The sequence below is a fragment of the Choloepus didactylus genome, chromosome 7 (assembly GCF_015220235.1).
Source record: "Choloepus didactylus isolate mChoDid1 chromosome 7, mChoDid1.pri, whole genome shotgun sequence".
In the NCBI taxonomy this organism is placed as follows: domain Eukaryota; kingdom Metazoa; phylum Chordata; class Mammalia; order Pilosa; family Megalonychidae; genus Choloepus; species Choloepus didactylus.
In genome coordinates, this window is record NC_051313.1 from 120,690,865 (window position 1) to 120,762,953 (window position 72,089).

Below are 72,089 nucleotides of genomic sequence, written 5' to 3' on the forward strand. Positions count from 1 at the left end.
TGTATTACAATGATCAAAACTTGACCTGGATCAGCCCAGTCACCTTGCGGGGTTGGATGAAGACAGAGCAGGACTCCAGGACAGTCTGGTTTTGATCAGCACTCTTCAGGCCCTGCTGGTCCGGCATCTGGCATCTGTAGCCAACAGCGGGAGCCCAGATGATCAGAGCTTGGTGGGCTGGAACTGCAGGGAGGGGTGCAGCCTCCTCGAAGCTCCTGAGTGGTCAAGTTTAAGGGCTTTTGCAAAACTGGTGGAAGTCACCCAAAAGGGCCTCTGCCTTCCACCTTCTGACCAGTTCTGGAGGGGAGCCCTCTCCACCCCCAGGAGCTAACCAGCAGGGTTGACGATGCAGGAGGTTCAGCAAAGTCTGTGGACAGCTAACCTGTAGACCTCAGGCAGCCAGGAAAGCCTAGTCTGGGGGACTTTCAGAAGCAGTGGAGAAGATGAAGACATTTTAAAGCTCTTTATTTATGAAAAATTTCAAACATATTAAAAGTAGAACAGGTAGCGAATCCCTGTGCCCTCAACACCCAGCTTCAGCAATGATCAACTATGGCCACTGGACAAGGGCATTTAAAGGTCCTCCTCTTCTGTTGGTTGGAAACATCCACTTACGTTCTCTTACACATACTATCTTATATTCTGTGCACACACCTGACTAGGGTGTCCATGTCCTAATCCCTAGAAACTGTGAATATGTTGGGGACATTAAGTTTTCAGGTGGCAGTAAGGTTCCTAATCAGCTCACCTTAAGGTTGGGAGATGCCCCTGGATTATCCCAGTGGGCCCAGTGTAATCACCGAGTTGCTTAAATGTGGAAGAGGGAGGCTGAAAAGGAAGTCAGAGTGACACTGTGTGAGAAGAATTTGACCTGCTGTCACTGGATTTGAAGATGGAGGAAGGGGCCATGAGTCAAGGAATGTGGGTGGCCTCTAGAAGTTGGGAAAGGCAAGGAAATGGATTCTCCCTAGAGCCTCCAGTTCTGCCAACACCTTGACTTTAAACCAGTGAAATCTATTTTGGACTCTGACCTCCAGAAACGTAAGATAATAAATTTGTATTGTTTTAAGCCACTAGATGTGTGACAACTTATGGCAGCAACCATTCAAAAGTAATGCACTATCATCCCTTAAGTGTGAGACCAGGTCTATTTCCCTAACTATGGGACCAGGTCTCATCTACAGGGGTCAGGGCAAAGGAGATATGGGGATGCATGGGAATGGGGTCCTGGGGGAAAAGTTCTGGATTCCAGAGAGAAAGAGAAGCAATGAAGAGATTGAGACCCTGAGGGTGAAGGTCCTCATGTGCTCGGTGTGAGGCCCAGGGATGGGGAGGGATTGCAGCCTCTGGTGAGCTGTGAGCCAGGCTCAAGGAAAGGAGCCAGGGCGGGGAAACACCCAGCTTCCTCTGGACATTCAAGTGGCACCTGTTGCCACAGACTGAATTAGGAATGAGGGCGGAATGCGGGGACTGATCTTCTCCTTCGCCACTGGCCCAGCCTGTTTCTGCCGTTCCCCCGCCCCACTATAGGATAAAGGGCTGGCTTCCTGGGGCTGAGGGAGATGCTAGAGCTGAGCAAGATGTGGGGCTGCATGGTGGGGAGCCGAGCTCCTCTGGGCCTGCTCCTGGTCTGCCTTCATCTCCCAGGTACGCAGGCTGTGGGATTAAGGGGAGGGATGGAGGAGAGGGGAGCACACTTGGGTCCACGACGGGAGTAAGAGTTGAGGAGGGAAGGTGAAGGGACTCGAAATGAAGGGAATCAGGGAAGGGAGGGCATTGGGGCTAAACATTTGAGTCCACTGGTTGCCTTAGCTTCCCTTTCCTTCAGGTTTCTTTGCTCGGAGCATCAGTGGAGTGGAGGAGAAAGTCTCCCAAGACCTGGGGACCAACTTATCTCTGTTTGGACAACCTTCCTTGACCAGACCCTCCAACCCTGAACATCTGCAGCCCAAACCAGACCCTAGGTCTAATGGTTTAGCAAGGACTCTTCAGAGGCCCAATGCTCCTCCAACGGGTGGCAGCCAACTTGCAGGAGGTTCTGGGGTGCAGAAGTGGCCCTCATCTGAGAGGATGCCCTCTGGGGACACCTGGCCCTCTGAGGATCCTTGGCAGCCGATGGCTGCTGCAGCTGAGGACCACGTGGGGGAAGTGCGGCCGCAAGGACTAACTCACTTTCCCAGCGCTGGTGCCTTCCCTCCGGGCAGTGGTCCTCTGCCTGCAGGTGCCTCTGCGTACTCCGCAGACCCCTCCTCTGAGGCTTTACTTCTCCACCTGGACTCGGAGTCTGGACGGCCATCGCGTTCTAATTCTCTGGGAGCCCAGCGAGAAATCCCTGCCCAACGCTCACTCTGGGTTCCCGTCCACAGGATCCGTCATCCCCTTCTGCCTGGTCACCCCTGGGGGACTCTGCATCCCAGTGTGTCCTGGGGAGCTGGAGGTCCTGGAACTGGCTGGGGAACAAGGCCCATGCCAACATACCCCTTGGGAAGCTGGGGCACCAATAATCAGTACCCGGGGGCCAGCTGGGGGAATATTAATCGGTATCCAGGAGGCAGCTGGGGGCCTATTCATCTACGCCCAGGCATCAATAATCAGTTCCCTCCCAGAATTCTCCGCCCTCCTGGCTCTTCTTGGGACATCCCGGCTGGCTTCCCCAATCCTCAAAACCAGTGGGGTTAGGGGTGTGACAGAGGGGAAAACCCCAGGTTGGAAGTCAGAGAGGGGGTCCTGCTCCCTCCCTTTGCAGTTTGAGCTGAATCAAGATTCAATCAGCCTGTTGTAGCATTATCCCCACTTTTCACTGCCTCCCCTGCTTCCCCCTGTGCTGATCTCCAATAAAATACAAGCAGTTATTGAATTTGCTTCTTCTCAGTGTCTTTCTTTCTGGGCATAAGCTAAATTCAGTTTTGTCCCTTTGAGCCACCCCCATACCCCTCCATATCCCCACTCCCATGCCTCCTGCTCTCTATCCCACCCATTTGCAAAAAGATCAAAGCCCGGGTGTTTGAGGATGGAGCACCATGGTCTCATCCTGTCCAGGTGGGACAGCCCATTCCAGAATTGTCCTGGAATCTGAAAAAGGGAAGAAGGGAATAAGACTGGCTGAGATGGCACCTGTGGCAGCAGAGAAAGATGAGACCCAGGAAGTAGGTACCAGGGCCAGGTGGGGAATGAACAGCCTTCAATTCTCAGAGATACACAGAGTCAGACAGAGCAAGTCTGTATTTATCTTTTCTTCTCTGGGAGGTTAAGCTTCTTGGATGTGGAGGATGCTCTGAGCTCCTCCCTCACACACATCACTGAGCACATCGTGCCCTAGAGAGCCACAGTCTTTGAACATTTGCTGAATAAACAACAGAGTTTGATAAAGGAAGAAAGGAAAGGGAAAAAGCAGAAGGGAGAGAAAAACCTTGGCACCAACATCCCACCTGCGGCTGCATTTGATGTTTTTGTTCCCAAATGATGACATAGTCTCTTCCTTTGGTGACACTGTTGTCTCTCCCACTCTCCCTTTGATTTTCCCAGGAGCTTGGCATTTGTATAGGGGTTGGAGTGAGAGGCGGGGGAGAGTCATTCCAAGGAAGTGCAAACAGGAGTTAGTGGGAGACACTGGAGGTGAGGGGGTTTCTGGAAGGGTATGCTCCGGTGGTCACCCCCATCCTGCTCTCTCCATGTGTGTGGGTCATCCTCAGTGGTCCAGGTGTAGAACCTTCCCCACAGCCTGTGGACCACCCCAGGTTCCCGGGAATTGGGCAGGTGGGAGGATAAACACCAGAACCAGAGGGAGGAGAAGCTATCTGCCTGGGTAGGAGGTGGGTGTTTTCAGAGAAAATCCTCCTCTCCCAGCATCTGCCACCACCTTCTATCCCGCATTGGGAATTCCTTCTTGGGACACTTCCCCATCAGCCCACCGTTCTCACCGCCACGTCCCCTTCTTTATCATTACAACCTTCTCACCCAATTCTCCGCCCGCCTCAGGCTCTCTTGATTTCTGTCTTCAGAACCTGCCTCCTTCACATGCCCAAGCTCATTCTCTCAGGCTTGGGGTTGCATTACTCTCTGTCCTTCTTTCTGGCTGCCCCCTCTCTCTATTTCTCCTATTCTCATTGTCACATTCTGTGTTGTACTTTCCTTCTCTGTTCCCACCACACTCACTGAGTGTAAGCACCCTGCTGACAGGGTCTCTGTCTATTTTGTTCACTGCTGCACTCCCAGCACCCAGAACAGGGTCTGGACCTGGGGACGCCTCCAGGAAACACTGAATGGGTGAACGAATCCCCTCTCCCCCCTTTCCCTTGCCAAGCCACCCGTTTTCTCTCTTTTTCCAGCCTGTTCCTGAGCCACACGGCTGCACGTGGTCTACATTCTCCTGCTGCGGCATCTCCAGGCCTCCCAGACACTTCCTTACAAACCTTACAAATCTCTTCTCAGCTCATAAAAAGCTATGGCCACTACATCATTTAACCCTCGTTACTAGCTGTGAGGAAGGTATTATAAGATTCTTTAACAGATGAAGAAACTGAGACTCAGAGGGATTAAGCAAATGACACAAAGTTACATTGTCAAGGAGTAACAAAGCCAGTGACTCAAACTTAATTTTTCCCATTATCCATCCAGGGAGCTTTCAAATACAATATGTAATTTTAAAAAAATTATTAGAATTCCTACTATGTGCCTGACACTGGGTGAGGTGTTTCCACACACACACTTCCAGGTAATTCCCACAGCAGTTCCACCGGGTGGGCATGGCTGGGCCCACCGTGCAGGGGAGACACTGAGGCCCAGAGAGGGAAGCGAGTCAAGGAGAGCCCAGAGGTGACTCAGCGAGTTCGTCCAGTCGCCGATGCTCTGGTTTGTGGAAGGTGGAGCTGCAACAGCGGAGGATCCTGGGGTAGCCGTGCCAGCCCCGTCAGGGTGGTCTTAGGCTTAAGATCATTTGTTGCTAAAAAAAGAGATCAGCAATCTGTGATATAATAACGGGCGTTACTGCTGGTTCCCTGATCTTTCTGTTTTTGTTGGTGGTGAAGTGGTGGAAGTGGTGGCAGGAACAGCAGGGGTCACTTCTCCAGCCCTGGGTGGCAAGGTGCTGCAGCAGAACGGGCACCTGTCCGGCACTTGGAAGACCCGGGTTCCCCTTCTCAGCCTGCACAGCCTTCCCCACCATGTCCACTTACCTCTTTGGGCCTTAGTTGTATCATCTGAAAAATGGGATGAAAGCAGATATCCAGCATACCTCATAGGGTTATGAAGATCAGTTAAGATAATGGTAGAGTGCTTTAGAGATTCAAAAACAATGGTAACAGATTGATTATACTGCAATTATCGTCCCAGCATGGCAGTCCTGGTGGACCCCATAGATCCATCATTCTTGGCCCCGCAGGAGGAGGCTGGTCTGGTGAAGCCACCACTGTTGACCTTCACGGTTGATAGTTGAGGTTTTGGGGAGGCTTCCCACTGGGAATTACACACAAGATAATTATTCCAGGATCAAGAAGAGAGGGTTGGCTTCTCATTTAAATACATTACTCCTCAAACAGTGTTCATGCGGTCAGATGTTTTTCACTTAACTGCACATCGCTGGGTAACAGTAATATTACCTTCCTTTACCAAATATGTAACGTGCACTAAGCATGTTCCAGGGTATTTCAATTAATCCTCACAGTCATCCAAGGATGTGGTTACTCTTGCTATTTCCATTTTACAGGTGAAGAGACTGAGGCTTAGCAAGGTTAGATGACTTGCTCAAGGTCACACTGACAGTAAGAGGTGGAGCTTGGCGATGGTACCATTGGAAACTGCAAGCATGAGGTGGGGGGTGGGGGGCACAGAGAAGGTGAAAGAGATTCTCCAGCCCCTCTGCTTTCACTACCTGGAATTCTTCTTCCAACAAGTCCAGTTTCACCCGTCCCTCCACATCACCCGAAGGCCTGCAGTCTGGGCTGGCTTTATGTCTCTCTCTAGACCAGATCCCTACATCTTGTGTTCCTCTTACCCTTCAGCTGGAAGGATGCCCGCTACCATCTTCTCCTGTCTCCTTCTAGGTTGGCATTCACCGTTGGACTATAAGGAGACTGGAGCACATCCCGGGACACCTCATGTTTGCTAACTCAGATTCTCACATTTGGGAGTGAGCACACACACACCCCCTCTCAGGAATATCATTTCACACCTGGGCTTTTAGTTTTATCTACTTACAGATTATCCTGCCATGGAGGCCTGCACAGTCCAGGGGCAGGGAGAACGGGAGGAGAACAGGAGCTTCAGGTCTCAGAGGTGTAGCTGCAGCCAGCGGGGAGCAACTCTTCTCACACTCTCAGTGGCAACAGCTCTTCTGGGGTTTGCTCTTGGCCCCACAGAGACCATGGGCTGGAAATGATTTCTCTCAAGGTGGTAGTAAAAGCCAGTGCTATACCTGTCATTTGCTCTAAAGGAGTGGGCTAGGGTGAGGTGGTTTCAGATGATCTCCTGCTAGACAAGCCCCACTCTGGAAAGGTGGTAGAGACAAGCTGGGAAATGATTTCAAGACCGTTTAGTCTAAGATGGCAGTCAGGACCGACGGAGTGCAAACTGTCTTAGTTAGCACATTTTCCTTTCCCTCTGCCCCTCTGTCTTCTTTTTCCACCTCCTTTTCCAACTAGCTGCTCTCAAACTCTTCAGCTACCCAGGACCACCGCGCTGATTCCTCTCTGCCTGGGTCTGTCCTTCCCGTCCCAGGCACTGGACTTTCCCTCTGGCCTCGTCACCTGTCCAGGATCCCATTGCCTCATGTCTCTCTGGTCACTGTGCTGTGATAGTATGAGGAGTTCAGAAGTCCTCCACTGGGATTAACAGGGGTGAAGACGCTGAGCCTAGAGAGAGAGGCCTGCTCTGCTCTGTCAGCGAGCCCTTACCTGTCTGCCCCTACCTGCAGCTCAGGTCCTTCCCTCTCCGCCCGAGACACAATGTCACTGTCTAAATGACTTCAAGGCATTTCAGTCATTTATCCTAATTTGTTTAATTAAATTTTATTATTCTTATAATTTATTAAACAATTAACATTTAAGCCTCAAGCAATTAACATTGCTCTATTTGCATACCACTTATACAACTGATACGTAAAAACTTAGGTATTTAATAAACCAAATTTCTTCAAACATTAAATACTGATTTAAAACTTAAACTCATTTAGGCACTTAATTAAAATCTCAAGTCTAACATACAGGATTCTTTTAATTGTTTTAAACACCCAAAGAAGCAAACAAATACAAAAATTATAATGATTACAAAACCGATCAGTACACCTCCGCCAAAACTCAGTGACAAAAGACTAGTACCGTGGATTTAAACTGGTTTCTTTATTCTTCTTCTTCTTTGATTCTTGGGTTATCTTTGTAGAGCGTCATCATTTCCTATTTTTATACCATTCTGAGGTTGCAACAATCTTAATATATCCAAAAGAAAAAGAAATATCTTCTCAAACCAGCTAAGTTTGTACGATCTGCATTTTGAGCACTTGAGTCTCCATTGGACGGAAGGTCAGATTGCCCAGTTCATGGCGGTTCAAATCCGAGCTGCCAATCACCAGCTCCAGCTGCTGCGGCTGCTCCTCCTTCTTCTAATTAAACTTAACTAGTTAACTTTTTCTGTAATGGCTTTCTTGAGATATAATTCCTCTACCATACATACAGTTGTTTTTGGTACATTTCCAAAGTGGGCAGCAATCACCACAACCAATTTTAGATTTTCATCACCCAAAAAGGGACTCATATACCAATTAGCACTTATTCCTGTTCCTCCCCACCCCTCTCCAAGCCCCCAGAGAACCAACAACCTCCTGTCTCTATGGATTTCCTATTTCAGATATTTCATATAAATGGAATCATACAGTATGTGGTCTTTGGTGGCTGGCTTCTTTCACTTAGCTTTAATGTATTTGTTTCATCCACATTGTAGCATGTATCAGGGCTTCATACCTTTTTTAAAAAAATTCAATTTTACTGAGATATATTCACATACCCTACAATCATCTGTGGTGTACAATCAACTGTTCACAGTACCAACATATAGTTGTGCATTCATCACCTCAATCTATTTTTGAACATTTTCCTTATACCAGAAAGAATCAGAATCAGAATAAAAAATAAAAATAAAAAAGAACACCCAAATCATCCCCCTATTCCACCCTATTTTTCATTTAGTTTTTGTCCCCATTTTTCCACTCATCCATCCATACAGTGGATAAAGGGAGTGCAATCCACAAGGTTTTCACAGTCACACCATCACCCCTTGTAATCTACATTGTTACATAATCATCTTCAAGAGTGAAGGCTACTGGGTTGGAGTTTGATAGTTTTAGGTATTTACTTCTAGCTATTCCAGTACATTAAAACCTAAAAGTATTATCTATATAGTGCATAAGAATGTCCACTAGAGTGACTTCTTGACTCCATTTGAAATCTCTCAGCCACTGAAGCTCTATTTCATTTCATTTCATATCCACCTTTTGGTCAAGAAGATGTTCTCAATCCCATGATGCCGGGTCCAGATTCATCCCCAGGAGTCATATCCCGTGTTGCCAGGGAGATTTACACCCCTGGGAGTCAGGTCCCACATAGGAGGGAGAGCAGTGATTTCACTTGCCAAGGTGGCTTAGTTAGAAAGAGGCCAAATCTGAGCAACAAAGAGGCACTCAGGGGGAGACTCTTGGGTACAATTACAGGCAGATTTAGCTTCTCCTTTGCAGTAACAAGCTTCATAGGGGCAAGCCCCAAGATAGAGGGCTCAGCATGTCAAGCAGTCAGTCCTCAATGTTTGTGAGAACATCAGCAACAATCCAGGTGAGGAAAGGACTTCATACCTTTTTAATGCCAAATAATATTCCACTGTATGGATATACCACAATTTATTTATCCATTCAACAGCTGATGGCCATTCTGCATTGGTTCTACTTTTAGGATATTATGAATAATGCTGCTTTGAATATTCTTTTACAAGTTTTTGCCTAGACATATGTTCTCATTTCTCTTGGGAATATACCTAGGAGTGGAATTGCTGGGTGATAGGGTGATTCTATAATTAAACTTTTGAGGAACTGCCAGATTGCTTTCCAAACTGGTTACACCATTTTATGTTCCTACCAGCAGTGTATGAAGGTTCCAATTTTTTCACATTTTGGCCCAAACTCATTATTTTCTGTCTTTTTTCTTCTAGCCATCCTACTGGGTGTGAAGGGATATCTCAATGTGAACTAAAACTTTTTAACATACACATCTTTCTCTTTGATTTTAGAATTTTGCAACCTTTTTTTCTCTCCTTAATATATCATATTTTTAAAATCTTTTAATTGGTATTATGTAATCCATTTTGTCTCATTATAATATATTATCGTCATCTATTAGCTAAATTTTATGTTAAATTTTATGCATTCTTTATTTATATTTCATTATAAATAGTGTGGCAATCTAGATAGTGAATATTCTAGGAGATGAGGAATTGGGTTGATTTGGCTAGCTTCCCTTTTAGTGACTTTTTGGTTAAATTATCATTTTGGCACCTACTGATGAAGAAAGCACCTTCTCTTTCATTATTCCCTCTGATGTCACCCTTTCTCAGACATTCTCATTTCTGCTCAAGTTCATACTTATAGTGAGGTTACTTGGCTGCCTCATCATTCCCCGTGTTTTTCTTTTCTGCTTATGTAGATGAAAACAAGCACCTATTTCTACTTTATAAACAGAAACATAATTAATGGAAGAAACAAAGTGAACAGTTCCCTTTCTATTAAATCAATTTAAAAATCTCCATTCTTTTGTATTACAACCATCTTTTGTGCACCTTATATTAGCTTTTATCTTTTGAGTATCATAATGATCTCATGGCCTTCTACAGCCTCAATTTATTTCAATTAAACCATAATTATCATTCCTCCCTTCATCTTCTCATGCTCAATTGTCTTAGCTTGGACAATGGGAGCTCCTTTACCTTGGTTCCTTTGTCCTTTTGTAGCACTTTGCTGTGCTTGAAGGCACTCTTGCTTCCTGGCAACAACAGAATATTTAAGTCTGGTTGGGATTCTTTCCTTCCCTGGGACATGAGACTAGCTATCATCTTAGCCTTGGCTTCTAAGGGCTCCCAGTTTCTTTAAGGGAAGAAAAGTGTTTGAAATCATAGTCTGGGTGCTGGGGGTCTGCATGGGATTCGGCAGTGAAAATGCTGTCTCCCCTGTTGGCTATTTTTAAGATAAGCAATTTACATTGCATTTCCTAATTTAACATGATGTTTATTGGGCCTTCTGTTTATTAGAGTTTAGGGGGGTCATTAACCACGAAGACTTTCTGTATCACTGAGAGACTCAAAGAGGGAACATGGCCTGGACCAGATCGTGTGGCAGAGCAAAGAGAAGGAGCACCAGGGGACACCTGCAGGGCTGCGGTGGGCTGGAACATGTGAATCAGGCCAAGGAGAGGTTGGGATTGGAAGCCAGTTAACTGGAAGATTCAGTCATCAGGTTGGGACAGAATGAAGGGCACAGGGATTTTTCCATCTGTCATTCCCATTGAGCTAGGGCCTGTTTGAGCTACAGCCTTTTGGGGTGAGACCATGTTCAACCCCTTAACATACAGCCCCCATTGGAGGTTGCATAATGTCTCCTAAAAAGATATATTGAAATCCGAACCCCCAGTTCTTGTGAGTGGGACTTTATTTGGAAATAGGGCCATTGCACATGTAACCAAGTTTCGATGAGGTCATATTGGTTTATGATGGGCCGGAACCCAATGACTGGGTCCTCACACAGAGAGAGATTTGGAGCCACAGAAGAACACAGAGAAGAGTGCCCTGGGATGACAAGGCAGAGATTGGAGGGAGGCATCTACTAGGAAAGGAAGGCCAGGGATTGCCAGCAGCCTCCCAGGCTAGGAGAGGGGCCTGGAACAATTTCTCTCTCAGAGCCTCCAGAAGGATCCACCCTGCCGACACCTTGATTTTGAACTTCTCGCCTCCAGAACTATGAGAAAATAGATTCCTGCTGTTTTAACTCACCCAGCTTGTGGTAGTTTGTTATTATAGCAGCTTGAAGAGACTAATACAGCCCTAGGGTACCCCTTTGCCTGCCACCTCTCCAGCCTTCTCTCCTTGATCATCTAAGTAGTTATTGGTTCCCTGCAAATAAGTTTAAGTCTTTGTTGACAGCAGGTTACAATAGTCACCCAATCAGCTGTTGACTGTGGTGCACTTGGGTCCAGGCGCTGTGGATTCAGGAGGGAGCAAGACACCTGTGGCCCCTTCCCCTAGGATTAAGGCTAGTGGTAGCAGAGGACGTGGTCACTGGTCATGTATGTGCACAAGGACCATTGAATTGAAAACAGTGGTGTGTGTGCGTGAGCGGGGTCAGGGGCTGGTGGCCGTGGCCAGGTGCCTTCCAGTGTGAAGTGAGTCAGAGGACAGCAGGAGGGGCTGGGGCAGATCCCGTGGAGCCTGCGAGCTCTCTAAGGAATTTGGTTTTTATCCTTATCTGAAGAACTATGGGAGTTCCAGCTTTTAAGCAGGAGAATAAAAGATCATATCTGTCTTTAAAAATGGTTTCTCTGGATGGAGAAGGGATTGGAGAGAAATAAGTGTGGATGAGTGAAGGGATAGGTTTGATGATTTGTTGAATTCATTAAGGTAACAAATGGGTGCATAAAAGGGAGGTTAAGCGCCGTGACAGCTAGCCAAGCTGGCATCACATTTTCCAGGGAGTGGACTCCAGTGGACAAGGCATCGGGAGAGGAAGTGACTCCTGGGACAGCTCTGCAGGACCTGGCCCAATGTGTACCTTATGTATGCACAAGGAAGATGATTTTCTTTAATAGCTAAATATGTTTCCTGTTTATGCCCTTCTTCCTCAAACTGGAACCCTCATGGCCTCTTGCCTGGGTGGTTACGGCAATCTCCTAATTAGTCTCATACCTGCAGGTTTTGTGTCCTCCAGCCCATCCTAAAAATCAGCTCCAGGCAGATCACTCCCTTGCTCAAGTATTTTGCTGGTTGCAGAGCCTGGAGCTCGCATTGATGGTCAGTCACGTGCTGGCTGCCCCCCTGGGTGCTGGCTGGCTCCACTCCACTCCTCAGCCCTGGCCCCTGCTCTCTTCCAGGGCAGGCATCACTGGAGGACCTCAGGGAATGTTTGCAGAACCAATGAATGAATGAACGAATGAATGAATGCACCAGCCCCCCCCCCCCCCCCCCCCCCCGTTGAGCTGCACTGTGCCAGCCCTCCAACCCGAGGCCACCCTGCACCCTTGCTCCTGTCATCCTTCTGCCTCCTTTTTCTCTGCCTTTAGAATGTTACATTCATTCACCGGAGATTCCACTTCCAGAAGATATGAACAAGCCAGGAGATTACTGTGCAGGAGAAGGAAAGAAGCAGAAGAAGTGTGGTTCAGGGGAAAGACTAAAGAAACAATCTTTGATGTTAAATAAAAAGTATAACTTTAAATAGCTTTGTTAAAAAGTTAAGGGCAACTTTTAAGAAACTTTCCACAAATTAGAGTGGAACTTCAAAGTCCATGTTTTAAACTACTGGAGGGACTGAAACAAAACCACAAAAAAGGAATCCTCATGGTGAAAATCAGGAAAGACAAAAAAATGTTACTTGGAAAAATAAAATAATATAGATGCACAGCTTGATCGCCTTTCAAGGAGAGAGGTTCATGAAGATGTTGTTGGTTCTCCTTGATGGTGAAAGTTTTGCAACTTTTTACTTTGAATGTGTTGTTTGGTTTTTTTCAAGGAGCATATACAGTACTGGGTTTACAATAAAAACAAACAAAACAGAATAGCTCATTCATGTGCAAATGACTCATCCTTAGCCTTTCCTGGTCCTTCAACTCCATGCACCTGGTGGCTTTCTCGTGACACTGAATAATTAAAGTTGTAACTACTGTAACTAATGGACAGGCTCACTAAGCCTCAGTTTCCTTATCTGTAGAATGGGGATAGTCCAGTAACCAGGAGATAGGGTTGTTGAGATGACTCAACCAAATATTTGCCTGTTAAATGCTTAGCCTAGTGTCTTCCACAAGAACTCAATAAACTTGCTGCTGTCACAATTATTACAATTTAATGATTCCAAACAACCATCCAAGTAGGCATCATCAACATTATAAACGATGAAAATACAGCTCAGAGAGGCTTAGTAACTTGTCTAAGATTACATAGTTAGCAGACGGCTTCCTGGGAAGTTAGATGGAAGGGAATCACCCCTGAGTGAAAGTTGTGGGGATCTGCACACAGTGAATGAGAGGCACATCTGCAGAAAGAATCGCAGATGGTGCTAAGAAAATTCAGGAGTGAACAAGTCCAATCACAGGGCATTCCCAGGGAAACATGCCTCGATGGAGATCATAAGTAAGGAGGCAAGAATTGGATCCATGGTAATGAACTCCATCTAAAGAAAAAATATGGCTGTAGAAAGGAGTGGGCTTTGTGGAATCTAGGAAAGGAGGTCTAAGGGAAAAGAATTGTGAGCTGTTTAGTCATCATTCCATGTGGGAGATTGGATGAACATTGTTGTAAACCTACTTGTAATCAGCAGACCCAAATGGCTACAATGTGTATATAATGACATGGAAGTCATAGTCATGCTTTCCATGTCAAAAGACGGGTGAAGATGGATGTTTGATGGAAGAATATGTGTGCCATTGATTTCCTACCTAGACTAAAATCTACCCCTGATCAAGCCAGACCAACAGCGCAGGCACCCAGACTGCATTGCTCTCACTGATTCTGCGTGAACATGGTGCCACCAGCAGTCACAAGACACTAGGAAAAATGACTGAATCCCATGAAAGTTGTATCTTTGGTAAGAGACTTGTATATCTGGTCTCCACGGGGACCCAGAGGAGAACCACCTTCTGGTCTCAGGGAAAGGAACGGCTGTGAGACTCTGGTTGCTTTTTATGTTATGGATATTAGGAGCCATGTAATGATCGTGTTTCCCTCTTTGAATTGGATGCTGGAGAACTCAGTTCCAAATTTGTCTCCTTCCATCCCAAGCGTGATGTTTACACTAACCTCATTCTTGGTTTTATCTGACTTTTTCTAACTCATTTGCCTTAGTTTTTGTGTGTGTGGTTTTTTAAAATTATGTTGTATTGTACTGTGTTAAGCTATCTTAGTTCAAAACAAGACTGGTATAAATTAATGCAATGTTTTATTGCAGGACAAGTATTTCACTGTGACCTGGATTGGATGTCCCCAAAATATGACCTCTCCTGTCTCTGATTCCTGGTCAGTGGGCAGTGTTCCGACTGCCATTGGCCTTCCCTTCCAGGTCTCTTGTTACAAGGAAGTGGGCATCCTGGAGAGTGGACAAGACTTTCCGGCGCTGAATGGTTCCTAAACTGGCCATCCAGCGTGATCTTTTGTCTGTCCCAGTTTCTTCCCTGGTAGAGGGGGATTGCTCTATACTCGGAAGGGAGCTGCTTGGGGCAAGACACACAGTGCAGCCACTCCCTCACCGCACTGTATGTGAGGTAAACCCATTTATGATGAACATCAAAGAATGTTTTTCAGGGGAAGGCCAGAGAAAGCAGCCAGCACTAAGGTGAGACTCAGAGAATGTGTACACACACACATTTATTTCTGGCAGTATTAGCTGTTGACCCTGGGCAGGTTACAGAAGTTCTCTAGTCTTAGTTTCTTCATTTATAAAATGGGGATAATACCCTCTTTGCATGGATTAAATAAGATGATTCATGTAAATCATTTAGCACAGCTACTATAACTATTGCTGTTGCTATTACTGCCAACACTATAATTATTAATTATCTTCACTACAATTCTGTGAGGTATGGTTATTCACGTTCTAAAGAGGTAATATGGGGCGGGATGGGAAGTCACGCTCCCGTCATACCAGAGTTTTCCACTAGAGGGCAGGCTGAGCAGTTGATGTGTGAAGGAGGCAGCTCCTTTCCATAGCTCTGTAAGAGCAGGAAACAGCATCGGTGGGGAATAATAGAAACATTTATGCACTGGTTGAATATATGTGAGCCCCAGAGTTTGAAAAGTACCAGCTAGGGCTCCACCACCTCCTCCTCTTCCCTCTGCTTCTGAAGTCACCGTTCAGTCCAAGATCTCTTGTGGCTCCAGCTTCTTTTCCCTATGATTGCTCCAAGTGACATTCTAAATCCACCCTCTACCATCTCTTTCCCCCTTGACAACCCCAACTTCTCCCATCTCTGAGATTTAAGCACTGGTTCTCCTCCACCCTCTGGTTTCTTCTATTGAATAAATAGATGAGAGGCAGCAAACTGAAAATCCCCAGGGGCAACTCATATTTCTCCTTTAAGCAGAACAACAAATAACATTCACCTTCACTTCTGCAGAACTTCAGATCCAAGTCTCATTTGATTTTCACAATGGTAGTTGTGAGGAAAGACTAATTAGATATATTCAGGTAATGCCCCCCTGCCTGGAGACCTGACCCCTTCCCTTCCCACCCCTCACAGACACACCCACTGTGGGAGCTGGGGCTGGGGGTGGGGGGCAGAGGCAGTAGGGCAGCCCCGAAGCAAAGCCCTCAGCGATAACCCGCAGACCTTGGGGAAGGCAGGCTGCCCTTCCCAGGAACAGTGATGGCAACACTGAAAATTGTAAAAAAATTACCATTGGGTGATAACAGGGGATGGGGGTTTAGCACAGGCACAAAGCAATTCCTACTGACTTCCCTTTCACCCTGCTCAGACCTCCTGAGTCCCACTACCTCCCAAACTTCCACCCAAAATGAATTCCAGTCTGCAAAGCCAAAGGAGCAGGGAACAGCAGCTGCTGCTTTCTCTACCCAGGAGCTCCCCACCCCCATCTGTAGATAAGGCATTTAGGACTGAGCCTGGGACTGTGAAGAAGGCAAAGTCCTGGCAGCGGTCCAAGGAGCTGGACATCTGGACTTCACTTTTCCTCTCCTTCTTATATTTTCCCAGGTGCTTCTCCTGCTTTTCCTCCTTCTCTTAGCCGCTGCCTTCTCCTTCCTCCCTTTTGCCTCATCTTCCTTCTCTTTTGCTCTTCTCCTTATTCTTATTTTCTTTCTGCTCTCACCCTCAGCACTTGGGCTGTTTTAGTAGATGCTGGCCCAGGGACCCACGGCTTGATCTTTTCTGTGGTAGCTTCTTAGGGGTTGTGGCCCTGCTAGGAGTGTGGCTCCAACACATGACAAAGGAGAAAAGAGGCGCCTAGGGGAGTTCCACTTGGGGGCCTTTGAGCGAGCTCCCAGCCTAGGGGGGACAGATGTGAGTTATACGAGACTTTACAGCTGCTGTAGCCTATTTCACCAGATTGGCTCACAACTTTTGAACTGGCACCAATTTTAACTTCAAATATAAAGCCCCCTTCCCTGGAAACTTTATTCATTTATATTATTTTGAATTTCCTAGATTATTATTTTGAAATTTTACTACTTTCATTCACTAGTTTCCAATATTTTATTGTGTCCTTTTTGCTTTTGCTGTGCTCTGCTTCATTCTTATTTTTATGTTCTTCTTTTAAGTTTTATATTACATCATATTTATACGATATGGTTTTCTCTCATTATTCTAAATTTTTTGGCTTGCCTTTTTTCATTTTTTATGAAGTTTTTATGCTTAAAGTCATTTCTTATTTTCTTAACTTATTAGATGACTGAAAATCATGGTTGTAATGATAATCAGCCAACATCGTCCTCAGGTAACATGTCGTTCTTAACAAGGGAGTGTGGGAGATTTCCCCCTAGATGGTGCTGTGAGTCCTTGAAATACTGGTCCCTCAGCCTTCCCGCGCTGAACTCCCAGACTCAAAAATAATTTAGGAGGCCCAAATCCTAACACACGTCCACTCTCCACTTTCTCTTCCACTTTGGCCAACAAAAATTTACCTTTTTTATTAGCGGACATGAACTTCTGGGACAATTCTAAAACTTGTGTTATTATGGAAATTCTCAAACATACACAAAAGTAAAGAAAATAGTAGGATGAGCCTTTAACTGCTCTCACCCAGCTTCAGTAGTTTTTAATATTTTGTCATTCTTGGAACAATGTTGTTTTCTCAATCTCTAGCTCATCCCTCCCAAAGAATTTTAGAATGGAAAATCCTTGTTCTAGCCTCAATATAATCATTCTACATTTGGAAAGACCTGTAAGTATTGCATTTCAGCAGGAAAAGGAGAGAGGTCAATCATTTCATTCAAGAAAACGTCCTGATCTCAGCTCCCTGGTCACTAACCAGGTGACGAGAATCGAAGGATTTTCTCAGGGTGCAGTTGATCCCAGCTCCCTTCTTTAGAGTGAGAGCTAGAGGTTGTCAGGACCCAGGAGCATGTCCGAGAGGAGTTTTGGAAGGCAGTCTGCTGCATTTCTACTGAGTTGTGGCTGGAGATAAACCACAGCACCCATTAGCAGTGCAGGCTGGTGTGTCTGTCTTACATTCTGAATGTGGGTCTAGGGGCTTACAGGAGGAGCTGTCTGATAGCAAAAAGGAGGAACTGCCGATTGTCCTCCAGTATCTGTTCTCCTTTACTCATAGCGATTGAGTCCCTAATTCCTAGCTGAGTATATGGCCCCCTAGATTATGCTACACTTCCCAGCCTCCACCGCAGCTAAGGGTTGCCATGTGATCAAATTCTGGCCAATGGGATGAGAGAAAGAATAGTGTGTGCAACTTCAAGGAACACTCTCAAAGAGAGGAGATCTGCCCCTTCTTCCGTCCTCATCCATCCTCCTGCTTGGAATGTGTGGCAGTTTGAATGTATTATGTCCCCCCAAACGCCATTATCTTTGATGTAATCTTGTGTGGGCAGATGTTATCAGTGTTGATTAGATTGTAATTCTTTGAGTTTTTCTTTGGAGATGTGCCCCACCCAGCTGTGGGTGATAACTCTGACGAGATAATTTCCATGGAGGCATGGCCCCACCCATTCAGGGTGGGCCTTGATCAGTGGAGCCATATAAATGAGCTGACAGGCAGAGGGAACTCAGTGCAGCTGTGAGTGATGTTTTGAAGAGGAGCTACAGACAAGAAGGACACTTTGAAGAAAGCACAGGAGCTGCAGATGAGAGAGAGTTTGAAGACGGCCGTTGAAAGCACTCTTGCTCCAGAGAAGCTGAGAGAGGACAAATATCCCAAGTGCAACTAAGAGTGATGTTTTTGAGGAACTGCAGCCTAGAGAGGAACATCCTGGGAGAAAGCCATTTTGAAACCAGAACTTTGGAGCAGACGCCAGCCACGTGCCTTCCCAGCTAACAGAGGTTTTCCAGATGCCATTGGTTATCCTCCAGTGAAGGTACCTGATTGCTGATGTGTTACCTTGCACACTTTATGGCCTTAAGACTGTAACTGTGTAACCAAATAAACCCCCTTTTATAAAAGCCAATCCATCTCTGGTGTTTTGCATTCTGGCAGCATTAGCAAACTAGAACAGAATGTGATTGTGCTTTGATCTGGAGAGTCACGGCCCCTCCACCCAGGTTGACACTGTGAGTAGCCATAGCTGGTGCTTCTCTCCGGATAAACTCAGATGTAGCAAGTTATGCTCTGTAGGATGTCTCTGTTACGAGCAGCCAGAAACCTAGTTTAACGCATAAAAGTGAGTTCCTGCACTTCTATGCACATCTTCCTAAAAACAAATAATGTGTCTTTTAGAAGGACCTATGTCCATGAAAAGTAAGTTGATTATTCAGAGTCTAGAATGTACTAATGTTTCCCCATTTTAATAATGTTTCCCATCACCCAAATCTGATTTCAATAGAATATTTAATTAAGAAGCATCTCTCATTGAAAACTATCTGAGTAACTCATCTGCATTAACCAACCACCCTGGCCCTGTAGCTCTCCTTCCTTTTGTGTCCCTGGATTATCCTTTAACATCCATCAGCTCCATTCCCTGTAGTCAGGGTCTGCAGAACATCTCCATTTATCACTTCTCTAGTGATTCTTGACCCTTTGCAAGCAAACTGGAATGGAAAACTGCAGACCCTTGCACCTCAAAGCATTGGCTTACATGGACTGAACATTGTCAACTCTCTCCTCAAAGGGCAGACCTACAAATCTATGAATCTACTTTGTTAATTATGGTAGATGGAAAGATATTTCTGGGGTCTCAAGTACCCAAATCTAACTATGACAACTATGCACTATGGAAAATATACATGCATTCTTCCTGGTTTTGATAATGTTCTACAGTATATTAGATGTGACCATGGTGGATAAGAAGGGTGAAGGGTACATGATGTCTCTGTACTGCTTCTGCAAGTTCTTTTGAGTCAATAATTATTTCAAAAATAAAAAAAATTAGAAGAAGAAGGAGAGGGAGGACATTAAAAATACATGTCCTATTTAAAAAGTTGAGGACATTCCAGGTGGAGGATGTCTCTTTTCTTCCTGTGGTTATTATGGTTTCCTACCTTAGTGTGTGAACCACAAGGCCTCTTTCTGCCTAGGCGAGAGGCTGGGTGGGTAGTAGCCATCTCAGCCTGCCCTGGGGCCTACGAAGGAGGGCGAGGTGCCTTCAGCAGCAGAGGAGGCTCTTCGTAATTTTCTAGACACCAGCCTTGGAGAATGCTTTTGCCTGGAGGGTCTGTCATGCCCTAGGGATCCAGCAGGGCCACTCATTAGTTAGCTGATGGAGGATTTCAGGATTTAGGATCTTGGTTATCTCATCTTTGAAGACTTGGCCAACACCTGGAATAGCATGGAAGAGGAAATCGAGGAGGGTATGTATGTGCACAGAGTACTGGGAACTCAAGAGCTCAGTCATGGGAGGGTCTCAAACCTTAAGATGAGCTGCTTTTCTCATGGGCACAGGCCAAGATTGGAACCAACAACATATTGTTTTTCACTGGGCTCCAGGGGACAAGCTTGTTTGCAACCACAGCAACCTCATCAGCCCAGGCCTAAGGAAGCCTTGGGTTTCTGCAGAGTTAGGATAATCAGAGAGGACAACAGCAGATGGGATGGTAGAGATTGTAAAGCCCTGAAATCTACTTGATTGTCTGCTGGAAATGTGAGGTGCCATGCTTCCAAAAAAGTGTAGACTGAGCTGTGTTCAGTCTCAGGTTCCCAGCTAAAGGGGAGCCCATCTGTAGTATGTAGAAAGGGAAAACTGACAGGGTTATAAATTTATGAGGTGTCCCCATTACACAGTTATAAATTTTCTAGAATGTAGAAATGTTTCAGATGCCACTTTTAAAGAGAAGAGGCAATATGCATGGATGGTAGAATTTGATTTTAGCCCAGGATATGTCTTAGTGCTTTAGTGCATATTATCTCTCAAATGAGTTTTTCTTTATTTGACTATTTAAAAAATGTAACAGACTTATACAATTTAAAATGCCAAATAGTTCTACAAGGCTTGTAACGAAAAGCTGTGGTCTCTTGTACCACCCCTCCCAACCCCTAATTCTTCCTAGAAGCAAACATTTCAATGCTCAATTAGTTTCTGTCTCCCTATTTCTTTTTTTTTTTTTTTTTTTCATTTTTATTGAGATTGTTCAGATACCATAAAATTATCCAAAGATCCAAAGTGTACAATCACTTGCCCCTGGGTACCCTCATACAGCTGTGCATCCATCACACTTAATTTTTGTTCAATTTTTAGAAACTTTTCATTACTCCAGACAAGAAATAAAGTGAAAGATGAAAAAAGAAAAAAAGAAAAGGAAACTCTAATCCTCCCCTATCCCTAACCAACCTCCCTCAATTGTTGACTCCTAGTATTGATATAGTACGTTTGTTACTGTTTATGAAAAAATGTTGAAATACTACTAACTGTAGTATATAGTTTGTAATAGGTATATAGTTCTTTCCTATATGCCCCTCTATTATTAACTTCTAATTGTATTGTCATACATTTGTTCTGGTTCATGAAGTGATTTCTAGTATTTGTACAGTTGATCATGGACATTACCCACCATAAAGAATCAGACAATACCACCAATGTCAAGTGTCTAACATGCCTCCCCTATCCCCCCCTCTTATCTGCATTCACCTTGGTATATCACCTTTGTTACATTAAAGGAAGCATAATACAATGATTCTATTAGTTACAGTCTCTAGTTTATGCTGATTGCATCCCTCCCCCAATGCCTCCCCATTTTTAACACTTTGCAAGGTTGACATTTGCTTGTTCTCCCTCGTAAAAGAACATATTTGTACATTTTATCACAATTGTTGAATACTCTAGATTTCACCAAGTTACACAGTCCCAGTCATTATCTTTTCTCCTTTCTTGTGGTGTCTCACGTGCTCCCCATCTTCCTCTCTCAACCGTATTCATAGTTACCTTTGTTCAGTGTACTTACATTGTTGTGCTACCATCTCCCAAAATTGTGTTCCAAACCACACACTCCTGTCTTCTATCACCCTGTAGTGCTCCCTTTAGTATTTCCTGTAGGGCAGGTATCTTGTTCACAAAGTCTTTCATTGTCTGTTTATCAGAAAATATTTTGAGCTCTCCCTCATATTTGAAGGACAGCTTTGCTGGATACAGGATTCTTGGTTGGTGGTTTTTCTCTTTCAGTATCTTAAACATATCACACCACTTCCTTCTTGCCTCCATGGTTTCTACTGAGAGATCCGCACATAGTCTTATTAAGCTTCCTTTGTATGTAATGGATTGCTTTTCTCTTGCTGCTTTCAGGATTCTCTCTTTGTCTTTGACATTTGATAATCTGATTATTAAGTGTCTTGGCGTAGGCCTATTCATATCTCTTCTGTTTGGAGTACGCTGCGCTTCTTGGATCTGTAATTTTATGTCTTTCTTAAGAGATGGGAAATTTTCATGAATTATTTCCTCTATTATTGCTTCTGCCCCCTTTCCCCTCTCTTCTCCTTCTGGGACACCAATGATACGTACATTATTGTACTTTGTTTCATCTTTGAGTTCCCGGAGACGTTGCTCATATTTTTTCATTCTTTTCTCCATCTGCTCCTTTGTGTGTAGGCTTTCAGGTGTTTTGTTCTCCAGTTCCTGAGTGTTTTCTTCTGCCTCTTGAGATCTGTTGTTGTATGTTTCCATTGTGTCTTTCATCTCTTGTGTTGTGCTTTTCATTTCCATAGATTCTACCAGTAGGTTTTTTGAACTTTTGATTTCTGCCGTATACAGGTCCAGTGCTTCCTTTACAGCCTCTATCTCTTTTGCAATATCTTCTCTAAACTTTTTGAATTGATTTAGCATTAGTTGTTTAAATTCCTGTATCTCAGTTGAAGTGTACGTTTGTTCCTTTGACTGGGCCATAACTTTGTTTTTCTTAGTGTAGGTTGTAATTTTCTGTTGTCTAGTCATGGTTTCCTTGTTTATCCAAATCAGGTTTTCCCAGACCAGAACAGAGGGAAGAAATATTCAGTATCTGGTTTCCCTGCAGGTGTGTCTTAGAAAATTGCTCCACCCTTTGATGCCTTGGGTCACTGTGCTTTTCTGCCCAGCAGGTGACGCCTGTTAGCCTATAATTCTTGACTGGTGTGAGGAGGTGTGGCCGTGTTCCCCCAGGCTCTGGGGTCTGGTTCTGAATGGAAAGGGCCCCACCCCTTTCCTCCTAGAGAAGACAGAGCCCCCAGGTGGAGGTCATTAGCATTTCAATGGTCTCGCTCTCTGCTTGTGCTGTCTCCACCCTTCCCCGAGTCACAGCCCTGGAAACTGAAAATGACTGGGGCTTTCTCCACTGAGCCGAAAAAGAAACAGATAGTCCCCTTCAGACCCAGTCAAGGCGACCCTCCGGCTCTCCCAGGTCAGTCGTCACCCAAAGCCTCTGTCTGTTTTTTGGGGCTGCGTACCTGTAGTGAGCAGTTCACACTCGCTACTTAAAACCCCAGTTGGAGCTCAGCTGAGCTGTATTTGCTTGCTGGGAGAGAGCTTCTCTGTGGCACCACGCGGCTCCGCAGCTCGGGCTATGGGGGAGGGGGTCTCCCGACCTGGTTCCACAGGTTTTACTTACAGATTTTATGCTGTGTTCTCGGGCATTCCTCCCAATTCAGGTTGGTGTATGATGAGTGGATGGTCTCATTTGTCCCCCCACAGTTGTTCTGGATTATTTACTAGTTGTTTCTGGTTTTTTGTAGTTGTTCCAGGGGGACTGCTTAGCTTCCACTCCTCTCTATGCCGCCATCTTGCCTGCCCGTCCTCCCTATTTCTTAATAGCAAATTGAATCAGTCAAGGTTCAGTGCAGGAAATAGATATTACACTAGATAAATTAAGCAGGAAGGGATTTTACGAAGGGTATTAGGAGCTTTTGAAATCTTAGAGAAGAGCCGAAGGAACAGGTTCTAGGTTGGTGGAATCATACCCAGCACAAGCAAGACAAGTCTGCTGGGGGAGCTCTGGGGCCATCACAGCAGTGATGCTGGAAGCAAGACTGGTCAGTTATCACCACTGCCCAAAATAATTCTCACAATGAAGAAGCTGGAGGATGGATCCATGAACTCTGTTGCAGGGAAAACATAACCTTGTTAGCCACCAACAATGACTAAGAGCCTCAGAAAGATGCTATATATATCAGGGTTCTCCAGAAACACACAACAAACAGAATATTATGGAATTGACTCACATGTCCGTTTCCTTTGATTGCTCATCTATGAATTTATCACTACTTTGTCTCCAAGTTCTTCTCCAGAAGTGTAGATTTCCCTTTTGCTCAAATGCATGGTAATTAATCAATTTCATCTCTTTCTTGGAAACATCCCATCTGGAGTCAGGTAAAGGGACTTTTTTTATTCTCAAGGTTTTGGCTTGAAACTCCTGTTTCCATTTGGACCTTTCGATCCCCAGGTCTCTGTGGCAGCCCCTGGCCTGAAAAAAACAGGCCTGTGGACCTCGGCGCACAGCAGTCTGTGTTGACCTAGGTAGCTAATGTTTAACCTATCATCTTTGTAAGTCAGTAAAGAGAAAAAGGGTAAATTATAACTTTAAATGGGAAGTAAGAAGGAGGGGAGAAACTCTTGGTCTCACGAAAGACCAAGAATTTTAATCTAGTGTACCTGCTTCCTGGCCCCCAAGTGTTATCACTCTTGTGGTTATTTACAAAGCCCCATCCTATAATTCTTTCCTTCCTGCACCCCCCATGTCACAGGATGCTCCCTCACCCTTAGGAATGTCTTTGTTTTAAACTCTTATAACTGGCTTGCTGTCCTCTTTCAATCACACAGCCAACTTCCCTGTGAAAGCGGTACCCTCCCAGTGAGAAAAAAGCCATTTGATTTCTGCTGATTTCTGCCTCCCTGTGAGTAAGCCCCAAATAAAGTTCATGTTTCAGAAAATGCTCGGCATCTTCTTTGGTCTTTTGACTGGCAAAGCCCCCTCGGGCTGTGACAGTCTCCTACGTCTTGGGATGTTCCCTCAACATCATCCTGAGGTTTCCATTCGCCTCTTTTTGTAGCTCTCCTGTCTTTTTCTTTATCTAACTCCTAACTTTATTGGAACACATCTTCCAGTAACTGTGAAAAAGGGGGCAAGGGAGAGAAATTTTTGAAACTTTGAAAGTGACTCCATTCTATTGTCACATCTGATTAATAAATTTACTGAGCATAGAATTTTAAGTTGCAAAATTTCCATCTAAATCTTGAAAGTATTTGGTCCTTTTTATGTGGTCTGTCCTTTTCTCTCTGAAATGTATTGGGGTTTTTCTCTTTGTCCTCAGTATTTTTAAAATTCATTATGACTGCCTGGGACTTCTTTCCTTTTGCTAGGCATTGAATGGTCCCTCTCAATTTGGAATCTACGTCTCTCAGTTTGGAGAAATTTTCTTGAATTATTTCTGTGGTAATTTCTTCCATCTATTCTCCTTGTTTTTTCTAGAAATCCTATTATTCTTCCAGATTAATCATCTAATTTTCATATACTTTATATACCATGCCCATGTCTTTATCTTTGCTCCCTCCTTTTAGGATATTTCTTCAACTTTAAATTCCAACACTTCTATCAAACTTTTTGCTTTTAAATCATATTTTTAATTAACAATGCTTCCTTTTAGTTCTGAAAATGTTACTTTTTATAGCCTTTTGCTATATTTTTCATGGAAACAATATCTTGTCTTATTTCTACGAAGATAATTATTTTATAATTTTATTTTATATGAATATATAAAATATAATATATATTTTATTATATATGAATAATTTTTTAGTTTTATTTGTATCTTTGCAACATCTATATCTTCTGAGTTTATTATTTCTTGTTTTTTCAATCCTTGTTTTTCATGTTAGTGGTTCTCATTAAATGGGAATTGTGCTGTTTATCCATTTATTGCCTCTCAACTGCAAATCCACTGTCTTACCTGCTCTGTGATAATGACACTGTAAGCATTTCTCCTTTGCGGCGAGCACAATATTCCGCTTCGTCAGTAGAGGGCGCTGGAGGCTCGTTGCAGGAGGAAGAGACTGCTCTACCTGGTTTCAGTGGGCTGAGGTTTTTTATTTTTCTTGCTCTTGTGCACTGCCTGCTAGCGGCACTGGTGGGGACATCCGGTGGGCCCCGCCCCGCCCGGCCGCCTGCCGAGAGCATGCGGTCCATCCGCGAGCTGGTCCGGAAGTGGATACCCTGGGCCGCAGGCCTTGCATGTGTTTGGTGTGTTTCCTGTGCTCCGCCAGCCTCCGCTGTACCCCACGATGTGGGCTAGCTTTGGTCCCGGTATCTCAGTGAACCTATTTGCCATCCAGTGGGGTCAACGACACCTTCCCCAGTGAGGTGTGACTCCAGACCTGGGGAGGGCCCCCGCCATCCTTCCTGCCTTGGGTACTCCCCCTCAGCTCTGCGGCAGTCTTTAGAGCTCCCTTTATATCTTTATAGTCACTCCCCACTTAGCCAGTAATTCTCTATATTAAAGTTTCCCTGCTCCACTTAGGGCTTGGTTTCTGTATTAGGATTCTCCAGAAAAACAGAAGTAATAGGATATCAACTCTGAATTCTGTAGGGTAGGCTGCAAGTTAGGAACCTGGTGGTGATGTTGAGTTCCTCAGGAGAAGCCACAAGCTGGCAACTCCAATGAAGGTGATGTTGAATTCCCCAGGAGAGTGGACTGGCTGAAGTAGAGAGAGAAATTCTTTTTTTTTTTTTTTGACTGCTGTAATCCTCCGTTCTCCCTCTGAGACCTCCAACTGATTGGATGAGTGCTCATTGCTGCAGACAGTCTCCTTTGTTGATTGTAGACGCAATCAGCAGTAGATGCAACCAACCGACTAGTGCTTTAAAACCATAAAATACCCTCACAGTAACAACCAGGCCAGTGCTTGCCTGACCAAACAACTGGACACCATCACCTGGCCAAACTGACCCATGAACTCAATGGTCACAGCTTCTGTCTCTTGACTGGACCTTGACTGATACAATAATTTTTGGCTCATATTTTAAGCTGTTTGGGAACTCCAGGTGTGTGGGTGTATCTTTCTCAGCTAGTAACTTCACTATTTCTCCAGTGAAATAATGGCTTCGCTGTTTCTCCAGGAGATCCTTGAATCACTCAGGGTCCAGCCAGGTGAAAGGAAAAACTAAAAATATTTCAACAGAGATAATCTTGTATAAAGAGTTGTTAAGCATGTATTGCTTTTCAAACAAGGCAAAAGGGGACACTGAGTTACCACAGAGGTAGGAAGTATGGGAAGCAACTGAGGGAACCAAGGGAAGAGGTTGGAATGATTAACCCTTAGAATATTGGAATGAGGGCCCCATGGAGCTGGAACTCATACCTCTGAGGAGCAGGCTCTGACCATGTGCTGGTGTCTGAGGTGGTGTGAGAAGGTTGATGCCACAAGTGTGGAAAAAATGCAACTAGGGACGGACTACTGTTACTGGAATTGACAGTTACTGTGAGGCACATCCTGTGCGGGTGCTGACATGATGGGGAAGCAAAGGTCAGGGAGCAAGTCCCCTCCTCCCCCAGCCTTGCAGCCTCCCTCTAAGCCTGAGGCGGCCAGCTGGCAAAGGAGACCACAGAAAGGGGGGTGGCGGTTGGAGCTCAGTGACAATAGCTTAAAACCCAACACAACCCTTTACTGCTGGTGTCTGCAGGGTTTTTTCTTGGTCTGGGCCATCCCTCTGGAGGGGATTTCCCCATTGTCTTCCTGGGGAAAGTTTGGCTGCCAGGGCAGAAGTGACCTGGGGTAAGGACACCAGGAGGCCTTAGGTTTCATATGACCTAAGTGGTTGATGGCACGGTTCAACCACCAGGTAGTGACTCTGCCCTCTAGGGTGAGTTCAGTGACCTGGGCTTTAATGGCATCTTACATAGACTTTCCACTTCCATTCCCAGGCCCTTTTGCAACCCCACTTTAGGAGGTACTTGGGATCTCAGTTCCTTAGTACATCACGTCCTGCAGTGTGAAGCCAGCCTGCCTCAGGGACTCTCCCACTACCATTTACCTTTCACTTTCTTTAATCTGCTAAGTACATTTGTCCATTTGCTGTCCAGATCCTGATTTAGTCACGTATCCATTTAGACTGCAGAGTCTCCTGCTATTTTTGTCCCTCTAGGTTCGGGACTTTTAAAAATTCCTTTACCACATTTCTGGGATTTTTGGTGGGAGCAGAGACAAATGTGAGTGGGTTCAATCAGCCATATTAAATGAGAAGGTGCAGTTGAATTTTTAGTGTGGACATGGTGGACCCCGGCATGGAAGGACTGGCGCCATGAGGAAGCGAATGCCATGAACACGGCTTTCTTTTTATTTCCTCTCCATTGTCCCTGGCTCACCCCTTCCCCCGGGTGGCCCTTGGGCTTCTGCTTCAGTGGATGACCCAAGGCACTTGGAACAAAATCCTCTCCTGCGTGGATGGGACAGCCAAGAACTCTGACTGATATATCATCCTATGGAGAGAACTTACAGCTTTCATTTTACTTTACTTGGCCTCTAAATGATGATCAGAAACAAAGCAGAGTGAGAATAAGTGAGCTAATTTATATTCCCAGCTATGGATGCTCATAAAACACCTGGATTTTTATGTTGCTGGCAACAGCAAGGACTGTGGAATGAGTATTTGGGTGGATCTGACAGCAATCTTAAGAACTGTAAAAGAGGCTGTCTTTTTCTCAATAATTTCCCTCCTTCTTTAAAAAATAAAATGTATTGGGTTTGGAACCTTCTGGGAGAAAATATACATAGTATAAGAAAAGAAAAATAATCTCTAATGCCAAAACAGAGATAAACTTTTGGGTCTTTTTCCTTCTAGTTTTGTCAAATATGCTTTTTCTACTTAACTTCAGGTCATAAACAACTTCTTACCTTTAAAAATCTTCAAGAGATAACTTTAAATTGCTGCCTAATATAACACCATATGACATATCTTTTTGTTGGACTTGTGAACTGTTTTCACTATTATAAGTAATGTTACCATAAACATCTTTGTACATAAAGTCTCTTGGTACATAGTATCAAGAATATTTCCAAAGAGATTGCATCCCCTTATAGTATTCTGTATGTGTGCTTGTCTCACCACTCTCGCACAAGAACTGAATCATTTCTTTTAAAAAAATCTCTAATATCTTTTTTAAACCACTCTCCAAACAATGGTATGGCACTGCCTTAGAGCTTAGGTGGACTGATGAGTCAGTTTTATTAACTTTAACCAGGAGGGATTTTAAGAGATGATCAGTTCTGATAACTAAATACTGATTAGATAAACAGCCACCATGTTAATTATTGAAAATAACCGTCTTTTGCTGATACTGTCTACAATTCATTTGGTTTATGTCAAATAAGTATACAGAAAATTAATTACCTACACTTTGCAAGTTCCTGGGAAATCTGTTGCTATTTTCAGAATGATCCATTGAGTAACTTCTGAGGTTTTTCAGATCTGTTTCAGGCGTTTAGTAGCACACACTTTGAATTTTTTTTGCAAAATATAAATGATTTTAACTGCAAACAATGTGAGATTAGGGACCAGGGCTGCCTTGTTGTAGAAATGTTTTTTGTTGTGGCTAGTGACTCAGTTCATTGCTTATGTGTGAGTTGGAACAATCCCAAAACTGTTTTCTGAAGGCCTTCCTGGCTCTGGTGTTTCTCTGGGGCTCCTGCAGGAACCCCCTGGGCAGAGGCTGGGTGGTCTCATATCCAGGTGGGAACTCGGGGTGAACTCCTCTCTTTTCATGGGGCTATATGGACCTGTTGCCTGTTGAACCGATTTCTAGTAAAAGGTAATTAATCAGTCAGCAAAAGAAACCATAAGATTCCGTAACAGAAAGTGTAAACCAGGATTTCTGGCATATGGCTCCTATCAATGGCTTAGGAAAGAAAACAGATTTTTTTAGAGACGATTGCATAAGGGACACGTAACCTTCTTATGTTTAAGTTCTTTAAATTCTGTCCCTGGATCACAGGCATCTATATTCTTGTAATACATTATTATTATTATTTTTAACCCCTCCTGGAATCTCTTGTATTGAGTTGTGTTTTAATGCTCTCTTTCTCCTTGTCTAAGTTTGCTATCAGGACCAATATCATGAAATCAGTTATAGAATTTGCCACAGAAATTTTGCTGAGGACTTTTTTACCTTTACATTACCCAGAGTCCCTTATATTAAAGACACCATATGTGGAATTTATTTTAGAATTCACTGCCAGGACAAGTTCTGTTTGCTTCTTTTTGCCCCTAAGGCCTATAACTTCTCATGTCTCTGGTGATCAGAAAGCTTAAAATAAAACTTTCTCAATCAGCTCAAAGTTGTCCACCTCAAACTGTGGAATAGTTCTATTCTCTTTTCTATTGGTTTGTATTTTTAAAAAATTTCATGTGTATTTATTATCATTTCATTGTATATGTTTTTATTGCAAACCACCCCAAATAATCTGTGGAAAGAGATGAAGTGTAAATAAATGTACATTAAAGAGATGAAGTGTAAATAAATGTTCCTTCCCTCCATCACACTCTCAGTGAAAGTCAAATTTACCACATGTAGCTGCCATGCCACTCACAGTGCTCCTTCCCCAGGGCCTGCTGGGAGGGCAGGCCCAGGCAGTGGGCGGGGCTTTGGACCATGTGACCGTGTGTCCTGATTGGCCCAGAGAGATGGGCACCTGACTCAACATCAGCCAATCCAAGGCTGGTCAGTAACTCACAAAGTGGTTGAACCAACCATATTCTCTCTATTAGGAACTTGAACTAAGAAATATAAAGAAGTGGCTGGTAGTAAGAAGAGACTCCTAAAAGCAGTTTAGTGTAGTGTTTAAGAGTTTGAACTTTGGAATTGAACAGGCCAAGCTTTAAATCTTATTTCTGTAACTTACTAAACGTGTAACTCTTAACAAATTATTTGACCTTCCCGTGCCTCAATTTTTGTAAAGGGGAATCGCAGTACCTACCTGAGAGTCTTGTTGTAAGATTAGATGAAGTAGTTTTTGCTTATCACAGGCCCGGGGTAAATGGTAGTGATGATGGTGATGATGATGTTGATGATGGTGATGGTGATTATGGTGGTGGTAGTGGTGATGATGATGATGGTGATGGTGTTGATGTTGGTGGTGATAATTAATGATAGCTGGACAAGTAGAAAAAAATAATCAATATAATTCTTTAACTGGAAAATGCTTAGTATAGTCTTCAATAGCCAAAAGAATAAACAAAAACAAAAAAACTGTTTATTAAGATCACTTCACTCAAGCAGCCTTGAGTTATTCTAAGCATAAAAAGCCCTTGTTAAAATAACTTGCTGTTGCTCTAATCTCAACAACAACAAAAAAACTTACTCTTTGTTCCCAGGAACTTTCCCAGCATTGCCTGCGAAGGATATGAGGGATATCACCAAATGGTCTGATAAGCAGTAACTTCTCATTGAAAAACAAGCCTGAATGAGGAGAGAACTTCAAGATAATGGAAGATTCTGACCCAACAGCTTTCTCTCTTCTATTGTTTTTCCCCCATTCTGCTTTCTTTTGGATTCTGACCATTTCTTTGTCTATTTCATTCTGAACTGGTCTTGGAAAGTTTTTTTTTTTTTTCCTCCAGTTCCTTGTTGATGCATCTTCAATAAACTTACCTTCTCACCAAAGAAAGAGGCTTCTTTCTCTGTTTGATGTGGGATCAGGCAGGCCTGACTATTTAGGACCGTGTTTTCGGATGGTAACATGAAGAGTGAGGCTGGAAGGGCCTTGATTTGGGTTAAGGAAGCAAAGTTCAGAAGTTAGGAAGCAGAGGAAGAATTGACTAGAAAATTAATTGACAGCAGGAAGAAAAGTGAATGGAAAGAAGGAGTATAGCCAGGTCACTCTGATGGCTGACAAAGACCAGATAGGGTTTATAAAAGAGAAGAGAGAGGGGAAAAAATACACAGATGGGGAACACCAAATTTAACTTTGCTTTTCCTTGGATAAGCTGAGATTGGCTGATGGAATAAGCTAACTGGCTCATCAGGAAAAACTATTTCAGTTATTTACAGATTCTTCAGGAAACATTGAGAGTTCAGCTATGGCCCATTCGTGAAGGCCATCTCTCTGTAAACGTCTGCCAGTGCCCTTGCATCAGCACCACAACCTTGGTTAGACCACGTTTGTACCATTTCTCTTCAGACCTAAACCTGGTTTCATAGTTTCCTGATGCCAGATCTCTTTCTTTCTTTGATTCCCAATTCATTTCCTCTTTGGGCAACCAGACTTCCAGGTTCCTAGACTTTTCCTTTTTTCACCTCTAGCTTCCACCTCCTGTCATAAGATACCTTCTGGCAGATAATGGAAAACTATTATCTGGGATGTAATGGAAAAAATTCTTGCTTTCCCTGGGAGTTTTGAGTAAGTGGCCTTCAAAGTTCCGTAGAACCCCAAGTATCTGAGATTCCCACAGAAGAGAAGCTCCTTCAGGAAGAACCAAATTTAAGGGACAAGACAATAGGCGGGACATTTTCATTTTCTCCCATCGGATATTATTCCAACAACCAGTTTCTTATATGTTTGGTGGAGTTTAAGTTCTTTGTCACAACACAGTGTTACAGTTAAATGCCATCCACACTTCCCTTTAAATATTTAATATCATGCAACCAACACTGTTTAAAGTAAAATTTTAAATTATGGCTTGAAATCTGCATTGTTCACCTTTGGAAAATTATTCCCAAGCTTATATTAAAAATCAAAGCAAGATGGACTCAGTTTATAGAAATTTTGTCCAATTATGAGAACTTTTTAAAAATAAATACAGCAGATATACTGACATTGCATTAAGCAAAAAGTAAAAAGGAATATGAAGGCATGAGCAGTAAATTAAAACTCAAACTGCAGAACACATTTGAGCAAATCAAATAAAATACTGATAATAATTTTTAGGCAATTCCAACAAAGGTGGGAAAATCTCAAGTTGATTTTTTGCAGAGAAACTGGAGCCAGAGCTTTCTCCATTCAACTAAAATTACTCCTGCTCCTTAGGATTCAGCGAATAACCTGGGGCTGAAATGAATACAGTTAGGCAGGCTCCTGCAGTCTCCACATCTTCCCTCTGTCATTCCCTAAAATCTCAGTTCCTAAAATTCCTTTGTAGATTATCTCTTCCATGAAACAACACTTGAAGTTCTTCATTCAATTCAACTCTATAATTACATATAAGAAAAAAGAAATCCCTATGCTTGTGGAAGACTAAAAAGGAATAAGACTTGGTTGCTGACCTCTAAAGATTTGACATTTAGGAGAGGAAGATACATTTTGAACATTAATCTTCTTTGTTAAGACAAAGTTTTAATAAACACCACTTAAGTGGCTCTACAATGTTGAATGAAGCACATAATCCATAATTTATATTTTTATTGTTAGAGAATTTATGCTGTTTCCAATATTTTATTAAAATAATGAATCATAATGTAGTTTTTTTGTTTATAAAGCTTCTTCTGCAATCGAGAATTGGATAGATTCCCAGATATAAGATCACGGGGTCTGGGGCTAAGATGTACAGGGGGAGCAGCAGCTGCAGTGAGCTGGGCCAGAGCCTGCTGTCAAAACTTCTGGGGAGGAAGCCAGGGCCACAGGCAAGGCCAAAGTGTGGCACAGACTCCACCCTCCGTTTACAGCTGAGGTGGGGATAAAGGAAGAGAATTACAACCCAGAAGCACATAAAACTGGAAATTAGCCATGGCTGCTCTCAGATTCCTTGGGTCCGAGTCCCTGCCTATTGGGATCTACTCCAGGATGCTTCTCTGCCCAGCCTCCAGCACAATCTGTGTTTTGGGGGCCAATTTACCTCCCCACAATTGGTGTATTCTTTATGCCTTTCTTACCCCAACACCATTCCTGTTCTGATACAAAGAGGGAAAGAAATTTCCTCCCTCCATCCAGCTTCTGGCCACATACAAGAATCTGCTTTCTTTAGGATGATTCAAAATGGGAATGAGCCACGCTCTGCAGGAGAAGCATGCCCTATGACCTGTGACCTCAGTGCCTTATAACCTATGACAGTGCTGTCCAATAGAAATGTAATGTGCATCACATAACATAATTTCAAGTTTTCTAGTAGTCACAATAAACAGATAAAAGGCAAAAGGTGAAACTAAACTTTAATGATATATTTTATTTAACCCAGCATCTCCAAATAATATAATAAAATTATTAATGAGAGATTTTATATTTTTTTGTACTGTCTTTGAAATACCATACCCAGATTTTTCTAATGGCCATTTTTCATCAATTTTGATATTTATGGCATTTATTTGACTTTCTAGTGAGCTCTGCTTTTTGAAATATTTGCAGCATCTGTGATCCAGTATCCAATGCTGCATTATACTTCAGCTCCATTTGCAAACTTACACGTACTGCATAGCTGAATTTGGAGTAGCCACATTTCAAGTGCTCAGTTGCTACATGGGGCTAATGGCTACCATATTGGACAGCAAGATCTATGGCTTCAATGAGGAAACTCTCGCAACATGTACTCTCTTGGATCATAGATTTCTCAAGGATTAGTTATTCAGTCTTGAATGGTAAGATTGTCAAACATTTACAGACCAGTCTATGATGAACTGCATCAGACTCCACCAGCCAGGCCTGCACATATTTCCAGCTGTGCTTGGGTTCCCTGTTTCCAAGCACCCAGGACTAGCACACTTGCTTGCTCTCCACCCCCAGCCCCGCACACATGTGCACACACACACACACACACTCTTACACCTAGAATGTGAAACAAGCATGCTTTGAGGGGTGCAATCACAAAGCTACTCTATTTCTTTCTCCCATGGTCTCTTTAACTTGCTCAGAGGAGCCAGTTTTTCCCTGTTCCAGGATGAAAACATGAAAAGTCCTAAGGCTTTTCTCCTCTCTTTTAGGTAATAGAAAGTCCTATGGTCATTTTACATTACCAAGCACAATATCAATTCAGAAATTTGATGTCTACCTTCCAAAGTTAAACCTGCTCCCTCTCTCCAGCTGGGGTCTTCCAAGGGTGAGAAGATGGGGGACAGGTTCCTCTTTTCTCTACCATATGCATCTATCCTCCTTTTTCCATCTTGCTCATGTTGGTTTCTAACCCTCTGAGGTTGAGTAGAATGGGAAAGGGTAAGAGGTAGCAGGGGCAGGAGAGTCTTTACTTGCCTGGCATGTTTGTAAGAGGGCTTTGCACTCACTGGGGCTGGCAGGGGTTTAAAGCTGATTTTCCCCCCCTGGGGTCTTCTGAGACCCTACCACTGCCTTCATGCTGAGACCACTCCTCTAAAGCTCCCTGCTGCAAATGAGTCACTCCTTTCATCATTTCCTTCTTCCACAGCCCCTAGGAATGCAGCTTCTTTCTGCTGAGGTCTTTTCACACCTCTAGGTGGCCATATTAGACAGGATTAACACAGCCTTACATCGGCTCTATTTCTAGCATGGCACACACTTAGTTCCCTGGAAACACAAGGCCTTTGCCCTGAAAAACTCGGGGAATCCATGTCCCCATCAGCCTCCTCTCCTACGCTCCCACCAATAGGTCAGATAACCAGACTGTCCCTTACCTTTAGATTTACCAGGCAAGAGTCAGACGGCAGTACACCAGGGAGGGAGAAACTTTATACTGGACAATAGAAAAAAGATTTGATATTATTCTGAATTAGATATTTAAATACATAAAAGGATATTGTCTATGGTATTTACTTGGCTTTAATAGTGAGTTCTGCTTCTTAAAATATTTGCAGGATCTGTGATCCAGTATCCATTGCTGCATTAAACTTCAGTCCATTCACAAATTGGGTATCCACTGCAAGCAGCTAAACACGAGCAGTGAATACTAATCAAAACGAGAAAGAATGGGTCTGTTGTGGTCTCAGCATTAGAGAAAATTCCTCTGCTCAGTGGTGCATTTGCAGGGCACGTTGTTCACTGCCCTGAATGGTTACATTCCTCATGGTTAATGGTCCTTGCTGAAAGCTCTGGGATTTTTTTTAAGTTCCCCAGAGAGGGTGTGAAACATTGAGGTATTTCACAACTTGTGCATCTGCTTGACAATATCCATTGGCTTCCTGCAGGCACCTTGAGGGGAGAAGATTTTTCCACGGCTCTCCACTCGTCCTCAGGGCAAAGCACAGCAGCTGGTACATGTGTCCTCACTGAAGACATGAGGGATGAATAAATGAATGATCACATGTCATTCAACTGTAGATCATAGAAACTGAAAGACTCTCCTGGGTGGAGAAAATCACAAATACCTTGAAGCCAACTTAACTCAGGGCTGCTGCCTCCAAAACTCTGGGTGGGATCCTGAGCTAAAAATAGAGTGTGTCTCTGCTCCTGCCCAGTCTTCAAATTCTTCTGAGGGTGGGGCCTGAGAAAAAAGGGTTGCTGCTCATTCCCTGCTGCCCTCTGGGTACACGAAGATGCTATTACTTGGCTGTCCCCTGTCTGTGCATCTGCTCTTATTCTCTGACTGGGAGCCCCTCCAAGAATGGCAACTGTATCTGGTTTCACTGGCTTGGTTCAAAACCCAAAAGAGATTAACGGGAAGTTCTGAGGTCTGTCATGGTGAAAGAAGAGAAGACAAGGGTGATTAGACTTTCATGGCTCTGTAGGAATTTTATGAGGAGTGTGCTGAGCGGTTGTTTACCATTTGACATTCAGCTCTGATGAGGCAAAAACTGAATGGTCCTGGAGCCTGAAGACTTCCCCCACCCCACCCCACCCCACTCTGCCACTTACTATTAGGGTGATTTGGGGGCAATTTATTTCAGTTTTCTCAGCCTCACTCTTCCCGTTTTTAAGACAGAGATGATTTTCCCACCTCACAGAGCTGCCAAGGGGATAAAATGAGACCATGCATGTGACTACAGCACAGAATGCCCCATAAATACTTCATCATAAGTCTCTGGTCAATTACCCCCTCCCTTGAGAACTTCCAGAGCCCCACAGGCAGGGTGAGACCCCCCTCGGGGCTCCTCCGCATTCATAGCTCTCTTAACAACACTCAGCACATTATGCAATAATTATTGGCTTTCTTGTCTTTGAGGGCAAGGACTATGCTATTCATTTGTGTTAGTCTGGCATCTTTATCTCCCAAAGAATACCTGGCTCATCCTACGCATTCATAAAAGGCATCTTAATTTTTTTTTGTTTCCAAATAAGACCAAAAAAGAAGAAATATCACCCAAAGAAAGCATGCATTCATTCATTTATTCCAAAATATGTATTTCATGAAATCTAAGATGACATTGATTGTAATATGCACCATTATTTGTGTCCCACTAAGAAAGAAAAAGTGCTGCCAAATAAACCATGATATGCCATTCATGGTGACGCCATCTCCAGTTTAAACTGTTAGGTGTTAGAGAAGACACACATCTTAGTCTCATGGAACACAATGGCCCTGGAGGGCCTATTCTGTTTTATTTATTGTCTTCAAGACCCCCTATTCTTAAGGATCTGACATTCTAGTGAAGGAGACAGAGAGCAAATAAATTAACACATCAATAAACCAGCTATGTTGCGCTTGTATCAGCTCCACAGAGGAAATGAATAGGATGATTTAGTAGAGACTAAAGGGAGAGGTCTACTTTGAGATAAGTCACAGGAAAGGTCATGACTAGATATGAAAAACAGTTTTATATTTACTAAGGTATCAAATAATGAAATTGGGCACTGAAGGGAGCACGTTGAATCACTATCAAACATTCTCGTTCATAAAGGTGGGGGGACTGGCCAGAATGCTTTCACAGACATTTTTGTAGGGGTGACACATCCAAACAGGCCTAAATCCTGCCCAGGATTCTACAAGGGGTGTGCGTCCCTGCTTTTCTGACCCAGTTGTTCTCGTCGCCACATATGCCATCTGGGCTCACCTGGATGTGGTACGCCTCCCCTTCAATACCTGAAGGAGCCCTTTAAACACTGGGCTTTATGAAAAACAGAAGAGGATTAGCTGAGTGGGGCTGAGTGCACACCATGGAAAGAGCTCTCTAGAGTCATCAAACAGGTGGCATGCACCGATACAGGTAACGATGTGCAAGTGTCATACTAATAGGAGTGCAATTGTGGTTTGGAGATCAACTACCAGATTTTGTAGTTTGAGGTCCCAGGAGTGGTTAAGGAGATATTTCCCTCAGTTTTTAGGCTTCATTGTTCTCTTCTGGGTGTTTATGCAGTGTCTTCTCCTTGTCCTTTTCCACCTTCCATGCTGCCCAGAAACTGGCTGCTTTCTTCTGTGGGTCCTCAAGGCAGGCACCAGGCCCTTGTCCCCAGCAGCTCACTGCTGAGGGGGCCACATTCTGGAGAAGGCTCGATGGTGAGTGGAGAGAAGCTGACTCTTCAAAGACCCTGTGCCTTTAGCAGAGCCTCTGATTCAAAGGGACACAGTGCAGGCCATTTTCTATTGACTATAAGAGTGTCCCTGATGCCTCCATGATGTTTGAACAATCCTGGGGACTTCTTTTAATTTGATTAAAAGAAAAAACTTTTACAATTTCTCACATGCTTAAGTTTCTAGACTGAGAAAACCCATGAGCCGTGCTATTTACAGAAAGTTCGTGAACTCTGCAATCGCTCAAAGTCATCCTTGAGGTGCAGCGACTCCCCCAGCCAGAATTTCTGGATCTAGCGAATCCCATTGCTATTGCACAGGCCAAGCATGTAGTGAGACCGCAAATGAACCACCCCCTGGAAGGCTTGGGCAGACTCTGGAATTCCTTCCGCTTGCCAATGCCCTTTGGTAAAGTCCAGTCCCAAACCCCGGCCTGAACTGCGAGAGGAGGACTTTATAGAGACAAATGGAAATTTTCCTGAATGTATGTTAACTGTGAGACGTCGCTGACATTCTCCTCTTCTGCAATATACTGATATTCTTGCTTAATATTTGTAACTGCAAAAATCTCCCATTGTCACTCACTGCCTCCGTGGGGGGCATTTTCTTCTTCTTCTACTACCCACTATGCATAGGTCACTTGGCCTTAAAATCTTAGCACTACAAAGGACCTACCCAGTGTTTCCCAAAATGGAGTGTATGGATATCATTTTGGTAGTCCACGTGTTCTGTCTGATGATTTTAAAAGGATGTGCCCTATCAGCTAGGATCCCATGTGACAGCATTTAGAGAAGCCCACCTCGCCAAGCTTCAACCCGCTGTTCCTCTCATACACAAAAAGTTTGGGAGCGGCAGCCCAGGACTGGGTTATAGCTGACTCATGCCGCGGGGACCTGGGTGACGTCATCCTTCTGCACAGCTCTCAGCGAGAAGGTCTTCAGCCCCCGATGTCTCCTCCTAGTCTCAGGACAGCTTGCTGCACCTCGGGGTCTCATACCTACATTCCAGGCAGGGAGAAGAGGGAAGGGGGAAGCGGTAAAGGGCTTCCTCCTCTCAAGCTCCGGCCTTTTCATTTGGGAGGGACACCCTCCTCCAGAGACTTCTGCCCACTTTGCATCGACCAGAACTTATCTCCTCACAGTGCTGTCAGCTGGGCACGTTGCAGCTCCAAACAAAACTTAGGTTCTTTAAGTATGAAACGAGAGGAGAATGGATTTTGGAGAGCAACCAGCCCTCTCTGCCACATGTGTTTTCCTGTAGATGAGAAACTTTAAAATCCCCACAGTATAAGCATTTTCTGAATCCTACATAAAATTAATGTCTAGCTAGCATAAATGATTACTCTTTACAATGGCCCCAGGCTAACATGAGTAGCATCAACACTGTCTTAAAACTTCAAGGATGTATTTGCATTAAATGAAAGCCTATAACCTCGCGGCTCAGTCATTGAGAGACTTAAGGTCTCGCGATACTTTGTCCAGAGACAAACTATGAAAGAACAGACATCAAGTGACAAAGATTTAATTAATTAATGCCGCAGTCAGTAGTATAAAGGTTGGGAACAAAAATTTAGCTTCAGCAAAAGAATATTATGCATCATGTTAAACTGATGCTTAATTTCTAGCTTTGTAGGCACATAAGAGATACAAAGAGTTTATACTTCATTTTCTGCTTTATATAAATTTAGGTCATATGATAACACAAATAATTTAAGCCAACACTGAGACTTCTCAAGACTTTTTTTTTCCTTTAAAAGGATGTATCACTTAATTTTGGGAAATACCAATTTAATGCTTACTTAATTCCATTATTTCATTTTAAAGATTGGAAAAAAGGCCTAGAGCCCTTAAGATACTTGGTCCAAGGATACCCAACTAGCCCAGAGACAAATCTCTCCAAGTCTTTTTAAACTTCTGGGTGCCCCAGTGCATGGATCGGCCAGTCATATTACTTGTCATATCATATAAAAATACTCAGTGTCCCTGTCTGTCTTGGGCACTCTCTGGTAAGCAATTTGAGGGCAGGAACTGTCTTATCCTCTTGTAGCTACAGTGCCTGGATGATAACAGGTGCCCTATAAATTTTGGAAAAACAGCCTTAAACTGAATTCTGCTATTTTAATTTATTATTCTGTGTTTTTGATTCTAAACCCTAGTACTGTGATACCATTATTAAATGATGGTGGTGGTACTGATAATTGTGGCAGGGTGGGTAAACAATAGTTAACTATCTTCAAATATCTTTGCTTCGTTGCTCTTTGTACTGAATTCTTCTTGGAGCCATTATATTCAATACTGTCCTAGTCTTTGGTCTTAGCCACCTTAAGCATCATTTATGGGCCTTCTCATCGAGAGAAATTCTTTCTGTGACTCATAGGGGTAGAGATGTTCTCCCACTCAGAGGTCAGATCAAGACTTTGTGTTCCTCATTTCATACCATGACTAATGAGAAACTCAGGAATTTGCTACGGTGGCCTGTCCCACGGCAGGTGCCCAATGGATACTGTTGAATGACCAATTGGCTACATCATCCTTTGGCCTGGGAGTTGGGACAGCTTGGGTGTGGCAGTCTTGAGAGACCAGAAATTTGTATCCTTTAGCTGACCGATAGACTGAGATGGACAGAGAGAAAGACAAAGAATGTCTGGCCCAAGCTAAGGCACTATTTTGTTAAATGAATGAATCGAGACATTCATTCAGACAGAAACAGACAAGATTCTAATACAAATGCTTTATATCTTAAGTCAGATTTAATGAGTGTCTTACATTTGAATTGCATGTATCTCCCCAAACCATTTTCATGATCACACCTGGTAGGTAGGTAAAGGCAATTTTCCCTAGGTAGCAAGCAAGAATTAGGAGATGCCCAGAGCAGGACGTCCTTCCGAGTGCCACTGACATGCTCCTTCCCAGGGCCAGCTGCCTCATCGGGAGGGCACAGGCACCAGACCGGGGAAGGGGCACAGCAGCCTGGAGATATACACCACACTCCATGGTCATGCAGAGGCTGACAGGGTCTGCTTTGCTCTTGAACGAACTGCACTCACTGCCGGGATCCTCTTTCTGGTGCTCTCCGATCCATGACATGGGTATGGTCAGTGACCCTCGTGGGTTGATTGACTGGGGACAGGAGACACTTTTTCTGGGGAGAAAGAAAGGAGTTTGGTTTTAATACCTTACTCCTCTTTTAACCCTGATGGTTTGTGGTTTATCAAGACCTGTCCAGCCCGTCTTCCCAGCTCTATGTCCCCTTACTGTGCCACCACTTCCTTCTGATCCTGACCCTTACCACTAGCGATGTACAATTTCTGAAAATGTTAAAGTCAGGTGGGGAAAAAAAAAACCTTTTTGATAAATGGGACTCAGAAGAGGAAATGGAAAGATAGTTCTTATTTTTTAAACTCTTTTGGTTAAAAATCATTTAGCAGTTTTAGGAATGCAAACTTTCCCTTTCCTTGTACCCAGAGCCTTCAGAACCATCTTTTTTTCTAGTCTCTACAAGAGATTAGAAAGTTGCCGTTGTTGGTGACTGCTCTGTGCCAGTGTATAGAGGCTTCATCCGGAGGAATGTGCATGTGCCCCAGCGTAGAGTAAGATTGTCCGATTTTTAACTGTGGTCTTCCAAGTCTTCCCTTGACTTCTGAATCTTGAGCATGACTCATGCATGAATTAAGTGCATATGGAGGCTTTCGTGCCAATTTTCCTCTTGTCAGTCATCCTTCAGAATGCCCCAGTTTCATGATGTAATTTTGGTGGAATTAAATCTGAGCATGTCAATTGTTTAATTAATTGCTTTTGGCTTTAACCACACTCACAAACAGAGTCAAAGCTGCAGCTTTGACTGTCAGGCAGAGGTCAGTGCACAGTGCCATCAATGACCAGCAAGAATTAATGAGACTTTAATGACCTGCATGAGCTGGCTAATTGTGTAAGCCTCTACTTGATAAAAATCTCAAATGCACTTAATTCTTAGGTCAGGATGGCGGAAAAAGACCAGCCCTTCCCCATAGCACAGAGGCTTGGGTTTTAAACCAGGAAACTGCAGGGTTGACACAGAATCCTTTTCTTTTCTTTTCTGTTTTTTCAAAAGTGTTTCTTCTGTCTTTATTGAAAAAGTGATTAAAGAGATTCTTATTCTTTAATTGTCTTTTTAAAATGCAGTTTTATTGAGATATATTCACACACTACAGAAACCATCCAAAGTGTACAATCGCTGGTTCACAGTATCATCGCTTAGTTGTTCATACAACCCCATGATCAATTTTAGAACATTTTCATTACTCCAGAAAAGAAATAAAAATAAAAAAGGAAACCCAAGTCCTTCCATACCCCTTACCAACGCCCATTATTGACCCATAGTATTGGTGTACTCCATACTGTTAACTCTCATGCATAGTTTGCAATAGGTAAATTTTTTCCCATATACATCTCTATTATTAACTCTTTGTAATCATGTCATATATTTGTTCTAGTTCATGAAAGAAGGCACAGAATCTTTTTATCTCCTCTTATAGAAACAATGGTGCCCTCAGAGACAGAAAAAACCTAGAGCTCCCTTGAGAACCATTATGAACAGTCTCTTCAGTATGGAGGAGTCATTCTCATAAAAACCTACCCGATTTTTAGAAATATTTTTCAGAACTCTAAAGGGTAGTAACCAATACAAAAATGTATACTTTCTGACAGGAATTTGACTATACAAATGTTTCCATTTCCTCCTCTCTTCTTGACCCCCAATTCTTTGTCTTCTTATGAAAATCCCGTCCTTTATGTCTATCGTTAGCTAATAGTTTATGCCTTTCTCTGGCTCACACCATGTCTTTCTATATTTGTGTTTTTATGCTTCTCTCTAAATCTCCTTTTTCTCTCTCTGTACTCTCTTCTCCCTTCCTTTTTCTTTCTTTCTCCTACTTCTTCCATCTTCCTCTCCTGCCCAATTCTCCCCTCATCTTTTATGCTAGTTGCTCCTTTCCTTTTCTCTTCACCTGTTTCTTTCTGTGTCTTTGCAAAACTCTCTTTATATAGGTTTCCCCACTCCTGTGAATTCCTTATACTTTCTTTTGACTTGTTCACTTCATCCTCCTCAGATGCCCCAATTCTCATAATGTCCTTCACATTCTGGGGCAAATACCCTGATGAAGCCAAGTCCAACAAGGAGTGAAGCAGCGACTGTGGTTGCAGTCAGGGAGATGACGATGATTCCCAGGCTCCACTGCGGTTACCGAATCTTCAGGGACAGTTCCCTCAGACCAGTGTCTTGACCGTAAGTTGTATAATCTTCCTCAGTGGTCCCCAGGCCTGGGGGTGGGGGTGTATTCTCAGCAGTCCCTGGGTCTGCAGCTGTGTAATCCTCTGCGGTGCCTGGTCTGCAGTGGAACAGTCCTCGCTTGTCCTTGATTCATCAGGGCTGATCTGGGGGTCCCTAATGGGAACATTTTGGCTTATCCCTACTTAAAAAAATCTTTTAATGTGAATTATTGATGGTCTGTTCTCATCTTGTCTGCTTAACATTTCAATTTTATTGAGATATATTCACATACCATACAATCATCCAAAGTGTACAGTCAGTTGTTCACAGTACCATTCTATAGTTGTGCGTTCGTCATCACAATTAATTTTTGAATATTTTTATTACTGAAAAAAAATAAGAATAAAAATTAAAGCAAAAAAGAACACCTAAAACATCCCACCCCCCCATGCCTCCTTATTATTCATTTACTTTTTGTCCCCATTTTTCTACTCATCTGTCCATACACTGGGTAAAGGGAGTGTGGGCCACAAGGTTTTCACAATCACGTGGTCACACCATGTAAGCTGTATAGTTAAACAATCATTTTCAAGAATCAAGGCTACTGGGTTGCAGTTTAACAGTTTCAGGTATTTCCTTCTAGTTATTCCAATACACTAAAAATAAAAAGGGATATCTGTGTAATGCATAAGAATAACCTCCAGAATGACCACTAGACTCCATTTGAAATCTCCCAGTCACTGAAACTTTATTTTGTTTCATTACTCTTCCCCCTTTTGGTCAAGAAGATTTTCTCAATCCCATGATGCTGAGTCCAGGCTCATCCCCAGGAGTCGTGTCCCGTGTTGCCAGGGAGATTTACACCCCTGGGAGTTATGCCCCATGGAGGGGGGAGGGCAGTGAGTTTACCTGCCAAGTGGGCTTAGAGAGAAAAAGAGGGCCACCTCTGAGCAACAAAACAGGTTCTCTGGGGGAGACTCTTAGGCACAATTCTAAGTAGGCTTAGCCTCTCCTTTTCTGCTTATCATTTGCCATAATTATCCTTTCCATCCAATAACACATCTCCCCAGATAATGAGGTTGGACTTACTTGAGTTAAGGCTCATATGGCATTTTGAATTTAATCCTGATAAAATATAACTCACTAGGAATCCTGTTACACTGTAATAGAGATCATCCACAGATCAGCTGTGTTCTCAGCCGACTGCTCACTCAGGCTTGACTCTCTCACTGCCAGTCCTGGTTTCTTCATGGACCAGTAACCCTGACTCCTTCTCAAACTCATGCCCCTCCGCGCTGGTCTTTCAACAACTCATCTTTGAACATGTCTCCTCTCACCCAATTATGCCCAGTCCTCTCAAACAAATGAATAGGAGCTGTGATGCATATTAGAAATAAATTCAGGTCACAGCTTAGCATATGATTTAGGATGAGGCAGCTGGTCGCTGAGATCTGAGGCTGAAGTGGGAATATTGGTGGCAGGTAATACGCAAGTTAAGTTCTTTTGGGGGTAGGAGAGGGGAGTAGTCAGAGGGGCATGGGTATGATCTAGTTGGGTTAACAGCAGCACTGAGCTGGGTTTAAGTAGAAGGGAGTGACAAACCTCCCTCCCCACTCCCACAGGGCATGAGGACTGGAAATATTTACTCTTGGGCAAAAAGACAGAGTATAAGGCATAAATTTCGGAGTTTTTGATCCCTCTGCTCCAAACAATTCCTTGCTACCTGCTGCTTATTCCCCAGATTCCTCTAACAGGGTTCAAATCTTTCATATCTCAAGGACAACTGAAATACAAAAACTTAAAACGTAAATAACCAAAAGCAGAGTGTTTCCTTAAAAGAAGGTGTGAGATGAAGAACAAACAGGTCCTGGGAATGCTGGTGTCTTACTCAGCTGGGTCTGGAGCCCCTCAAGGTTCACTCACCCACTCCATGCTCTTGCTCAAGACTGGCCCTGCCCGAATCCCCAGAGGTTCCTTCTCCCAAGCCCTGGGGAAACTTTGTCTCCTCTCTCCAAAATTAATCCACTCATTCCACTCAGAACACCTGCGTGGAGGCAGCAGCGGGAGGGATAGAGCACAGCACTTCATTCTCTTCCTCTCGAGCAAATCTACATGGCCTGGAAGCCAGGAAGCCTTTTCCTCCTCTTTCCCCTCTTCCTATGCTCGATTCTGTCTCCAGTCTTTCCTCCTCCTTTGGTCCACACTGGCTGTGGGGTTTATATCAGCTGCTGGCTGAGGGAATCCAGGACTCTTGTGTCTTCCTCCTCACAGGGAGGGACAGCCAGCTCCATCACTCCCTGTCAATCAAGGAAAGAAGGATCCGATAAAGAGGAGCGTTAGGGCAGGGCAGAGGGAGATGGCACAGGTGCAGCCTGTGAAGCCCAGAGGGGACCAGGAACACCTAGAGGGGATCAAGCCTCTCGGTGTTGATGGCAAGCCTTTCTGATGCAGAGTCCAGGATGGAGACTGTCCTCCACACAGATGTCTCATTGCTAGAGGGTGCCTTGGACTTCCTTTTCCACAGGTGGGGTTGTAGGGTGGGGTGGCCGGGGAGGGCAGATGCCAGGCCTGCCTGGGGGGTGCGTATTGCATGGCTGGGGGAGAGCTAGTTGGTGAGGATGTAGAGCACCTGAGTCCTTGAGAGAAAGGAAGAAGAGTTTATGAGTGGAGCATAAACATCTTGCTCTTAAATCTTCCCTATTCTCTCAGTCATCCACCTAAACCTTTCTTGTGGATTTGTCTCCTGCTCACAGATTCCCCTCCTTGCCCCTGTACCCTAGTGCCTTCACCCCGGCAAGCTTCCCTCAATCATTGGTTGAAATCAGTTCACATTCAAAGGTCCTGTCAGGCCTGGAAGGAAAATGTCCATGTTCCTTCCTTCTCCAACCCCTGTCCCTGCTCCATGCAACATTGCTGGGAAAATTGGGGTTGATTCCTGCTTTCTTTCTAATTTTGGTAACATTTATATGACATAAAATTTCCCATTTTAATTCCTTTTAAGTATGCAGTTCACTGGCATCAATGACAATTGTAATGTTGTGCTATCATTGACTCATTAAGTAACGAGTCCCCCACCTCCTCCCCCCTCCCCCTGGTCACCTCAATCTCTTTCTGTCTCTATGAATTTGATTATGCTGGATATTTCATATAAGTGGAATCATACAGTATTTGTTCTTTTGTGTCTGGCTTATTTCACTCAACATGTTATTTAAAAGGTTCATCCATGTTGTCGCATGTATCAGAACTTCATTCCTTTTTTTTTTTACATTTTTAATTGTGAAATATAACATATGTTCTAGTTTGCTAATGCTGCAGAATGCAAAACACCAGAGATGGATTGGCTTTTATAAAAAGGGGGTTTATTTGGCTATACAGTTACAGTCTTAAGGCCATAAAGTGTCCAAGGTAAACACATCAGTAATTGGGTACCTTCACTGGAGGATGGCAAATTGCATCCGGAAAACCTCTGTTAGCTGGAAAGGCACATGGCTGGCGTCTGCTCCAAAGTTCTGGTTTCAAAATGGCTTTCTCCCAGGACATTCCCCTCTAGCAAGCTTGCTCCTCTTCAAAACGTCCCTCACAGCTGCACTCCCTTTCCTCTCCTTGAGCCAGCTCATTTATATGGCTCCACTGATCAAGGCCCACCTCAAATGGGTGGGGCCACGCCTCCATGGAAATATCCCATCAGTTATTGTCCACAGTTGGGTGGGGCGCATCTCTATGCAAACAACCTATTCCAAACATTCCAACTTAATTCCCACTATTATGTCTGCCCCACAAGATTGCATCAAAGAATATGGCTTTTTCTGGGGGACATAATACATTCAAACCAGCACATTCCACCCCCTGGACCCCAGAAAACCATATTCTTTCCAAATACAAAATACATTGATCCCACAATACCACAGAAACTTAAATCATTTCAGTAACAATAGTTAAGTACAAGATCCCATCAAAATCAAATATAGGTGTGGTCAGTCTTAAGGCATACTTTTCCTTTAGCTTTGGATCTGTGGACTTAGAACAAGTCATATGCTTCCAATATACAAAGGAGGGACATTCATAGGATAAACATTCCCATTGCCATAAGGAGAAAGAGTAAGGAAAACAGGGTTAACAGGACCAAAACAGTTCCTAAAACCCACAGGACAAACTCCATTAGATTTCAAAGTCTGAGAGTCATTTACAGAACAATGTCGCATCCTTGGGGCTTGAGAGAGCGGGAATCTAACCCTTCCTAAGGGCCTTTCTGGCAGCCCTTTCCTCTCCAAACACTTGGGTGAGTGCTCCAACATATCCACACACTGGGGAGACCACCTTCTCGGCCCCACCCTCCTCAAACATCGGGGCAGCTCCCGGATTCCCTTCCATCTCCAGGGCACACGCTCAACCCCTTCAGAACAGTGGGGTGGCAGCCAGGCTCTCCCCAATTCCCTGGAAATGTGCTCCACCCTCTTTCGGACCTGAGGTGGCAAAACTTTTCCAGAGCATCGAGGTGGAAAGCCCACCCTCGACCTCCAGGGCAAACTCACCCTTTCTATGCATGTGGGCTGCTCCGCTCTCCCAGCCCCAAACCTCTTAACTCCAGACCTCAACCTCCATGGCTCTGTCTTTGAAGAAATTTTTCCTTTAATTTTTTCCTTGTCTGTCTCCTCCAGTCCAGACCGGCAATGGCTCTGTCTATAAAGATCTCGCAAAAATTCTGTTGGCTTTGCATGAAGCACACAGGAGTCAAAGCCGTCAGACAATAGGACTTTCCACAAATCCTTTCTGGATAATTCCATCTCCAATCTTGGCTTGCACTGAAATGGCGGCTGGGTTCCATGTTTGGTTACATCCTTATGTTGGGCTGTAGTTTCTGGGATTCCACCCCTTGGAAGCTCGTAATTTTCTAAGCCATCAGCTTCTGGTTTCTTTGAACCCAAGAGTTCAGTTCTAAGTTTATCTCTCTCCACTCACATTTTACTATAAGCTGCAGGGAGAAGCCAGGATATATCCTCCACAGGTAGTCTGGAGATCTCCTCAGCTAAGTATTCCAGGTTGTCACTTTTAAATTCTTCCTTCCATCTGACACCAGGACTCAATTTTGCCAAATTCTCTGCCACTTTAAAACAAGGTTCACCTTTCTTCCAGTTTACAACAACATATTCATCATTTCTGTTCAAGGCCTCATCAGAAGTATCTTTAGAGTCCATGTTTCCACAAACAGTCTCTTTAAAGCAGTTTTAGCCTTTTCTATCAAGCTCATCCCAATTCTTCCAGAATCTTCCCCTTATCCATTTAAAAAGCCGTTCCAACATGTTTGGTATTTGCAAACTCAGCAGCACCAACACCCCACTCCTGGTACCAAAATCTGTTCTAGTTTGCTAATGCTGCAGAATGCAAAACACCAGAGATGGATTGGCTTTTATAAAAAGGGGGTTTATTTGGCTATACAGTTACAGTCTTAAGGCCATAAAGTGTCCAAGGTAAACACATCAGTAATTGGGTACCTTCACTGGAGGATGGCAAATTGCATCCGGAAAACCTCTGTTAGCTGGAAAGGCACGTGGCTGGCGTCTGCTCCAAAGTTCTGGTTTCAAAATGGCTTTCTCCCAGGACATTCCCCTCTAGCAAGCTTGCTCCTCTTCAAAACGTCCCTCACAGCTGCACCCCGTTTCCTCTCCTTGAGCCATCTCATTTATATGGCTCCACTGATCAAGGCCCACCTCAAATGGGTGGGGCCACGCCTCCATGGAAATATCCCATCAGTTATTGTCCACAGTTGGGTGGGGCGCATCTCCATGCAAACAACCTATTCCAAACATTCCAACTTAATTCCCACTATTATGTCTGCCCCACAAGATTGCATCAAAGAATATGGCTTTTTCTGGGGGACATAATACATTCAAACTGGCACAACATATATACAGAAAACTAATAACATTCAAAATATAATTTAACAAGTAGTTAAGAGCAAATTTCAAAGAATGTTATGGGTTACAGTTCCACCATTTCAGTTATTCCCTTATTGTGAAATACATATACAGAAATGTGATAACTTTCAAAGTATAATTCAACAAGTAGCTATTGAGCAAATTTTGAATCCTGTTATATGTTACAGTTCCACCATGTCAGTTATTTCCTTCTAGCTACTCTAGTACCCTAGAGACCGAAAAAAAATATTTATATAAAGATTCAGTATTTGGAATCCTTTGCTAAATCCTAGTAACTTGTCAGTTGCTACCCACCCCCTCTCTTTTGATCACTGTCTCAATCTTCAGGGATATCTGGGCAGGGACAAACCTAACTTGTTCATATTGAAAAGGGGTGCTTCATTCCTTTTTAAGACTGAGTAATATTCTGTTGGGCATATATACCACATTTCTTCTGCCCATTCATCTGGTGATGAATACTTGGGTTGCTTCTACCTTTTGGCTATTGTGAATAACGCTGCTGTGAACTTTGGTGTACAAGTATCTGTCTGAGTCACTGCTTTCAATTCTTTCGGGCACATACCTAGGAGTGGGATTACTGGGTCATGCAGTAATTCTGTCATTCACTTTTGGAGAAACAGCCAAGGTCTTTTTCACCGTAGCTGCATGAGGGTTTTTACATTCCCATCAGCAATGCACAGGGGTTTCTATTTCTCCACATCCTTGTCAACACTTGTTATTTTCTGTGGATTTTTTTTTTTTTTTTTTTTTTTTTACTATTTAGCCAATGAAAGTATAATTATAAAGTTTATGTAGAAGCATGGAAAATGTTATGTAAAGTGAATAAAATAGCATGGACAATATGACTGCAGGTCAATGTACAAAAATCTATGAAAACAGTTGCCTTAGAGTGGTGGGATTACTTTTTCTTCATGCTTCTCTTACATTTACTTTTATTGTTACTAGAGAAGTTGTGGGTTTACTGGACAATTATGCATAAAATGCAGGACTCCAATAATCCAACCCACTACCAAAACCCTACAGTTGGTATGGAACATTTGTTACAATTGAAAGCACGTTTCTACAATTGTACCACTAACTAAAGTCCATGGTTTAACTTAGGGCTCAAAGTTAGTGTAGTGTAGTTCCATTACTTAAAAAAATTATTGTTACCATATATACAATCTAACATTTCCACTTTTAAGTATATTCAGATATATATTTCAGTGCTGTTGATTGCATTCACAATGTTGTGCTACCATCACCACCATCCATTACCAAAACATTTCCATCATTCCAAATAGGAACCCTATTGGCCTTACCAAATTTAATTATTTCAACTGTTAATTGTATTTGGATGTATCAAATATTTTAAAGAATATTATTTAAATGTATTAAGAAGTATATATTTGATATAACAGAAATAAATATATTTTAGAAAACTATAGAAGGAAAAATATTTTTTAAGTCAGGAGGTTTCACTTGATATGGTAAAATTCAGCCTTTTTGTGTATGGATCTCTGAGCTTTTTTTGTTTTGTTCTGTTTAAAAATTTTAAAGCTTTTTATTTTAAGTTAATTTTAGACTGACAGTGGAATTGCACAAATATTAACAGCTATTCTATTACTATTTTTCCCTTTGTAATTGCTAAATATTTTAGAGGAGACACTTTGAGACTATGCAAAATATAGTTTGCATGTTTTGCTTAAATTTTCACCCACTAATTTTAGCATCCATTGGTGTATCTTGCCTGAAGCAGTTATTACAATGGGGCTCTAATGGTGTCCCTCATTCCTTATTTACTTCTTGGAATTCTTCTGTAAGGAGAAGTTGTCTCTTCATTCCAATTTATTTTTTTTTTTTAGTTATTTACTTATATCAGTATAGACTAATGGATATTTATCTTATTCTTTGGGTTATGACATATTACGATCACTATTTTGTGATCAAGTTGTTCCATCTTTGACCCTTGGGAGATCTTCCAAGTTGGCTCCAGTGCCCCATGGGCCAACTGTTAAAGAGGCTGAGAAAGAGATCAGACTTAAATTGGAGATATAAATGAAACGGGCTTGGTTGAGATTGGGGAAGATCCAACTAAAGGGTTCACAATTTTAATAACCGTGTTTTAAAACTTTGATGTCTGTGTGTGATCAAAGGAAGAGATGGTTATATACTACAAAATCTATATTTTCTGTAGCATACCGTGTAATTTAACATGTATGGTCAGTTTACTGAAATGCCATAATTGTATGGAAACTTTACTAGGGAGTGAGATCTTGCTGTTTGTACATGTTAGCATGAAGCCCCAATACAACCCAGAGTAATTTGGGCAGAGAATAAAAAGTATTTACAAAAGCCCCTTGAGGGACAGGGGAAAAATTTGGAAATATTAAACTTCCCCAGCTGGGGGATTCCTGATATTCTTGCAAGCATTGGGGACCAGCAGCTTAGTAGGCGGAGCCCTCAATCTTGGTGCTTGCCCTTACAAAGCTTGAAACTGCAAAGGAAAGGCTAATCCTACTCATAATTGTGCCTAGGAGTCACCCCCAGAGGGCCTCTTTTGTTGCTCAGATGTGGCCTCTCTTTCTAAGCCAACTCGGCAGATAAACCCACTGCCCTCCCCTCTATGTGAGACAAGACTGCCAGGGGTATAAATCTCCTTGGCATTGTGGAACATGGCTCTTGGGAATGAGCCTGGACTCTGCATCATGTGATTAAGAAAGACTTTTGGACCAAAAGGGGGAGGAAAATTGAAACAAAATAAAGTTCCAGTGTCTGAGAGATATCAAATGGAGTCAAGACGTCATTCTGGATGTTATTCTTATGCATTATATGGATATCCCTTTTAGTTTTTAGTTTATTAGAATAGTTAGAAGGAAACATCTGAAATTGTTGAGTTGTGGTCCAGTGTCCTTGATTCTTGAGGGTGATCGTGTGACTGTGTGGCTCATATGGTGTGTCCGTGTGATTGTGGGGACCTTGTGGCTCATACTCCCTTTATCCAGTGTATGGACAAATGAGTAGAAAAAAATGGGAACAAAAAGTAAATGAATAATGTGGAAGAGGGGGATATGGGACATTCTGAATGTTCTTTTTAATTTTTTTCTTACTTTCACTTTTTGGAGTAATGAAAATGTTCAAAAATTGACTGTGGTGATGAATGCATAACTATATGATGATACTGTGAACACTTGTTCTACACTTCAGAAGATTGTGTGGTATTTGAATATATTTCAATTTAAAAAAAAGTAAATGAGGGGGGAGGAGGGTATGGGATGCTTTGAGTGTTCTCTTTCACTTTTATTTTTATTCTTTCTTACTTCCATTTTTATTTTTTGGAGTGATGGAAATGTTCAAAAATGGATTGTGGTGTTGAATGCACAACTATATGATGAAACTGTGAACAGTTATACACTTTGTATGATTATATGGTATGTGAATATAGTTCAATAAAATTACATTTAAAAAAAACAAGCATGCTTCTATCCTTTTGTAAAGTACTTCCTTAGGCTCTATGTTCATCTTGCATTTTCCCTGCTCATGCACTGTAATAAACCATTTCTCCATGGAGCCCTGATTCCTTTTATTGGAGAGTAGTATTTAGAAACCAAGTTCTGGGACTAGATGTGCTCATTGCTAATGGGACATCACTGCTTCTGTTTCCTGGCAGAAGTTAGAGCTAGTAAACATGTGTATGTATATTAACCCATGCATGCACACATGTCTATATTTCTATATCTATCTGCATCTATATTAAACACAAGTATGAGTTTATTTTGATACTTCCAACTCCAATTCAGCAACAAAGGGTTCATTCTAGCCTCTTCTTGTCTTTATTTGTAACTTCTTTCTCTGACATGACTCTCAGTATCTACAATATTTTTACTTATTTATTCAATCCTATTAAACAAATGGTGGTTTCATAATTGCTAATTCATACCCATGTGAGAAAGAAATTTACAAACTAGAGTACAGTGTTTACATACAGTTCTTTTTGTCTTTAGCCTTACAGTTAAAACACCGTTTTTCAGCATGACTTAGCTCCTTTCTTTCCTGTCCCTTCAGTAAGGTTATGTGATTTATTTGTCACAGTCTGCATTCCATTTTTCCCTTCACATTCTGGTTGATTTTGTTAAATTTATACATAGTAAAATTAACTCTTTGTAGTATACAGTGGTATGGATTTTTGACAAATGATGGAGTCACATATCTACCACATTATCCCCCTTTATAGTCAATCCTTAACTCCAATACCAGACTCTGGCAAACTGATCTGATTTCTTTCCCTAGAGTTTTGCCATTACAGAATGTCATATAAATGGAACCATATAATATATATCATTTTTTAGTCTGGCTTTATTCTTTTTGTATTGCTTATCAATATTCCACTGTATGGATGTACCATGGTGTATTTATTCATTTACTTAGTGAAGAACAACTTGGTTGTTTCTAGTTTTGGGAGATTATGAATAAAGCTATAATCATTCACATACGACATTTTGTGTGAACATAAACTTTCAGTTGGCTTGGGCAAATACCGAAGAGTGTGATTGCTGGGTTGTATGGTAAATGTACATTTTGCTTTATAAGAAACTACTGAAATGTTTTTCAAAGTGACTGTATCATTTTTCATTTCTACCAACAATTTATGTGTTTTCCAATTGTCCTGCATCCTCACCAGCAATTAGTATTTTCAGTTTTAAAAAATTAATTCTAGACATTCTAAAAGGGGTATAGTGGTTTAAACTGTATGTACCCCAGAAAATTATGTTCTTAAAGTTAATCCATTCCTGTGGGTGTGGACCCATTGCAAGTAGGATCTTTTGGTGAGTAGGATCTGTTTGTTTCCTTTTAAAAATCATTTTATTATTAATATCATCTTCCCATTTAGCCACATGTCTGTCATGTATAAGGAATGTCAGTACATATTCCATTTGAAGCTTCTTTGTACATATTTCCATTGATAAATAAACTCTGAATTCACATAAAAAAGTTAAACTTAACTCATATTTCCTACTCTTATAACAGGCGTATACTGGTAAAATACAAATATTCTCCAATTCAGGCTTTGCTCTAAGTGAGGACAGTAATTTATTACATGTTACAATTACTGACAACAAAACCAAGAAATCATCAGCCGGTATCCTGGCTTGGACTAGTACTGAGATGGGAAGCAGAAAATTCACATTTGGTTTCCGGGCTAATGGTGGGTCAGGAGTGGTGGTGGGGAGGAGAGAATGGATTTCTTGACAGCTCTGATAAAAATAATCTGTTCTGCCACTGAATTTTAAGTTTGAATGTATTCTTCTACACTTGCTAATTAATTCCATAATCATTTTACTTAAAACTCAGACGTCAACTAACAAAATATGGCACATTATCCCTTTTGAACAATGTCAGTAGATTCAAAAACTATCATTGGGCTGGGAAAAGCAACAAAAATGCATGTGGAGAGAGTGATGATTCAGAGTTGGTGTGGCTAGTTCACTGTGGTCTTCCAACATTCATCCCTGGCCTCGGGCTCTGCAAGCTCATCCCCTCAGGCTAGCTGAGCTGTCCTTGTGGTCCCAGGCGGGCCCTCCTAGGAGGCTAGCAGATGCCTACTCGGAGCACACGGGTGGTCAATGATGAAGCTCACCGCCGGGCTGCTGGCCTCCGCCTCCAAGGCTGTCAGGACGCACTCGGTGGCCGTCCCAGCCTGTCCCAGACCTCGTGGGCTGTCGAATCCATCTGGACAGGGTCCTGGAGGATTTTCTCCCCCAAACTGTAGTGGCCCAGCTGGTGAGGGATCAGGCAGTCACTGCCTGCTCTTCACATGGGTGGGGCTGAGGGATAAGGCTTCTTCATACCACCGCCGGCTTCATCGATGTTTCCTTGGAGCTCGGCAACCTGGCCTTGCATGGACAGGATATTATGGGATTTGGGGAAGAGGTTGGCAGCTTCTTGGGTAATGCTGTGGCTTCTGCAGGCTTCCCAATGCCTGTGCAGACTTCAGCTGCATGGAGCCGGATCTGTGCCAGCGTCATCCGGGGTGTAGGGGGCCCCGCTTGGGTGCGCTGCTCGGCAGAGATGAGGCCACTTCTGACAGTGTCTGCTCCACTGTTGGGGCTGCTACCGATGTGTCAGGGACAGAGCCTGCCTCCGAATCACTGAAGTCTGGCAAAGCAATCGTCTTAAGTGGTTGTCTGTTAGCAATGGTTCTTTCTAAGAGACTGCTGTGACGACCAGAATCACTGGGATTGGTGAGTTGATAAAACAATGGTGAATGATTCATTCCTCAGCAAGTGGAATGTGTGGGAGAAGCAAGTTGCATCAGAAGTCTTGACCAGGCCGAGGCCTTCCACGGGAGTTCCAGTACTGATGCATGGGCTTTGTGTCCCTGTTCTGAGGCCAGGTTTTGCAAGGGTTGAGAGCCTAGATCCTGGCAGGACAAGCCAGGTCTGCCCTTGTGGAAATTGGGAGCATGTTCTCGCTGTTCAGGGAGACCACTAGGGCAGGAGCCCACAGGAGAGAAAGGTGGCAACTCACACCTGTGCCAGTGAATGACTGAAGTCTAGAGCAGAGTTGAGTGGCCAAGGAACGTGGCTGCACCTGGGGTGGCCCCATTAGCAAATCCTTCTCTGCCCACAGCACACACAATCACAGTTCCCACCTCATCATGTTCTAAGTTCATACAGAGACCATTTTCTCACTGTGCAATACAAATCTGTAAAGTCCAGCACTTACCTTTGTCCCATCCTTCCTGATTCCATTCTTCCACATCTGGGGGTGTCAAGGGAATGGGGGCAGATGAAGGTCTCTGGATTTCACTCCAGGGATTTGAGGACTGAGAGTATACAAGGAAGAAGAGTCTTCTCAGGATAAAGAACCTCTATTCACAGTGATACCTAAAGACCACACCCACAGAATCTGGCCCTCACCTATATTAGATGCACTCATTCAATAATTCAGCCATAGCTATAGCCTCCTTTTTCTGGCCTGGAAAAACCAACAGGGAGGGAGGACTAGCAGAGGTTGAAGCAGAGCTGGGAGGAGCAGCCTGGAGGGCAAGTTCTGGAGGGCAAGTTCTGCAGGTCAGCTCCCTCCCTGACCCCAATGACTGTGATGCTTCGGCCTCAGGGATGCTCAAGGTCCCTTGCATTTCCCAGTCAGTTCCATGGCTGGAAGTGGTTCTTCTCTGGCATTGGTTACTTCTCCATAATTCCCTTCAGGGCATGGACCAAGGTTGAAGCCATGGGGGCGGTAAAGGTCTGTGTAGAAGAGGTTTCTTAGACATAGGGAGTTTCTCTAGAAAACAGAAGGATACATAGTCTCAGAGTTACATCTTCTTCTTCCAGTGTCTTCTAATCCACGCCATACCCCAGCCAGGACTCCTCTTCCTCATTACTTCCTCTGGCTCCTGTCTCCCATTCATCAGTTTCCTCTCATATGTATGGGCTCTTCTGATCCTGTCTTGATGGTTCTAACCTCTGGTTTCTGTGTCTTGATTTGTAACTGTCTCCTGATTTCTCATTCCCCAACACCCCCACGATGACTTTGCTCTCTGCTTTCCGATCTCACTTTCCTGAACTCTCTCCCTCAGGAAAGGGTTCCGTATACATCGAGCACTCACGAAATAGAAGAGAAGCCCAGTGAAGAGAATCACAGCCATTGCAACCCAGGCCAGAGTGATTAGGGCAGCTTACCATGGCCTCAGGCATCCATTGCACTTTTCTCTCATTCCCTGGAAGAGCACTACTTGTGCTGGTGACATTCAAAGTTGTAGCTGTTGTGTTAGTTCCACTGGAGGTTGGGGCTGATACTGTTGTATTAGTTCTACTGGAAGGTATGATTGGTCAAAGGGGGATGGTTGTGGTGGTTCCACTGGAAATTACTAATTAAAAGAGAATGGCTGGTTAGTTCCACTGGAAATTTTGTTTGACTCTATAACAACGACTACTACTACAAATGATAATAATAAACAACTCTCATTTACTCAGCGCTCACTCTGTGCCAGGCATTGTGCTAAGTTAGCAGTTCAAGTCCTCACAATACCTCCATGAGTCAGGAGCTTTTAGTACTCCAATTTTAAAGATACCAAAATTGAGGTTAAGAGAAGTCAAGCAACTGGCCTCAGGCTAGATAGCTGATAGGTTGAGAGAAACAGGGAGTTAAACCAAGGCAGTTTGACTCCAGAGCCAGCCTTAAACTCATGTATCATTCCACGTCCCAAAGTCACGTGATCTGGGATCAAATGTTCCAGATTTGCAAGAGGAAAACGTTATTCATTCTCCAATTATTCATGATACTTTTCAGACAAACAATGTAAGAGAAGAAATTGAAGGTTCATGTGTACATCAATCTACTCACCAAACAGAATTGTGCCCTTCTCCTAGGGGAGAGAAAATCAAGGGGAATCAGTTTCAGAGGGGACAGTAATGTATATTTTTACTGTTATCGTGAAATTCTTATGCACACCAAAGTTTGGTAGGCATGGCCTGGGGACCCCAGATGGCCTTGGGACATGATCCAGCAAAGAGCCAGCCATATATATGTAGCTTGAATAAATAATATCCCCAGATTCAGGGAAGGGATTCAACCTCCTTGGTTGGTCGGTGAGAGTTAAGGTGGGGCTGATGCTTCTTTTCCTCTATCTTGCATCTATTTTCTACCCTGTTTTGATTTCCTATTGCGGTAAGGACCAAGCATTCAACTTCCCAGATGTCCCTCACTCCCTGGAGGTGTTCTTTCCTTAGTATGATCTGGACTAACATAAGTACTGCAAATTTAGATTTAGGGGAAGAATAAAAAAAACTCAAGTTGATTCTTTAGAGTTGGAGTCAGAGTCCCGAGAGAAGCTAAAATGAGAAATCGAGGCAAAAGGCTGGACTGTGGAGAGGAAATAGATTTGTTCTGTGTAGTTCAGGGCATAAAACAGATGAATCAAAGCCATGGTGGGGCAAATTCTAGATAGAATTCACACTAGGCGAGTGTGGAGCACCCACATTCGTGAACTGTTTAATTAGAGGCTGTCAGCGCTGTTGGAATGATCCCTGCCTACAGTGGACATTCAGGCAACATAAACTTTAAGGTCCCTCCACCCATAATGTGTCTGTGTTTGGGGCTGATTTATTATGGAGGAAACAGGTCAGACTTCTGGGCAGAAGAATTGTTGCTGAGGCAGATGGAGGACAAATGCTGGTTGGATTGGAGAAAACAGAGTAAAAAGAACGATCCTCACTTCTTAGCCAAGAGTGGAAGCAAAGAGGACAGGACGTACATCTCAGGAGTTGTCAAAATTTTCCCAAACTCCCAATGTCTCCAAGACTATCCTCTTTTAAACAAAATCCCTCACCATTTCCTAAAAGTAGAAGAAGATGAAACAACAGCCAGCATGCAAGGGAAAATGTTTTTCTCTTCATCTTGAGATACTCTGTCTGTTTCAGGCTGAGAGGGAGGGTGCCTGAGTTCCAGAGGCCTAGGAGGGAAAGGAAAAAAAGAGGCTCTTGAGAGAAAAGAGTCTCAAGTTGGGGCTCTGAGAGAGTTGGAGTGCTGGGATTTTGGGTCTCCAAAGGATGGGTCCTCAATCCAAAGAAAAGCAGCAGTGGAGGGGCCTTGGTAATGCAGAGGGGGCAGCTGGATGTTTGATCCCTCTGGCTTCCCCCACAGAATGTCATCTCTTTCTTTCTTTTTCAAAGAAGGCCTTTATAGCATCTTCTGGGCTGGGGAGTGGCTAGACATGTTGCCTGTTTTTCTTCCAACTGTGGGCAGATGACTGAAATCCTGAGCTCAGAGAGGAGAGTTGCAGGAGCCAGGAGCTACGTGAGGATGGAGAATGACATGCCCCATTGGGTAGGGCCTGGGGAGGAGCAGAAAATAGGATGGTTCAAGGAGATCAAGGCTGTCAAAGCTAAGAGGAATTACCCTCTGAAGGTGGGGCTGAAAACCTGTTCTAGCTCAAGACCTTGTTTCCCGGCCAAGAAGTCCCAAGTGCCTGGGATAGCTGGTGGGAGTGGGGGTGCGAGAAGGAAACCCAAAGAATAGAATTTAGGGGGCAGGACGCATGAAGTGAGATTTGAGGTGAACAGTAGCTGGACTTGCAAACACATCTTGAATGAATGGGGAAGGGGTAGGAAAGATGGACTCTGGCACGGGAGGTGGGAATGGGAAGAACAGGGGTTGGGGAGGAGAGTTCCAGCTTCCCACCCTCCTTGATAGGGGTGCTTCCATTTTGTGTTCTGAATAATTCTACCCTAGGGACCTGCAGCTGATCCTCCTCAATGCCGTGTGCTAAACAAGCTGAATGATCAGGGGACATCTACCCTTGGGACACTCCCAGTCTGCCAGGGAACTGAGGGCTTACAGCAAATCTTGCTAGGACAGTGGCTGAGACCAGGAATGATGTGACTATGAAATGACACAAAGGCAGCTGAACAACAGGATAGAATAAGTACAGCAATGGGCGAAGGGGGTTGGCAGTTCTTTAACCATAGTTCAAGGCAGGAAAGTGGGGATAGACTCCATGGGATGAGCGATCAAAATAAGCTGTCTTCACCTCCTCACTCCCCCACCCCATAAATCTAGCAGGGTTTCCTGGAAGAGGAACCATTTCATATCATGTAGATGTTTGGGTGAAAGAATTTATGGCATACGAAGCCTGATGGAGGGGAGCTCAGAAACAGGAAATAGCTGGGGATTCATCTCACAAATGTATATTGAGTGCATGCTATGTTCTGGACATTGTACTCTAGTGAACAAAACTGACAATTGTGTTTTGTTGGAACTTACGTTCTAAAATATGAAACAATTGTGAATGAATGTGTTCTAGAACTGGGAAGAGAATAGGCTGAGACAGAAAATGGGGTGTTGGGGTGGGATGGGAGCAGGAATCTAGATTCTAGGCTCACCTGAGAAAGAGCTTGGAGGTTTATCTGCCCAGTATCTGCCATGGGAAGTTCTGTGTGGGGCTGAAAGAGGCACGTGGTCAGTAACCAGTTGGTGCTGGGGTCTCAGCACCCTGTACTAAAAGTAAAAATCCCAATAGCATTTCCAAGTAGAAAGTCTTTTTTTTTTTTCTCTAGAACCAACTGGAGTTAGAGAACCAGTTTTACAGTGCAGGCTTACTCACTTATTAGCTATTCCTCTGAAATGAAGGTTTCTCATTTACTTAATGGGGGTTATAATCCTAACTTCATAGGATTGTTGTGACAACTAAATGGGTATATAAAAGCTCCTAGCACAGCGTTTGGCCCAAAGAAATCACTTAGAAACAAAGGACAATAGCAAAACAGTCACAGAGTTAAAAAAGACAAGCATTTCATCTGGATACCACATATATTATCAGCTTTTATTTCTTAGAGTGTCTACTGACTTCCTTCTTAGTCACAAACCATCTTGAGGAGACACAGAACGAGGGAGGAAGAGTCTTTTTCAAAGACAAAGCCAAGCCCTGGGAGGCATTGAACCGACCTGGGTGATGGGAGGATGGGAAAGAAGCTGCCTCAAGCTGCAATTTCTACTCCCCCCCACCCCCACCCCGTCAAGAGCCAGTTTCCTTCTTGATCCTGAAATTCTGAGCTACTGGGAAAGCCCAGGAAAGGCATTTGCTTGACATCGATTCCAAGCCTGATAAGGCTGTGGGCCTCCTCCAAATCCACTCCCTGCTTGACCTGTCGCCCTGCTGGTCAGACTCTGAGAGGCTTCTTGTTTCTGTCCTTAGCCTAGGTCATGGGAACATCTTAGTCTCCCATTTGACTTACTCCCCCAACACAGCTCTTTGTCTTCTTCTCCATGACCTTCTCCTCCCCTAGAATGTCCCCCATTGTCCAGGGACCAGGACCTCTTCAGTGACCTCCTCTGTGACCTGCAGTGTGCTCGCCGCTGACGTTGGCTCTTCCATGGCTCTTTTTGTGGTCATGGCTTCCTCAGTAGACACCTTGATGACTCATTCCAGGGTCACCCTCATGACTATGGCTCTATTCATGGTCCGCACGATACCTTGCCTCACAGCCAAGGCCAAGGGCCCTCCGTGTCTCAGCTCACTGTCGAGGACAGTGGATCCAGGGCTAGCTCATGGGTGAAATAAGAGCCACTGGTTCTCAGAGGAAGAAGGGTGTCCCTCTAGAAGAGAAATACAGATACTTTAAAAGATACATTCTTCTCTCCCATTTCACAACCTACATAGTTGACTAAAATCACAGACTTTCACTTTTAGTATAACCCATTAAAACATAATCTCTTTCTAACCTCCTTACTCTCTCTGTGTCTCTGCATATCCTTGTATTATTCTTTATTTCTCTCTATGAGAAAGCAGCAAAAGAATCTAAGAAATAAAATAATGGTCTTACTGTGCCTGGTGTACTAATGCAATACAGTGGAATTTGCAAAGCAAAATAAATTGGCATCCTAGTGTTTAGGAGATGGACTCCCACCCAAGGACAGGAATCTGCCATTGTATTAATTAAGGAAATACATGTTTGTGAGACCAGGAATAACAGCTCTGGGTGAGCCACAGTTTTGAAATCTAACAGCCTTGCAGTTAAGAGCATGGATTCTTGAATTTTAAAAAAATCCTGTGTTGAGTTCTAACTCTCCTGTGTGTCCTTGAGTAAGTTACTTCACCCCTCTATGCCTCCAGTGTCTTCATATATGAAATGGAGGTAATAATAGCACTTTTCTCCTAGGGTTCTTTTTGGGGGGATAAAAAGAAATAACACATGTAAAATACACAGTGCCTGGCACAAAGGAAGTGTTTAATAAATATTAGCTCTCATTATTTTTGCTTGTACCTGTTGGTCTTGAATAAGAGGGTGCCAATATGTTTATGAGAAAACTAGTGGATGTGAATTTGTCTGTGATGCCTTCCAGATGGAGAATATTTTAGGGTTTAAAGTAAAGAAAGATTTTATGGCTAAAGAACGGTCTTCATTGTTTATGCCCAGCCATTTTCTATATATTGTTTAAGGTACTTATCTCTAGCAAAAAATGTAAAATAAAAAATTTGTAACAGGAATAAAATCCATCAGAATAGGAGATGAAGTGTAGGTGAAAGTCTGAATGCAGAGTGAAGACTGGGACTGGTTTCTACCCCTGTTATTCTGCCTTAATATCACCCAAAGGCTTTTGTGGGCCAGCCTAGTTCAGCTTTACTAAGGAGTTACAAGCAAAATTTTCACCCTCAGTGGAACAGAAGCATGAAAGGGAAAGGATCGTACTCTTTGGAGAAAACTTGGTTATGGCATCTTGACTAAAGAGCAGAACCCCAAGGAGAAGCCAGGGTACGACACCAGGGCAACTGGGTCCTTCTCTTCTCTGCACCCAAAAAGGCCCCCTTTGGTGCTGAATTCTTTGAGGCTCTGAGTTTCATTCTTCTTATTCCCTCATCTCCTCTCTATCCTTCCAGACTCCAACACTTTCACCTTCTCTATTTTTATCTGCTTTCTCTCTCTTTCTTTTTGTTTTCTTTTTCACTCCTCTTCCCTTGTCTTTATAATATCCTATGCTTTCCTGTCCCTGAGTCTCTTTTTTTGGTTCTGACAATCTCTACATTTCACAGTATCTAATTATACTATTACCATGAACCCCACCCTCCCCACCTATCTGTGACCTATCATCATTAAGCACTTCCTCATTAACCATCAGATATACCAAGCAAAATCCAAGTCCTATGAACAGAACAACAGCAGCCACAGCTGAAGCCAGGAAATGAGGATGATGCCTGAGGGCCGTAAATATCTACTTGGTTTTCACTCAGTCACTGGAGTGTGGCTCATTGGAAGGAACCCAGTCTGTGTTGTGGGTGCTTTTAATAAATTGAATGTGGGTGATTGTTTCAAGGGCAGATCCTAATCCATGACCAGGGATGACTGAGGTAGTGGTGGGTGTATTTGTCCCTGGGCTGGTGGTGCCTGAAGTTGGAATAGTTGTGCCTATTTCAGTGAACATCAGGGAACCCTGGGCAGAGTGGATGTTCCAGTCCCAGTAGCGGAGTCGATGCCCAGGACAAGGGTGGTGGGCCCTGTTCTAGTGCTGGTTGTGTCTTGATTGGCAATGTTGACATGTATGCCCATGGGGGCTGTGCCTTGGCCAGAGCAGGTTTCTCATCTTCCAAGCCTGGGATCATATGAGAAAGGAGTGGTTCCAGAGCTTGTAGTGACTGATATAGAGGTGGTTGTGTCCTTTCCTGTGATGGTCAGACTTAGGCTTAGGGATGTGCTTGCTCCAATGGTGGTTTTACCCCAGGTAGAGGATGATATTCCTTTTCAGTGGTGGTTGATCCTTAGGCAGGGATTGTGGTTCCTGTTCTGATGATAGGGTAGATGTGTCTGATCCAGGGGTGGTTGTGTCCTTGACAAAAGTGGTTGTGCTTGTTTTCACAATGACCGTGTCTAAGAGTAGGGTGTTGTGCCTGTTTTGGTGGAAGCTGCACTTTGGATGGAAGAGGGTGATCCTGTTTCAGTAGTGGTTGATTCTTGAGAAGCAGTAATGGTACCTGTTTTGAAAATGGTGGTGTCTGGATGACACGAGGAGTCTGGCACATGAGGATGGATGTGACTGTCCCATGGGTGCGTGTGTCTTGGGTGAAAGTTGTTCCAGTTCCTGTGATGGTCGTGTTTAGGGCTAACATGGTTGTGCCTATTATCAGGGATGATTGTGCCTTGAGAAGTGGTTCTGCCTATTGCGGTGTTGATCTTTGGGCAGAGGTGGCTGTTTCTACTCCAGTAATGATGGTGTCTGGGATAAGGATAGATGAATTTGATCCTGTAATGCTTATGGCTTGGGCAAAAATTGTGCCTGTTCCCATTGTGTCTGTCCTTGGTCAAAGATGACTGTTTTTGTAATAGTGCTGGCCTTATCTGAAGCAGGAGTGGTTGATTCTGGTTCGTGGCTGGTGATGATTGAGATGGAGGTGATTGAGGGGGTTCCAGTGGAGTTTATGCTTTGAGCAGTAGTGGCTATGCCAATATCTTTGGTGGATGATCCTTGGGTTGGTGGAAGTGGTTCCTATTCCAGGGATAGTGGTACCTGAGATGCAAATGGATATACCTGGTCCAGAAGTGGTTTTGCTTTGGGCAGAAGGTTTAATGCGTGCTCCAGCAGGATGGTGTCCAGGTCAGTCAAAGCTGTTTCTATTCCAGTGCTGGTCTTATCTGAGACAGGAGGGCTGAATTCTCTTCAGCGTTGGTGGTGATTGAGATGGAGGTGGTTGTGTATATTCCAGTTGTGTCCCCAGAAGAAACTTCTGTTCCTATTTCATTGGTGGTTGATCGTTGGGCAGAGATGCTGCTGCAAGAATGGTGGTGCTTGGGCCAAGGGTATATATGTACCTGATCCACTGACACTTGTACCTGTGGCTTAAGTGGTTGTGCCTGCTGTCGTGATAATCATTACTGGGGTCAGAGTACTTACATCCTGAGCTGGGGTGGTCGTGCTTGGTCCCATGGTCTCTGTGCTTAGTCTTAGTCCAAAAGAGATTGTATCTTAGTCAGATGTGGATGTGTCTCACATAGTGTTTTAGGCAGAAGTAGATACGCTAGATGTAGTGGTGGTTGTGTCTTGTGATGAAGTGGTCTTGCTTGTTCCAGCTGGGGTGTACCTTTGGTAGGGATGGTGGTCTCTACCACTTTAGAGGTTGGCCTTTTAGAGAAAGTATTTTCTGTAGCACTGTTAGTGATGCCTGGAGTTATGGCTGTGCCTGGGACAAAAGTACTTAAGCCCATTCTGTTGCTGGTTTTGACAAGGATGAGGATGGTAAATTCTGTCTCTTGATGGGTGGTGATTGAAATAGAAGAGTTTGTGCCTGTTCCAGGACAGGGAGTGCCAGGAGGAGAGCCAGAGGTTCTTCCAGTGGGTATTGGGTCTTGACCAGTGTGCCGGTTTGAATGCATTATGTCCCCCAAAATGCCATTATCTTTGATGCAGTCTTGTGTGGGCAGGAAACATATTGGTGTTGATTGGGTTGGAGACTTTTGATTGGATGTTTCTGTGGGGATGTGATCACTCAATGTGGGTGAGATCTTTCATTGGATAATTTCCATGGAGGTGTGGCCCTGCCCATTCCGCATGGGCCTTGATTAGTTTACTGGGGCACTATATAAGCTCAGACAGAAGGAGCGAGCTTGCTACAGCCAAGACAGACACTTTGAAGAATGCACAGAAGCTGAGAGAGTAGCTGCAGATGAGAGACAGTTTGAAGACGGCAGTTGAAAGCAGACTCTTGCTCTGGAGAAGCTAAGAAAGGACAAAAACCCAAGAGCAACTAAGAGTGACATTTTTAAGGAACTGCATCCTAGAGAGGAACATCCTTGGAGAAAGCCATTTTGAAACCAGAACTTTGGAGCAGATGCCAGCCACATGCCTTCTCAACTAACAGAGGTTTTCTGGACACCATTGGCCATCCTCCAGTGAAGGTACCTGATTGCTGATGTGTTACCTTGGACACTTTATGGCATTAAGACTGTAACCAAATAACCCCCCTTTCATAAAAGTCAATCCATCTCTGGAAGCATTAGCAAACTAGAACAACCAGATATGGTTATCATGGAGGGCAGGATGGTGTCAGATGCTGTGTTGGACTCTGTGGAGGCCACAGAAGCTGTTGTGGTCTCAGCAGGCATTGTGGCTATGGAGGGAACAGATTCTGTAGGCATCACAGAGGCTTTAGTAGAAACTGTAGTGGTCTCAGAGGATGTGGTAATGGCCAGGGTGATCTAAGTCGCTTCAGTGGAGGCCATGGTGGTCTTAGACGTTGCTGTGTTCTTAGAGCCTGGGATGGAGGCTGAGGTGAACATAGACATAATTGTGGAGGATGCGGTGGACTCGGATATTATGGTAAAGCCACAATAGACTCAGAAGCTGAAGGGGTCCCAGAGGCTGAGTTGGAGACTGTGGTTGGCACAGACATTGAGGTTGAGAATCCAAGGATCTCAGAGGCTGTTGTGGAAACTTTGGTGGACTCAGAGCTTATGGTTGTTTCAGAAGCTGTGTTGGAGGCCATGGTAGGCACAGATGTTATCATCGAGAGCGTGGTGGCCTCAGAGTCTGTGGTGGCCTCAAAGGTTTATGGTGGATGCTGTCATCATCTCAGAGGCTGAGGTGGAGGCCACTGTAGTTTCAGGAGCTGAGATAGAAGCATTGGTGGGCACAGAAGCTGTCATCAAAGCTTTGGTGATCTTGGAAGCTGTGTGGACGCTGTGGTAGGCACAGACACTCTGGTGGAGAGCTACGGTGTCTCAGAGGCTGTGGTGAGGGCTGTGTGGGCACAGGAACTCAGGTGGTTTGGGCAGGTGTTGTGGGGGCTATGGAGGTATCAGACTCTGCAGTTGTCACAGAACCTTCAGTGGAGACAGTAGAGGTCTCAAAGTCTCTGGTGAAGGTTATGGTGGTCTCAGAAGCAGTTGTACTGACTGTGACTGGGGTGTCTTGGGAAGAGGTGTCAGTTGTCTCATTGGCTCCGATTCAGGAAGACATGTCACCTGTTAGGCCCGCTGTGACTGGGATGCCTGAGAGTTCCATGCTTTTCACTGGAATATTCAAAGGGATTTTGTGATCACCTAGAACAGCATCCTTCCATCTTTCTTTTATTTTTCCCTTCAATAGTAATGTCTGCTGGTTATGAGATTTTAAATTCTACATTATTTCAACTTTCTGTAACAAGTGCCCTTTACCCTCTAAGTCACAGGTAGCCTGTTATTAAAATAAGTGTGTGTTATTTTTTATATTGACATATGTTTTCTCCCTTTTCTCTGTGACTCTGTGATTTTTTTCCCACCTGGTTGGTTTTTTTTCTTTCGTTCAAATGATCACACTATTTTTGATTCTCTGTTTTGCTCTCAGAATAATGCTTTATTTTGGCATAATCCTATTCTTGTCAAATCTTAATGTTCCAGTTTGCTAATGCTGCCATTATGCAAATACCAGAAATGGATTGGCCTTTATAAAGGGTATTTATTAATTTACAGTTCTAAGGCCATAGAAGTGTCCAAACTAAGGCATCAACAGATGATACTTTCACTGAAGGATGGCTGATGGTGTCTGGAACAACTCTGTTAGCTGGGAAGACACGTGGCTGGCGTCTGTTGATCCTGGGTTGTGTTCCAGCTCCTCTCTCAGCTCCTGTGCATTCTTTGTCCTTCTCCCAGGACATTTCTCTCTAAGCGCCTGGGGTTCCTGTCTTAGCATATCCCAGGGTAAATTCTGTGCTTCACTCATCTCATAGTTAAACGTCTTTTTACCTGCATCTCCAAGTATCTATAAGCGTCAGTATCAGCAAGCGTCTAGGCCTGTGTGACTCTTTTTAAAGGACTCCGGTAAACTGATCAAGACTGACCTTGAATGGGCAGGGCCAAATCTCCATGGAAACGTTTAATCAAGAAGTCACACCCTAATCAAAAAGATGACTCAATCTGCCACCGCAAGATTGCATTAAAGAATATGGCTTTTTCTGGGGGACATAAAATATCCAAACTGGCACACTTAAGCTGTAGTCCAACAAAAAGCCTATATGTAAATGTTTTGGAGATGATCTGGAAACAATTTTGATGCCCTTTAGTGAATGGCTAAGCACACAGCAGTCCTTCCATACAATGGAATATACTCAGCAATAAAAAGAAACTACTAATACGTGCAATAACATGGATGAATCTCAAATGTATTTTGCTGTATTAAGGAAGCAGATTCAAAAGACTATTTAACTGAGAACCACTGATTGTTTACTTAGAAGGGAATATAAGGTGTGTGAATAAAACTGTCTAAAAAATAAACAGAGGGATACAACTGCTGGAGAAAATGTGGAGAGAGGGTTGTACCTATTCCCTGTTGGTGAGGAGCTAGAAGGGTTCAGCCCATATGGAGGGCAGTGTGGTGGTTCCACAGGAAGCTAAGGGGTTGCCACACAGTCCTGCAACCCCGTTATTGGGTATATACTTGGAAGAACTGAGAGCAAGGACACGAATGGACATTTGCATACTGGTGTTTATGGTACCAATATTCACGATACGCATTGGATGGAGCTGACCTAAGGGTACATTGACTGACGAACAAACAGAATGGCAAACTGTGGTGTATACATGCATTGGCATATGGAATGGCTATAAGAAGGAATGAAGTTGTGAGGGATGCAAATAGGCAAATGGACTTTGAGGACAGTGTGTTGAGTGAAATAAACCAGAAATGAGAAAACAAATGTTATAATGCCTCACTAATATGGACTAACTAAAATGTGCAAACTTTGAGAATTGAATCTTAGAGCACAGGTTATCAGGGGAACACTTACTGCAAAGGTTCCTGGACTGTAGGCTCTTAAAGCAGTTCTGTCTATCCCTGAGTTGTTACGGTTATTCCTAAATTCTGAGATGCTAAGCTCTTTGTGTATAACCTGGTCAGTCCCTGGAACTTCGGGTATCTGTGTGACACCCGAGACTTAGAGCCAGAGTTCAGCAGCTATGAATGTCAGCATTACCCCATACAGCAAATGTTAAAAGAGCTGAAAAAGAGATCAGTCTTCATTTAGAGATATGGACAAAATGGACTTGGTTAGGAATAAGGTAAATCAGAGTAAAAGGTAAAGGATGATATTGACTGAGTTTTAAAACTTCAACTTCTTTGTAAGACCAAAGGAAGAAATGCTTATTTGGTGGAAAGTCTATATTTTCTGTAGCATGCTATATAATTTAACTTATATGGTCAGTTTATTCAACCACCTTAACTACATGGAAACTTGAACAGGGAGTGAGATCTGGTTGCTTTGTACAGGTTAGTTTGAAGCCCTGATACATCCCAGAGTACTCTGGGCAGAGAATAAAAAAGTAGTTGCAAAGCCCCCTTGAGGGAATGGGAAAAAATGTGGAGATATTATTCTTACCCACTGGGGGCCTTCCTTATATTCTCGCAAGCATTGGGGACTACCAATTTAGTATGCTGAGCCCTCAATCTTGGGTCTTGCCCTTATGAAGCTTGTTGCTACAAAGGAGAAGCTAAGCCTACTTATAGTTGTGCCTAAGAGTCACCCTCCAGAGAACCTCTTTTGTTGCTCAGATGTGGCCTCTCTCTAAGCCAACTCAGCAGGTGGACTCACTGCCCTTCCCCCTACATGGGACATGAATCCCACCGGTATAAATCTCCATGGCAATGGGACATGACTCCCAGGGATGAGTCTGGACCCAACTTCATGGGATTGAAAAAGCCTTCTTAACCAAAAAAGGAAAGAGAAATGAAACAAAGTTTCAGTGGCTGAGAGATTTCAAATAGAGTCGAGAGTTTATTCTTATGCATTATGAGATATCCCTTTTTAGTTTTTAGTGTATTAGAATAGCTAGAAGGAAATACTTGAAACTGTTGAACTGCAACCCAGTATCCTTGATTCTTGAAGACGACTGTATAACTATATAGCTTATATAGTGTAACTGTGTGTGAAAACCTTGTGGCTCACACTCCTTTTTTCCAGTGTATGGACAGATGAGTAGAAAAACGGGGACAAAAAGTAAATGAATAATAGGAGGGGATTGGGGTGTTCTTTTTTACTTTTATTTTTATTTTTTATTCTTATTTTTAATTTTTTAGAGTAGTAAATGTGTTCAAGGGCTGATTGTGGTGCTAAGTGCACAACTATATGATGATACTATGAGCAATTGATTTTACACTATGGATGATTGTATGATATGCGAATATATCTCAATAAAATTGTGGGGGAAAAGACTATATGTTGTAGGATTCCATTTATATGCTATTTTAAAGAAGGCAAAACAATTGGGTCACAAAACTGATTGGTGGTTTCTAGGGGCTGGGGTGGGGAAAGGGGTTGACTATAAAAGGCCATGAGTGAATTTGGGGGGATGTTGAAAATGTTCTATATCTTGATTTTAATAGTGGTTACATGACTAAGCATTTGTTAAAATTCATAGAATTGTAAAAATGTGAATGTTATTACATGTAAATTATATCTTCATTTAAAAAAATCAGTCATTTAGGCAAGCAACAGAAAGAAAGAATAAAATATGGTACATTATTTTTCTTTATATGAGTGTTAATAGGAGGGAGAAATTTTGGTTATTGGAGACTTCATATAGATGACACTTCAGTGGTTCCTGCACAAGATTACCACATTGGGTATTTTTGATTAGTGGAATTAAGGTGGGATGTACAAACAACTTGAGCTAAGGCTCACATTTGGGATGAGTCACTTTTTAGAGACATTATGTACATTGTCCCAAATGGATAAATCCTACAAATTCTACTGCAGGAGCATTTTACCCTTGGGTTCCATAATTTATGTTTGGCCATATTTTGGAGGGCTTTTTTCCAAGTTTTGGGATTTATTGTTGATTTGTTAGGAATTTAGTAGAAGATCTTGAATGAAGGTGAAACATAAGGGAAAAGATTATTTTCTGGAGATACAAAATATGTGTAGGATAGATCCTGGCATTAGATGGAGCTGAAGGCTTTTCCATGTTTCTAGTTTGTGGAACTAATTTGCTATGCTAACAAGAGGTGGTAGTAATAGATTAGGAATGGATTAGAAAGTTTAGGATAGTCTGACTTTAATATACATTTAATAATACTTATTCATTTATTCATAAATACTGAATACTTAATATATGTCCTGGATTGTGCCAAACTCTGGGGACACTTCGGTCAGCAAAAGAGATGTGGTCTTATAATCTAGTGATGAAGAGATAAAACATGTAAAGAATATAAATAAACCTTGAGTTGTGTGTTAGGCAAAGGAAAGCAGGGGTCCTGCTTTAGATCATGGCCAGAAAAGGTCCCTCTGAGGAGCTGACGTGTGAACTGAGGCCTGAAGGATAAGAAGCAGCCATCTGAAAAGTCAGAAGGATCTTACAGACCAAGGCAAAGATCTGAGTTGGCAATGAGCTTGGTGTGATCTAAGCATGGACAGGAAACTAGGGTGGCTGGAATGTAGTGACTGAAGGAGCAAATGATTAAAAGGATTTAGAAGGGAATGTGTAAACCACAGCAGAAGGGGAAATTTCACTCTAAATACGGTGAGGAACTATTAGAGTGACATAGTCTGATTCATCATTAACTTTCTTTTAATCACAAGTAAAGAAAAGTAGCAAGTACAATGCAAATAACTTTTTTTTTTTCTCTGAATCATCTGAGGTTTATTTGCTAACCTGATGTCTTGTTACCCCCTTAACACTTCATGAAATCTCATAAACAGCCATCAAAATCAGGAAGTTCACATTGATGATTTCTGCCACCTAATCCTCAGATCCCTTTCCAGTTTCACAAGTTGTCCCAATAATGTCTTTTATAGCAAACATATCCCATTTAGAATCACATGTTGCATTTAGCTTTCATGTCTCTTTAGTGTCCTTCAGTCTGGAAGAATTCTTTAGTGTTCCTTTGAATTTCATGATGTTGGCACTTTGGAGATTACAGGCCGGCTGTTTTGTAGAATGTCCCTCAAATTGGGTTGGTGCAATATTTCCTCATAATTAGATTAAGATTTTCTTTGGCAGGAATACCACTGGAATGCTGTTGTATTCTTCCTCATTGTATTTTATCAGGTGGAAGATAATTTCAGTGTGCTCTATTATTGATGATGTTCCCTAGGATCACCTTAAATTGATTAATTTAAGGTGGTGTTTGCCAGGCTGTTTTTTGCCCCTTCTTTACGGGGAAATTTACCACTTTACAGCTATGAAATATCCTTCCTTATCCTTGATAATATTCCTGGTTCTAGAATTAAGGATGTCATTAGAATTAGGATTTTCCAATTAAAAATAAAATGTTTATCCAAGATACAAAGGGAAGTGAGGTAACCCCTGCTTGTGCCCACCCAGCTGGGGGAGATGAGCATAGATTTGTTTCAAGGGGAAGGTAGAATCAGAGTTTTGGTCAGTGGAGTTGGGGTTCGTGTTGGCTTTCACAGAAATGGACAGAAGGAATGATTCATCTTTGCTTCTGGAAGAAAACTCAGGCCTGGGCAGGGGGCTCCATCTCCTTCAGACTCTCTGTGGCTTCCACGCCCCTCACTGAATGATAATTTGCTGATCTGGACCCAGGCATCCAAAGAGAAGTGGCAACAGGACCCAGAAAGCAGGGGAGATTTTTCCTCTTCTTATCTTGAAATGATTCACATGGGAAGTTGTCATCTAGGATGCCTGGGGTCCCGAGGAAAGATGGGCTGCAGAGGCAGAAAGTCAGGGGTCATTCTCCTAGGGCCTTGATGGAAAATAAAGTTGCAGAGAAAGAACCGAAGGCCACTCAGTGTCAGAGTGAGGTGGGAGCACATGGGATATGGGAGCTCCACAAGTTGCTCTGCAGTTTGATTTCTTATTTTTCT

At 43.2% G+C, this 72,089-nt stretch overlaps 1 protein-coding gene and 2 long non-coding RNA genes across 3 annotated transcripts; 2 read left to right on the forward strand and 1 right to left on the reverse strand.

The window, feature by feature from the left end:
• Positions 1-1,580: 1,580 nt before the first annotated feature.
• Positions 1,581-2,679, forward strand: C7H6orf15 (chromosome 7 C6orf15 homolog). The gene is made up of 2 exons (XM_037843119.1): positions 1,581-1,647; positions 1,829-2,679. Exons 1-2 carry the CDS (start codon positions 1,581-1,583, stop codon positions 2,677-2,679), a joined length of 918 nt encoding a protein of 305 aa, XP_037699047.1.
• A 7,280-nt stretch (positions 2,680-9,959) lies between these two features.
• LOC119539523 lies at positions 9,960-23,845 on the reverse strand. Its single transcript, XR_005217895.1, has 4 exons — positions 23,530-23,845; positions 14,876-14,942; positions 11,929-12,133; positions 9,960-10,016 (listed from the first exon to the last, which is right to left on the reverse strand). It is a non-coding gene; the product is annotated as an uncharacterized LOC119539523 (long non-coding RNA).
• Positions 19,453-30,904, forward strand: LOC119539522. Its single transcript, XR_005217894.1, has 3 exons — positions 19,453-19,700; positions 24,128-24,201; positions 30,672-30,904. It is a non-coding gene; the product is annotated as an uncharacterized LOC119539522 (long non-coding RNA).
• The last annotated feature ends 41,185 nt before the right edge of the window (positions 30,905-72,089 follow it).

Excerpts from the sequence above, each read along its gene's own strand:
- C7H6orf15 (XM_037843119.1), top strand. The coding sequence starts at position 1,581 with ATGTGGGGCTGCATGGTGGGGAGCCGAGCTCCTCTGGGCCTGCTCCTG. Across the intron at positions 1,648-1,828 it reads GGTCTGCCTTCATCTCCCAG|GTTTCTTTGCTCGGAGCATC; the intron begins GTACGCAGGCTG and ends CCTTTCCTTCAG.